At 37.8% G+C, this 72,089-nt stretch overlaps 1 pseudogene; it reads right to left on the reverse strand.

Annotated features, from left to right (window-relative positions):
* Positions 1–32,818: 32,818 nt before the first annotated feature.
* On the reverse strand, positions 32,819–35,463 carry LOC110543122 (sodium/potassium-transporting ATPase subunit beta-3-like; annotated as a pseudogene).
* Between the last annotated feature and the right edge of the window lie 36,626 nt (positions 35,464–72,089).

A 72,089-nucleotide genomic window follows, 5' to 3' on the forward strand; every position in this document is an offset into this window, starting at 1 on the left:
TCTGCAGATCAGACCGGTGCTGTCTCTCTCTGGTATCTGGAGAGTTCTTCAGGAAGCTGAGCACTCTCAGCATGTGCTGAGGACTAGCTGTACCTGTGGGAGGAAAGTACTCAGGGGCAAACGGGGCAAATGCAAGTGTGTGTGCGCGTGTGTGTGTGTGTCTGTGTGTGTAAGTGTGTGTGGACGTGTTTCTCGAGGGAAAGAGTGATGTCTAATGTTGAACCCTTGAGTGTGTGGGAGGGGCTCTGCACTGTATATGTCTCAGGCGCTAATGAAGATCGCAGCGCAATTTCTAGCATTAACTGCCTTAACTCCTCAATCAGGCCCACAGGGCAGGCACTTCAATGTCCCTAGTGCCCCTCTCTTTCCCAAAGTGGGTATGTGGGTGGGAGGGAGGTTCAATGCCTGGCTTCTGATTTAGAAGGACCCAGGATCTGGGGGACTGCAGATTCTCAAGGATGCACTCACTTACAGGCAGGTCTCTTGGCCGAGATCGGGGTATCCGGGGCTCTCTGCCCTCTGGTTTGGCCCTGCTTCTTTGATGTGCTCTGCCAGTTCTGTGCTGTTGTCACTGCCAGGTTCTGAGGTCTTGCTGCAGCTGGAGATTTCAGGGTGGTCACTTCAGCAGGGATGAGGTAACCAGGCTCTCTGTTCTCTGGTTCCGCCAGTTCAGTGCTGCTCCGCCACTATGTCCCACTGTAACTGGAGACTGGGTCGCTAGTCCCAATGCTATCTGGGAAGTCCTGGGGTCTCTTCGTTGTGCTCTCCAAGCTTGGGAGGCCCAGCGCCTGGTGTGTCCAGGTTGGATGACGTTTCTGCCTGGTTTTGGTGAGTATATAGCGTATTCTCTGTCACTGTGGGATTGGGCGGGCCGTACAGTCAGTGATGGCGATCCTGCGGAGCTAGTATGGTGTCTAGCAGATTCGCGCCCTGGGAGGATGGTGCAGCCGCTGCACGAATCTGGGACTCCGGGACACATACTGCTGGCTTTTGTCTGCCACTAAAGTGCTTGGGGCTCTGTCTCAGTGGCTGTATACCCCAGGCAGTTAGGTCTGCGCTGAGAAAGATGAGTCCGCTGTGCAGCTGTGCCAAGGAGGAAGGAGGTCTGGGGGAAGGAAGTGCCTCAAGAACAAAGGATTGTTTCTCTCCTTCCCCAAACGAGTCCCCGGGTGACCGGAGACCAAAGTTTTCACCTCCTGTGATGTTCCCTGTTGTTCAGAAAGCCTCACCGTGGTTTTCCTGGGTTAGGGGTCCTTCCATTCACCAACTCAGAAGTTCAGGTATCCCACCGCTCAGAAACTGTGTGTGCTAGTCACCATCTTGGCTCCGCCCCCGAGAATTTTTCTTTCAAGGTCTGTAAAGAATTGTGTTGGTATTTTGATGGGAATTGCATTAAATCTGTAGATTGCTTTTGATCCTACTGATCCATGAGGACAGGAGATCTTTCCATATTCTGATGTCTTTTTTAATTTCTTTCTTCAGAGATTTGAAGTTTTTTTGTTTTTCAAACAGGTCTTTCACCTACTTGTTTAGAGTCACCCCAAGGTACTTTATGTTATTAGTGGCTATTGTGAAGGGTGTTCTTTCCCTGATATCTTTCTCAGTCCCCTTGTCTTGAGTATACAGAAGGGCTTCTGATTTTTTTTTTTGAGTTAATTTTGTATACAGCCACTTTGCTGAAGGTGTTTATCAGCTGAGGGACTTCTCTGGTTGAGTTTTTGGGGTCACTCAGGTATACTATCATATCATCTGTGAATAGTGAAACTTTGACTTCTTCCTTTCCACTTTGTATCCCCTTGATCTCCTTCAACTGTCTTATTGCTCTACCAAGAACTTCCAGAACTATGTTGAAGAGATATGGAGAGAGTGGGCAGCCTTGTCTTGTCCCTATATTTAGTTGGATTTGCTTCAAATTTCTCTCCATTTAGTTTGATGTTGGCTATATGCTTGCTGTATATTGCCTTTACTATATTAAGGTATGTTCCTTCTATCCCTGATCTCTCCAAGACGTTAAATATGAATGGGTATTTGATTTTGTCAAATGCTTTTTCAGCATCTAAGGAGATGACCATGTGGTTTTTCTCCTTTAGTTTCTTTGTATGCTGGATTACATTGATGGATTGCCATATATTGTACCACCCTTGCATGCCTGGGATGTAGCCTACTTGGTCATGGTGGATGATATCTTTTATGTGTTCTTGGATTTGGTTTGCAAGGATTTTATCTAGTATCTTTGCATCAATGTTCATAATATAGATAGGTCTGAAGTTCTCTTTCTTTGTTGGAAGTTTGTGTGATTTAGTTTTTGAGGTGACTGTGGCTTCATAGAATGAGTTTGGTAATGTTCCTTCTGTTTATATTTTGTGGAATAATTTGGAGAGAATTGGAGTTAGCACTTTGAATATCTGGTAGAATTCTGCACTGAAACCATCTGGCCTGGGCTTTTTTTTGGAAGTGAGGCTGTTGATGGCTGCTTCAATTTCCTTGGGGGATATAGGGCTGTTCAATCTCACCTGGTCTTGACTTAATTTTGGTAGATGGAATCTATCAAGAAAATTGTCCATTTCTTTTAGATTTTCAAACTTTGTGGCCTATAACCTTTTGTAGTAAGACCTAACAATTGTTTGGATTTCCTCATTGTCTGTAGTTATGTCCCCCTTTTCATTTCTGATTTGGATAGTTTCTCTCTGCCTTTTAGTTAGTTTGGCTAAGGGTTTGTCTATCTTGTTAATTTTCTCAAAGAATCAGCTCTTGGTTTCATTGATTCTTTGAACGTTTTATTTGTTTCTAATTGGTTGATTTCAGCCCTGAGTTTGATTATTTCCAGCCGTCTGCTCCTCTTGGGTGTTTCTGCTTCTTTTTTTTAACCCCCTAGGGCTTTCAGTTGTGCCATTAAGTTGTTTATATGAGATATTACAAATTTTTTCTTAAAGGCACTTTGTGCTATGATTTTTCCTTTAAATGCTGCTTTCATTGGGTCCCATAAATTTGGGTATGTTGTGCCTTCATTTCCATTGAATTCTAGGAAGACTTTAATTTCTTTCTTTATTTCTTCCTTAACCAAGCTGTCATTGAGTAGTAAGTTGTTAAGTTTCCATGTGCATGTAGGCTTTTTGCTATTTCCATTGTTGTTGAGGTCCAGCTTTAGTCCATGGTGGTCAGATAGTTTACAAGGGATTATTTCAATCTTCTTGTATCTGTTGAGACTTGCTTGTGACCAGCTATATGGTCTATTTTGGAGAATATTCCATGAGGTACTGAAAAGAATGCATACTCTTTTGAGTTTGGGTAAAAAGTCCTGTAGACATCTATTAGTTCCATTTGAATTAGAACATTTGTAAGTGCCTTTATTTCCCTGTTTGGCTTCTGTCCAGATGATCTGTCCCTTGGTGATAGTGGGGTGTTGAAGTCTTCCACTATTAAGGTGCTGGGGTCAATGTGTGATTTAAGCTTTAATAATGTTTCATTTATGAATGCATGTGGTCCTATATTTGGGGCATAGATGTTCAAAATTGTGATGTCTTCTTGGTGGATTTTTCCCTTGATGAGAATGTAGTGCCTCTTTATGTCTTTTTTGATTAGTTTTCGTTGAAAATCTATCTTATTAGACATTAGGATAGCCACTCCTGCTTTTTTGGGGATCCATTTGCTTGAAAAGTAGTTTTCCAGCCTTTTACTCTGATGCAGTGTTTATCTTTGTTGCATAGGTATGTTTCTTGGATGCATCAGAATATTGGATCCTGTTTCTGCACCCATACTGTTAATCTGTGTCTTTTTTGGGGGGGGAGAGTTGAGTCCATTGATGTTGATAGATAATAATGACCATTGAATGTTATTTCCTATTTTTGTGGAGTTGGGGGTGTTACTGTGATACATTGCTTGTTTTCTTTTGATATTTTTGGGGATATTATGTACAACCTATATTTTCTTGGGTTTAGTATTCTCATTGGACTGGAATTTTCCTTCTAGTATCTTTGTAGGGCTGGTTTGCTGTTCAAATATTGCTTAAATTTTGTTTTGTCATGGAATATTTTGTTTTCTCCATCTATGTTGATTGAAAGCTTTGCTGGTTATAATAGTCTAGGTTGGCATCTGTTGTCCCTTCGGGCCTGCATGCTATCTCTCCAGGCCCTTCTGGCTTTCATAGTTTCTGATGAGAAGTCTGGTGTGATTCTGATAGGTCTACGTTTATATGTTACTTGGCCTTTTTCCCTTGCTGCTTTTAGTATCTTTTCTTTGTTCTGTAGATTAAGTGTTTTGAATATGATGTGGCATGAGGAGTTTCTTTTCTGGTGTAGTCTATTTGGTGTTCTGTAGGCCTCTTGTATGTTTGTGGACATCTCTTTTTTTAGGTTGAGAACATTTTCTTCTATGATTTTCTTGAAAATATTTTTTGGACCTTGGAACCTGGAATCTTCTTCTTCATCACCTCCTATTATTCTTAGATTTTTGCCTTTTCATGGCGCCCTTGATTTCTTGGATGTTTCGTGTTTGGGATTTTTCTCATTTTACTTTTTCTTTGAGAGTAGTATCAATTTCTGCGAGTGTATCTTCAGCACCTGAGATTCTCTCTTCCATCTGTTGTATTCTATTAGTGATGCTTACCTTTGTGGTTCCTTCTCTTCTCTCTAAGTTCTCCAGTTCCAGGGTTTTCTCAGTTTGTGTTTTCTGTATTGATTCTAATTCTGTTTTCATGTCTTGCAACATTTCCTTCATCTGTTTGAATGTGGATTCCTGTTTCTCCAAGATGGTCTCTATTTTTTTGTTTCCTCTCTTAATGCCACTCTTTTTTTTTGTTTCCTCTCTTAATTCCTCTCTTTCTGCCTCCATTTGTTTAGCTATATTTGCCTGTGTTTCTTTAAGAGCTTCGTTTACTTCATTTTGTTTTGTTTCCATTTGGGAAGCCAAATCTTTGAGAGATTTATTTGTTTCCTCTTTAACTGTTTGTATCTGTATGGCTATTTCTCTGAGAGATTTGTTGGTTTCCTCTTTATGTACCTCAAATAACTGGATAATCAGAGCTTTAAAATCATTTTCTTGTGTTTCTGATGAGTTGGAGTATCCATTAATTTTGGGGGTTGCTGGTGAAGCCATGATATCTTGATTTGCATTGGTTGTGTTCTTTCGCCGACCTCTGGCCATTTGGTTATCTGTCCTGTTCACTGTTTGTTCCTGATTTCTGCAGATCGGACTGGTCTTTCTCTGGTGTCTGGAGAATTCTTCAGGAAAATGAGGGAGGTCCACCGGTTTCAGTGTGTGTGTTGGTGATTCAGTTATACCTGTAGGAGGAAATTTCGCAGGCACAGAAGGGCAAATGCAGGGAGCAGGCTATTTAACCTGAGCTTGTAGGTGTGTCCTAAGGGACAGGGTTTTGAAGAATGAAGAGGCCTTCAGTGTGTGAGAGGGGTGCCTTGCAGGCACTGAAGGTGTTGCAGGCACTTAAGGGATCGCAAGCACTGTTGAAGATTGCGGAAGCGTATCGTTTTTGCAGGTCTGTTAGGCTTTGGTGGTTATTCAGCTGGTTTTCTGCCACTGAGGGGTTGGATGGCCCATACAATTACTGACTGAGCAGCCCAGTGTAGTCAGTGCTGCCACTTGCAGACTTGGGATCTGGGAAGGATTGTACTGTGTGTGGATCTGAGTCTCTGTGGCTGGCACTCTTTGGGCGTGCTCTCTGGTGGGGTGGGTTTTCCAGAGGTGTGTGCAGTCCTCCTGTTTGGCGGGGTTTCCGGAGGTGTGCGCGATACTGCGGGGCAGGATTTCCAGTGGTGAGTGTGCAGGGGGGTGGGTGGATTTCTGGAGCTGTATGTGCTCCTCTGGCGAGGCGGGTTTGGGGAGGTCTGTGTGTGGTGGGGATTTCTGGAGGGATGTGATCTCTGCTTTGCTTCTTATGGGAGGATCGCGTCTCATGGGGTGGGGGGGTGGGAGGGGACGCTAAGAGGGTCTGGAGCTCGGCAAGAGGGCCCTAGGTGGGACCCGGGTTATGGGCTCCTCAGAGGGGTGGTGTTCAGCGGGGCGTTACAACTGTCAGCTGCTCTAAGGTGCCTGGAGCATTATCTCTGCTGTCTTATCCCTAGGCTGTGAGCTTTGCTCTCAGCTACCTGGTGCTGTGTGCAGGTTTCCCTTCACGGGAGGCCCAGACAAAGAAATCGCCCCACTTAGTTCCCAGAGAAGTCCACGCCCGACCTAAATGTCCAAGCAATTCACGTTTCTGTGGTGTCCCCTCTCCTTTAGAAACCCCCACAGTCCAAATTCTAGTTTTGATTGTCTCTCCACTCACCAATTTCGGAGATTCATGTCCTCTGCCTCTTCAAAAAGGTGCACTCTATTCGCTGCCATCTTGGAACCCCCCAAGTAATTTTCAAACTATAGCTTCCTTCAGAAAATGATGTAATTGTTTCTTTTTCATGAAAATGTACTGTAGTTTCATATTTTATTTCTTTAAATGCAGAGAGGAGAGACTCCCTGCAAAGTCATCCATTCCGGTTTCCTATTATTTCAATTAGAAATGCAAAATTCTCTCCGTCTAAAAACGAAGTAAAATGATTGTTAGGGTTTAGTTGTGTTAATTGTCCTACAGGTGTGTTACAGTTTAACAGCAGGGGAAACTGACAATTTTAAAGAAACTACTATTATTGCAATTTTTCTATATCTGTATTTATTTCAAATTAAAAGTTTAAATTTAAGTAAGTAGGAATTTGAAAGGCACCAATCATTTTTTACCCAAACTGCAACATTTCACCTCTGATGTTCAAGCTTACAGATGATAAAATGCTTCAGTGAAGAATATTTCAGACATGTTTTCTTGCCTGATAAGTTCATGTCCACCTTCACAATCACACTCTACCACTGCTAAGATGATGTGTCAGCTTTCAATATTTGGGGAGACTCTTGTAGAGCAATAAAAATAAAACTCATTTAGGTAAATCACTCAGAGCAGTTACTGCTTTATATTCCTTTAAAGGTGTGCACTCAAAAGCTTCAAACTAAGTTTGTGTGTAATTGATTTATCAATAACCAGGGAAGCTTTGGCTAGGAGAAAACAATGCACCATCACTTCATGATTCTTTCTACAGTCTTAGAACTAGCGGCTGCTTAAAATAAAACTTTGAGATTATATACCAGGAATGAAATGTATTTGAATAGACATTTTCTCATTTCAATAAATTATTACAGTTTTCTATATTCAGTACTCTTTCACTACATATTTATGTTGACCCAAATCTTTCAAATTCTGAATAATCTAATTGAGACAGATTATAACCTTAACCAATTTCATTTGTTCCACAAAACTTACAATAATTCTGTACACACAATTTTTCAATTACACTGTTTGTACTTGACAAAATTGTAAATCCCTACAAAAGAATGAGTGTTTGCTTTAAAATGATGTTATACATTTCTCAGTGTCAAATAGGTCGGCTTCAAACTCCAACATTTGGCAACTTTTCAGTGCAACTATGCTTATAGTTTCTATTCCAGATAAGTTGGTTTGGTTATGATTCATTGTACTTACAAATCTGAAATTTTCTCAAGTTTTCCCAGTGACCTCAGTCATCTGATTAATTCTATAAAATGTGGTTGGCTTTTAGTTTATTGGTGCTTTTCTGTTTTAAGATGAATGACTTCCAAATCAGAAACTGGTACTACTCTAACTTGTACTGATATTTTTCTCCTCTTTATTTTGTGTTATTATTTCATTCTGGTTAGCCATATTAATTATAATTGTAGCTGAGGTCAACGTTTGTTTAGTTTTACATACTACTTTATTCCTAAGACCCAGAACAGAGTCTGGTACATATTAAGCCTTCAACAATTCCTTTAAATTTATATGAGTGAATAAGATGAAATTCAGTACATACTTACTACCATGAATACAAATTTAAGGGCTGTGTCTCCTTATATTCATTTTGTAGTCAACATGAAAAAATAAAAGTGGTTGTTGCTAATGAACTTGAATGAATATGAACACAAGTAGTGATTATGTGCAAGTAAATTAAGGATCTAAGAGTCCATATACATATTAAATAATGAAATACAGAAATCCTTCAAAAGTCAGACATCAATAATAAAAAGGCAACAAGAACATACCCAAATATCACATAATTTTACACATAATTCTTATATCAAAGAAGTCATCACAAAAACAGAACTTTTAGTCTTATGGAATTCACTAAACACAGTACTTCAAGGGAAATATATTACACTAGCAAAGAAAGATCTAAATATTGGTAATTTACAGTTTTATTATAAGAGGCTAAGTAAACAACAACCATGTTTTACACTAGAAAAGAAAGATAAATATTAGTAATCTAATGTTCTATTATAAGTAGTGAAGTAAACAGAAACCTAAGCTTTGCTCTCACAAAAGAAAAGTAATGTTCAAAATTAAAGGAAAAATTTAAAAATATAAAACAAAGTTTCATACATTTATCGAATATACACTTAGCATATCCATCCATTTCTCCCAACCCCAACTCTTCCTAGCACCTCTGACCATGTCTGCCTCAAAACTTCATGTCCCTTTTAAAACATTGTTATAAATAATTCTGAGGGTCCAATTAGTCCAGACTACATTAGCATAGGTGTGTGGCCATATACACAAAAGTATTCACAATCATTTATTTTCTTTTACAATCATTTCTAAAAAAATAACATCAGAGTTAAAATGTATACATTCACTTATGTGGTTAACATTTTCTCAATGCCAAATCCATATAAAGATGCAGCAATAAAAAGGAAATATAGACCAATACTTCTCATAAACATAGATGTAAATTTCTCAACACAAAATTTTATTGCTTAACTGAACCCTATGACATAGAAAAATGATATATGGTGAGAGATTAGGACTTTTTATTATAGGTATCCTAAACTGATAATGCATGAAAATATCAGTTTATATAACCTGCAAACCAATATTTAAAGGAAATTGCAGTATCGGTATTCAGTTGTCATACAAACATACTTTATCAGAATTGAAGAGACATATAGGCATAAGCATAGAGCAGCTCTATCTATAATCACCAAGATGTGGAGTAGCCAATGTCTTTCAAAGGAAGCTAGATAAAAGGTACTATGCCAGTGACTGCCGCTGCTCCCTATACTAGGGAACCCACATGGAGACTGAGCTGCCCATGGGCTTCATCTGAGCAGAGGGTCTATGTCCTCTCCATGCATGGTCCTTGTTTGATTCATCAGTCTCTGTAGACTCCCCTGGGCCCAGATTTGTTGGCTCTGTTGGTCTCCTTATGGGGTGCCTGTCCCATCCAAGTCTTTCTATCTCCTCATTCTTCATAAGATTCTCTGCACCCTGGGGTTGGCTTACTAGGACACAGAGAAAGAGGTTCCATACAGTCTGGATGACACCTGATAGGCTAGTATCAGATAGTAAGGGAGGAAGACCTCCTATTTCAGTGGACTAGGGGAGGGGCATAGGAAGGAAGAAAGAGGGAGGGTGATCCCAGGAGGAGATGAGGGAGGAGGCTACAATTGGGATACAAAGTGAATAAATTATAATTATTATTAATAATAATTAAACTTAAAAAAAGAAAAACTGTACTATATTCTTGAAATTTAATATCACTTAGAAAAAAGAGATATCAAACCACAAAAAGGTATGTATCAAAGTCGGTTTTATGTTGGTAATTTAAAGAAGCTCTCTGGAAATGTAGCATGTTATATGATTTTTTTTAATTTTAATTTTTATGTTAATTACTGTTTATTCACTTTGTATCCTAGCTGTAGCCCCTTCCCTCATCCCCACCAATTCCATCCTCTCTCCCTCATCTCCTCCCATGCACCTCTCCAAGTCCACTGTTAAGGGGGAGGTCCTCCTCCCCTTCCCTCTGACCCTATCAGTTCTCATCAGGAATGGCTGCCTTGTCTTCCTCTGTGGCCTGATAAGGCTGCTTCTCCCTCAGGGGAAGGTGATCAAAGAGCTAGCCATTCAGTTCATGTCAGAGACAGTCCCTGTTCCCTTTCTAAGGAATCCACTTGGATACTGTGCCGCCATGGACTACTTCTATGCAGGGTTCTAGGCTAAACCCATGCGTGGTTCTTGGTTAGAGTATCAATCTCAGAAAATACTCCTGGGACCAGTTTACTTGGTTCTGTTGCTCTCATTGTGGAGCTCCTGTCTCCTCCAGGTCTTTCAGTCTCCCCCTTCTTTCATAAGATTCCCTGCCCAAAGTTTGGCTATGAGCCTCAGCATCTACTTTGATACATTGCTGGGTAGAGTCTTTCAGAGGCCCACTGTGGTGGGCTCCTGTCCTGTTTCTTGTTTTCTCCTACTTCCAATGCCCATCCCATTTGTCTTTCTAAGTGAGGATTGATCATCTTACCCCGGGTCCTCTTTCTTGTTTACTTCTTTAGGTGTATAGATTTTAGTATGTTTATCCTATATTATATATCTAATATCCACTTATCAATGGTATGATATTCTGTAGTGGGGAAAATTACAGGATGACTTTTAATGTATCAAAGTTAGGAAAGGCCAAAGCTCAAGAAAAATCTTCTAGAAGAAAACTAGATTCCTTAGTTCATGGAAACTGTAGAATAATAAGTAAATGTTTCAAGGTGCTGTGTTAATGACAATTTGTTATACAGTGGTAGATTGTTAAGATAGAAATGAAAAAGACAACTACCATTGAGGGAAAAAATAACAGTAGAAGGACAGAAGAGTAACATGACCTGCCTTATGTTTAGGGTCATTTTGGTTGCTTTGTTGAGAATTCTGTAAAAGCATAGAGACAATCAGAATGCTGTTGCAATAATTCACTTGAGAAATGTCATTGTTCTGGGTCAAAGTGGTGGCTATGAAGTTAGTGAAAAGATGTCATACTTTATATTTATTTTGAGGGCAAAGCAAAAACATTTCTTAATTGAATAAAACTGAAGTATGAGAGATAGGGAACAGTTAAAGTTCATGCCAAATATTTTATAATGAATAAATCCAATGTAATTGACATTTAATGAGATGGACAATCAGGTAAAGCCTGAGTGATAGTTGTCTCATCCTAACCCCTCTCATTTTCCTCTTATGAGTTGCGACCTACTTTCTAAGAGATTTAAAACTAAAAGCACCTTAAGCAAAATAATCAGAGTGATAAAATGAGTAATTTATGGCAGTTTTGGGAAATTTTCTACACACCTGAAATTTTTCTAAGTATTTTATGTATCTTATTCAATTCTTATAACAATATTATGCATCAAACTATTACTCTTTTTTTTTTCAATGCAGTTTATTCAGGAACCTTGAACTTCCATTGACAGCCAAGTTGAGCGATTTGCCATAGGGTATTAATTTGCTCCTGCACGAGGTCAATCCTCTGATTGAGCACCATCAAGCCTCCTTTTAGTTGAGCATTAATTTCTTTTTGTACATCTAAGGCATGAGCTACATTGGCTAAAAGATTATTCGGGGTCTGAGCAGTCTGCACAGTATGACTCATGGCTAATGCCGCGGTGGTAGCTCCAACAGCCGCCAATGAGATGGCAGTAACAATGGCGGCTGTAATTCCAAGATCCCTTTTCTGTCTGAAGAGAATCATAGTATGAGGGGCGTCATCGGGCACAGGCACCCAGCGAGGCATGCAAGTAACCAGGGCATACATAAATTTACTAGCATTCCAGCATTGGGCAAAAAAGCAAGTATCATTACCACAATTACTTGGCTCTATCTGGCTAATAATGAATAAAAATGGGAGATATAAACAAACAGGTGTGGGCTTATAGGAAATATTATGGGAAGCCTTATCCCCCTCGTTGGAACATCCTGCATCAGTTCTAGAACTAGCAGTGGTGGTGTCCGAGGTCTGAGTAGGTTCAGGAGACCATTGCCTCCAGGGGCGTGCTCCATGTAAATTGACTAACTCCATGTTTTCCTCCACTTTTGAAAGTCATTTATGGTTCTTTGCTGAAGGTGTTTATCAGCTGTAGGAGTTCGCTGGTAGAGTTTTTGGGGTCACTCACGTATACTATCATATGATCTGCAAATAGTGATAATTTGACTTCTTCCTTTCCAATTTGTATCCCCTTGATCTCCTTCAACTGTCTTATTGCTCTAGCAAGGACTTCCAGAACTATGTTGAAGAGATATGAAGAGAGTGGGCAGCCTTGTCTTGTACCTGATTTCAGTGGGATTGCGTTAAGTTTCTCTCAGTTCAGTTTGATGTTGGTTATAGGTTTGCTGTATATTGCCTTTACTATGTATAGATATGTGCCTTGTATCCCTGATCTCTCCAATACTTTAAACATGAACGGATGTTGGATTTTGTCAAATGCTTTTTCAGCATCTAGGGAGATTATCATGTGTTTTTTTTCTTTCAGTTTGTTAATATGGTGGATCACATTGATGGATTTCCGTATATTGAACCACCCCTGCATACCTGGGATGAAGCCTACTTGGTCATGGTGGATGATATCTTTGATGTGTTCTTATATACGGTTTGCGAGTATTTTGTTGAGTGTTTTTGCATCAATGTTCATAAGGGAGACTGGCCTGAAGTTCTCTTTTTTGGTTGGGTCTTTGTGAGGTTTAGGTATCAAGGTGACTGTGGCTTCATAGAATGAGTTTGGTTATGTTGCTTCTGTTTCGATTTTGTGGAATAGTTTGAAGAGAAATGGAGTTAGCTCTTTTTTGAATGTCTGGTAGAATTCTGCGCTGAAACCATCAGGTCCTGGGCTGTTTTTGGATGGGAGACTTTCAATGACTGCTTCTATTTTCTTGGGGGATATAGGACTATTTAATTGATTTACCTGGTCCTGATTTAGCTTTGGTAAGTGGAATCGATCAAGAAAATTGTCCATTTCATTTAAATTTTCAAATTTTGTTCTGTATGGACTTTTGAATTAACTCCTAATAATTGCTTGGATTTCCTCAGTGTCTGTAGTTATGTCCCCCTTTTCATTTCTGATTTTGTTGATTTGAATGGTGTCTCACTGCCTTTTAGTTAGCTTGGCTAAGGGTTTGTCTATCTTGTTGATTTTCTCAAAGAACCAGCTCTTGGTTTCATTGATTCTTTGAATTGTTTTATTTGTTTCTAATTGATTGATTTCAGCCCTGAGTTTGATTATTTCCAGCCGTCTGCTCCTTCTTGGTGTGTCTGCTTCTTCTTTTTCTAGGGTTTTTAAGTGAGCCATTAAGTTGCTTGAATGTACTGTCTCAAATTTCTTCTTGAAGGCACTTAGTGATATGAACTTTCCTTTTAGCACTGCTTTCATTGTGTCCCACAAGTTTGGGTATGTTGTGTCTTCATTTTCATTGAGTTCTAGGAAGATTTTAATTTCTTTCTTTATTTCTTCTCTGACCCAGCTGTCTTTTAGTAGCAAGTTGTTCAGTTTCCATGTATGTGTAGGCTTTTTGCTATTTCTGTTGTTACTGAGGTCCAGCTTTATTCCATGGTGATCAGACAGGATACAAGGTATTATTTCAATCTTCTTGTATTTGTTGAGGCTTGCTTTGTGACCAACTATGTGGTCTATTTTGGAGAAGGTTCCATGAGGTGCTGAGAAGAAGGTAAATTCTTTTTTGTTTGGATGTAACGTTCTGTAAATATCTGTTAGGTCCATTTGATTCATGACCTCGGTTAGAGATATTGTTTCTTTGTTTAATTTCTGTTTAGTATACCTGTCTTTTGTTGAGAGTGGGGTGTTGAAGTCTCCCACTATTAGTGTGTGGGGATCTATATGTGGTTTAAGTTTTATCAATGTTTCTTTCACAAATGTGGGTGCCCTTGTATTTGGGGCATAGATGTTCAGGATTGTGATGTCTTCTTGGTGGAATTTTCCCTTGATGAGTATGAAGTGTCCTTCCCCATCTTTTTAAATTAATTTTGTTTTATAGTCTATTTTATCAGATATTAGAAAGTCTACTCCTGCTTGCTTCTTGCATACATTTGCTTGGAAAGCCGTCTTCCATCGCTTTACCCTCAGGTAATGTCTATCTTTGTGACTTAGGTGTGTTTCAGATTGCTGGGTTTTGTTTACGCATCCATTCTGTTAGTCTGTGTCTTTTTATTGGAGAATTAAGTCCATTGATTTTGAGAGAGAGTAATGACCAGTGGCTGTTAGATCCTTTCAATTTGATGTTGGCTGTGGTCATATGGTTGTGTGCTTGGTTGCTTTTAGTTTTACTGTAGTGGGGTTATTCATTTCCTATGTTTTCTTGAATGTAGCTACCTTTCTTGGGTTGTATTTTCCCTTCCAGTGTCTTCTGTAATGCTGGATTTGTTTGTAGGTTTTGTTGAAATTTGTTTTTGTCATTGAATATCTTCTTTTCTCTGTTTATGAAGACTGAGAGTTTTGCAGGTTATAGTAGCCTGGGCTGACATCTGTGTTCTCTTAGGGTCTGCATGATATCTGTCCAGGCCCTTCTGGCTTTCATAGTCTCTGTTGAAAAGTCAGGTGTGATTCTAATGGGTTTGCCATTATATGTTACTTGGCCTTTTTCTCTTGCAGCTTTTAGTATTTTTTCTTTGTTCTGTATACTTACGGTTTTGATTATTATCTGGCAGGAGGATTTTCTTTTCTGGTCTAATTTATTGCGTGTTCTATAGGCCTCTTGTATTCTTATTGGCCTCTCCTTTAAGTTGGGGAAATTTTCTTCAATGATTTTGTTGAAAATATTTTCTGGGCCTTGGTGCAGGGAATCTTCTTTTTCCTCTATTCCTATTATTCTTAGGTTTTGTCTTTTTATGTTGTCTTGAATTTCTTGGATAGTCTGTGTCAGGAATTTTTTAGATTTATCATTTTCTTTGACAGATACATCTATTTCTTCCATTGTATCTTCCACACCTGAGATTCTTTCTTCCATTTCTTGTAGCCTATTGGTTATGCTAACCTCTGTAGTTCCTGCTTTCTTCCCTAAGTTCTTTCTCTCCACAATTTCTTCCATTTGTGTTTTTTTTTTAATTTTTCCAATTCTATTTTCAGATCTTGAGCTATTTTGTTGGTTTCCTTCCCCTGTCTGACTGTATTTTCATGTTTTTCCGTCAATTCCTTCAGCTGTTTGTTTGAACAATCCACTGTTTCTTTTATTTCATTTAGTGATTTAAACATTTCCTCTCTAAGGGCCACATACTTTTTGGCTGCAGCTTCTTCTATTTCTTTTCGTATTTTATTTGTTTCCTCTGTTATCATCTTCTGGAGCATAGATGTTAAGTCGTCTCCTTGAATTTTATTTATGCTGGGGTGTCTAGGGCTATTTGCCCCTGGATAACTGGGTTCTGGAGATGCCATAATGCTCTGGCTTTTGTTGCTTGAACTTTTATGCTGTCCTCTACCCATTGGGCTATCTTAGTTGTTTGAATTTAGTTTCTGGTTGTTCCTGGACTCTTGTAGTGGAGAGAATCCCTTTGGCAGGAAGATGGTTCTTACTCAAGGAAGCCTTCCCAGCTTTTTGGGTATAGTCCCTGGATGTCTGGTGTTTTTCAGGAGTTGCTACAGCTCACCTCAGGCATAGAGACCTGGGTGGTAACTGTGGTCCTGATTAGTCAAGAGGGCTCTCCTCTCACCGGGTGAAGTCCTGGGGGCAGCTGCCCTCCTTCTGGGTTTCTTGCTGTAAATTTAGTGATCAGCTGCGGTAATCTGTGTGTCCCGTGGTTTGGTCAGTTTTGTTAGGGATAACTGGTTGCCCCTTGGAGCAGTATCTGGGGGTTGATCTCAGGGTTCCCAGTCTTTTGTAGGTCTGAGTTTGGGGCTCTGTGCTCCAGAACCCAAGAGATAATCTGTGGTGGGTGAGTACTGCTCTGGTGTCTTGGGGCACTCAGTTCTTTCTGTAAGGAGTAGTTGGTACCAAGCAGGCCTCTGGGCTGGCGGAGCGTGCGCCCACCTGCTGGTCTGTGGGAGCTCAGTTTCCAATCACTCTGTGCTCCCTGTTTGGGCCCAGATCTGTGATGGCTGGCTGTACTCACCTGTTTGCGATCTGCAGTCTGCTAGACTTTCCTTAGGTGACCCCAGCAGCACGGTTTCTTCCTTCTCTGTGGGTTCCTCTCTGGACAGGGGTTCCCAGTCCCTGTTGTACTGGGGCGCGCAGCTTGTCTGTACTGCTGAGCTCAACCTATTACTCTTATATTTCAAAAGTGAAGATAATAAGGAAGAGAGAAGTTACACTTACCTAAATATTTGCAGCAGATAAATTGTAAAGCACAATATTTATAGATAATCTCTAGAATATGCTCAACATTTTGCAACTCATTTCTACTGCAAACTTAGTACAACCATTTACCATCTGTGAGCTTCAGTTTCCTTGTAATAGTTAACACATTTGGTGCTTGGTATGTGTTGGTTCATGTTACCCTCAAAATGATCCAGTAGAGCAGATTCTATCCCCAAATGAAGATATGGATGATAAGATCACAAAGCATCCTGTCAAACAGTCACCCATCCCTCGGTATTTATTTGTTCTATAGCTCCCAGAGATAACATAATACTGGGTGGTGCTAATTCCCTTTCCATAATCTGCTAATGATTAGAAACTTGCATTTCCACAAAAAAATTCAAGCTCTTTAACAGCAAATAGTGTAGACATCTTCCTGAGGTATGTAAAATAAGTTGCCGATTAAGATTCTGAAATAACAATAAGATATACCAACTGTAAATGATTTCTGTATGCAAAGCACCCTGATAGCATTTTATTGTATATGCATTAAGAAATACAATCTTCCCAGCATGCTTTGATAAATGCTAACAGTGTCCTATTTTATATATGATGACGCTAATGCATGTAATATTGCATAGATCATTAAATAAATGAAGAATACATAATTAGTCTGATCTCAGAGCAACTATAATGGAGATGGGGCAACTCCTACTATGTACATAGCAGTATGGAAAATAACTTCCTGTCATATAAATAAATATGATATATCCTGAGTATTTGCCCCATCCCCCCAAAATCCCATTTTCCTCTCACACAACCAATATAGTTCAAATAATTATTTAACCACTTGGATCCTATATATTTTACATATCCTGTGAAACCACACCATTCTCTTACCACACTTAAGACAAACCCTGCAGCTATAAGAGATATCAGACAAGTACTCTCCCTTATAGCTTCCTGAATTACAATTTTATGTGTTGCTGAGCAACACAACCATAAAAGGCCATGGTACTAAAAGAATAGGGATCTCTTACAGGGGAAGACAAACAGGAGAGTTTGGCTTATATGTTCAAGTGTATCCATTCACTCACTTGAGCTAATTATATTGTAAAGGTGTCAGAATTTTGTACTGTGGTGACAATCACATGGGCCCTACAGTCTTACACAGTTTAGTTTTAAGTTCAGTGGGAACAGTAACGGCCATTTTATCTCCAATATTTAGTAAAGTGTCTAGCACATAGTAGATCTCAGTAAATGTTAAGAAGCAAAAGGAAATAAAAATGAAGTGGGGAAAGCCAAATTTACCAGCAAGTTTAAATATAAAATTGGGAAGGTTACTTCAACACATGGGGCCTCAGTTCCATTATCTAAAAAAATGCTGACAATAGCTGCTCCCTAGAGATGGCAGGTACTTCTGAGATGAACTATGATAAGTACCAGAAACACAAGAATGGTTAAAATCAGAAGGATTTGGAAAGGTGTTCCAACATTACAGTTTACATTAATGTTGGGGTGGGAGTGTTCAAACTCAGGCCTGCCTGCCTATGAAAGTGGTTAAACAGCCTTCCTCACAGAATGCTTCCACAGCTTCAATTAACACAGATATTTGTGATCATGTCCCTTATTATCAGAGATACAGTGAAGGTACAATTAAAAACACATAAAATGTCATTTTTTTTTCCCTAAGCAATGGTGGTAGAAAAGTCCCTTAGTGCAATCCTATGACATTACAGAGAACACTCTTTATAGAAAATGTCTTCCCTAGTCTATTACTTATCTACAACCCATAAATGGTGTTTGATCACTTTTAATCCTCTTCTCTGCTTGGCTTTGATTGCAAAAAGTGGTCAGGTTAATTGGAACAATTAAGGTGTTCTGGGGGATAATTACCCCTTTTACTTTCTGTGTGTGAAGAAAATGGGATCCCTGTGGCACACTGGAAAGGAAAATTAAAAACACTGTGAGATGGAGCCCAGAATGCACTTCCCCCATGTACTTAATATAATTACTCAATAAAAGTATATGCATTCTCTTGTAGCCCACCATCAAACACACACACACACACACACACACACACACACACACACATCTTGGAATGTGCAGAAAGAACTGATTCCCTACATGCAACAAGGGAATACTTTGTTTAAGCTAAGAAAGTTAGGGTTGGAGAGGCTTCTGTACTTCTCAATTAACATTGCCTTCCTTTCCTGACTGACCCATATCACCTCATGATTACAATCTGTTTTTTCCATTGACTTTTAAAAAACAAGAGTCACTGATGAGCTCCTTGTTCTTTTTTTAACTATAGCCTGATAATAAAGAAATCTGCTTTTAAGATACTGCCCAACTATAAAGCTCCCCAGTCCTCTAAAATCAGCCCTTATCCCTTAAAAGTGCTACCCTGCCTAAATCCCCACAACTAGAAAATTAAAGTGAGATCTCCTTGGAGATTTCAAATCCATTAAAAATAAAAGAATAAGAGGAAGTGACATTGTACTTTTAATCTCATCCTTAATTGTTCTATCCCACACACTATATTAGGGGTCTGAAAGTAAAAAAAAAAAAAAAAAAAAAAAAAAAAAAAAAAAAAACATACCCTCCGACTTGTATACCTTATCTGTGCTTAAGTTGAATGATTTGAGCATAATGTGATTTAGACAACCCAGTCTCCATGTGGGTTCCCTAGTAAGAAGAGAAGATACAGTTTCTGACATGAACATGGTTGCCTGCTCCTTGATCACTTCTCCCTGGTGGGGAGACTAGCCAGCTCACAGAGGAAGAGTATCCAGGAAGTCCTGATGGGACCTGATAGGCTAGGGTCAGACAGTAGGGGAGAAGGACTTTCCCTATCAGTGAACTAGGAAAATGGGATAGGGGAGGAAGAGAGAGGGTGGCACATGGAGATGAGGAAAGGGGCTACAACTGGGATACAATATGAATAATTGTAAATAATAATTAATAATAATAATAATTAAAGTATAATAGTGAATGGAGTAATTTACACAACAGATACATTTCTCATAGCCACTCTATAATTAATGGTTCAAAAACCATGGTGGGATTAGTATCCTCTACAATGACATCCTACTGGGTTATCAAGAGGGAGAGAAACAGAAAACTTCACCAACAGAATCATAAATACATGGTTTACTGGCTCCTGCTGTGATAAGCTACAATTGCCTGCCCACTGACTTCTCTAATTATTATAAAATACTTGAATGTGGACTGCCAAATCATAAGAGGGTTTTTGAAATAATTTCATCTTGAAGAGTGCTTAAGTATATAATTTAGGAAATAAGAAATGAAGAAGGTGTCTATGTAGAAGTGGTTTTGGAAGTACAATAAACATCACCACTAATATCTGACCTTCAGAAGGCTAATTCATTTTGTGAAGTTCAATTATCTCCTCTACGAGTGCAAGTGATACATATCCCTTTGCAGGGCTATTGTGAAAACTAAATAAAACCATTCACATAAAGTGCCTAGTATAAGATCTATCTATGCTACTTTTCATGCCTTTCTCTGTAATACAAGTCATTGAAATGAGTTAAAATGTTTACATTTGTGAACAAAACATATATTACTTCCATCTAATACTCAAATCTCCAAAGGTTTACAAATCACACTAGGCTCGAACTCTTAAAACTAGAAAAGCCTCTTGTTGATTTAAGTATACATGGCACTACATTATATTCTGCTGCAAGTCAAATATCTCTTCCAGAAAAGGACATGCCAATTCATGCATTGCAGAACAACCTGTTGATTTGTTTACTAATGAGAATTGATTCTACATCTACCATGAGTCCATTTCTGTACTGAATATAAATTATAGCAACAACATCAATAATAATGATGGATGCAACTAACCTTCACTGAACTCTAGTAAGCACCAAGCATGGAGTAAAAACGATTATATTCATTGATTCATTAGTTACAAAGCAATCCTTTGAGATACCTATTGATAAAATTACTCTTGATTTTAAATATGAGTACTTAGAGAAAAGAGCAGCATATGTACTGCAAGATTCATACCTAATAGAAAAGATAACATATTCCCACATGAAACTGTATATAAAAATATTCATAATTTTATAATAGCTAAATGGTAAGAACTGCATCAATATTTATATAAGGCATAGTATTCAGTCATTAAAAAGAAGAAGTTGGTGATAAACTTTACAGCATGGAAATGTGTTGGAAACATTATGCCATATGAAAACTGACAAGACCTACAGCCAAACGTTAGGCTAAGAGAGAGCCCAAACTGGAGATTTCTACTGGGTCCCTCCCTTTGGAGCTCTGGGTACCCCAAGGAAGATGGAGAGGAAGAATTGTACGAGCCAGAAAGGTTGAGGACACCTGGAGAGCTCCGCCAAACAATATCAACTAAGTAAGGTTCGTAGGGGTTCACAGAATGAAGCAGCAATCAAGGAGCTTGCATGCGTCTGTGATAGGTCCTCTGCATATCTGTTATGGTTGTTAGTTTGGTGTTTTGTGATACTACTAACAGTGGGAGTGGTGGTGTCTCTTCTGGGATCCTTTTTCTCCTGTTGGGTTGCTTCACCCAGCCCTGATATGAGGGTTTGTGCTTAATTTTATTGTATCTTTCTTACGCCATGTTTGGCTGATAGCCCTGGGAGGCCTGCTTTTTTCTGAAGAGAAACAGAAGAAGCAGATTTGGGAGAGGGGGGAGGTGGGAGAGAGAGCTGAGAGAAGTGGGAGAAGGGGAGGCTGCAGTGGGGATATATCATGAGAGAAGAATATTTTTAAAAGGTAATTAAAAAAAGAAAACTGGGGAAAATATACACAAATGCTGTGATTCCATCTATATTAAACCATAGATAATATAAAGTAAGAAAAGGTGTATTACTTTTTTGTTGGGATAGAGCAATGATTTGGAATGATAAAGAGAAAATTACACAATGATACCCATAAATATTAAATTTCATCCAGTTCTAGCCAATATAGTACTTCATGCCTGAATAAAATCTTAAAATTTTAAAAGACAAGTCAGTGGAAACATTGGTGCACCATACTCAGATTACACCAAAGGCCCCTTCTTGCATATTTTTAAAGGTGAATCTCACTTGTAAATCATATAAATTTTCTATGACCTGTTTATTTCCTTACCCTGCTATTTCTTATCTGTAGAAAGCTCATTGTACTGTACCATTTTGATTCCTTACTTACATACATATTATTATGTCATGCATTCTTTCACAGTATTTCCTATATCTTGAATATACAACATCTAAATCCTATTCTTTCTGTGCAATTGAGCTAGCTAGGTTCTTTCTAGTGGGTTATTCCTGTCTGTGCAACTTCCATACATTGAGTATCTCTCTTAACCTGAATTCCAAAAATGCCCTCGACATACAACTGACCAACATGCTATAAGTTTCTAGTCATCACCAAATATTCTCTCTACTTCATAAAGAGGATAAAAGCAGGTGACCTGACTTTTTCTGCCATACAATATTCTAGATCACCCTACTACTAGTTATCATTAGACATTTAGAGATAAAACATTTCCTTCCTTCCTTCCTTCCTTCCTTCCTTCCTTCCTTCCTTCTTCTCTTGTTTTTTTTTTCTTTCATTCTCAAATAATATAAGTGTTATTTACAATGGATATTTTCTTGATATGTTGGCTTATACATAAGTGGAGCTAATACATTTGTCACTTAGTAGGTTTATTAGTAATGCCTGAATAGATTTGCCTTGGTTTTTGGGGTCTGGGCAAGGCAAACTTTATTCTTCTTTATACATTTTTTTCACAATTTATTCATTATATATCCTGATTGAAGCCCTCTTCCTCAACTCCTCCCAGTCCCACCGTCCCTCCCTCCTCCCTCCTATCCCTTTCCCCTAGTCTACTGAAAGTGGAAGTTCTCCACCATTGCCATCTGCCCATAGCTTGTTAAGTCTCAGCAGGTCTGCCTGGATCCTCTTCCTCCATGGCCTGACCATGACTGGACCGCAACACCAGGGGCAGCTGATCAAAGCATGCAACCGAGTAGCACCTGTTCCCCTTACTCAGGAACCCACATGGAGACTGAGCTGCCAAAGGCTATATCTGAGCAGGGGGTCTAGGTTCTCTCTGTGCATGGTCTTTGGTTGATGCATCAGTCTCTAAAGGACCCCCTGGGGTCAGATATTTTTTAGCTTTGTGAGTCTCTTTGTGGGGCTCCTGTCTACTCCATGTCCTTCTATCTGCCCCCTTCTTCTTCCGTAAGATGCCGTGCACTCTGCCCAAACTTGGCTGTAAGTCGCAGCATCAGCTTCAATCTCCTATTGGATAGAGCCTTATAGAGGACCCTCTGTATTAGGCTCCCATCCTGTTTTCTCTCTTCCATCGCATCTGGTATCTATCCTCTTGGCCATTCTGAATGAGATTTAAGCAGCTCTCTAGGGTCCTCCTTAGTGTTTAGCTTCTTTAGGTATGTAGATTTTAGTATGGCTATCCTATACTATAGGGCTGATATCCGCTTATAAGTGAATGTATACCATGCCTGTCTTCCTGTTTCTGGGTTACCTTACTCAGAATGATCTTTTCTAGTTCCATCCATTTGCCTAAAATTTTCATGATTTCCTTGTTTTTAATAACTGAATAGTATTCCATTGTGTAAGTGACACAATTTCTGCATCCATTCCTCCACTGAAGGACATCTAGGTTACTTCCAGATTCTGGCTTCTGACACATATTGCTTTTCTCAGTGTTTGTCTGTAAGGATAATGGCAATGGATACTTTATTAGCTTGAGTTAGTAACTGCTTCACAGGACATTGATGAAAATGCTAAGTTTTATACTGCTAATAAGTGTAAAAATATTCAATTATAATACAACATAGGTGGAAGAAAAACAAAGCTTTATTTTTAATGTTCCTTCACATTAATATATTTATTAATTAGCAGTACAAAAGGTGCTCACACAGTCTGTTTTCTGAATTACAAACTTTTCTCTCCTTGATTGTCTCAGGCAATCCTAAATAAAATGTTTAATATGACCAGGTTCTGTAAGAAGAATTGGCTCAGTGTGAGGCATATCTAGTTTTGTAATCCTTTTTGGAAACCTGACAAAGGATAGGCTGTTCTCTTGGAATCAGGTCACAATTCTGAATGGAAATACATTGGATATAGATGACCAAATTCTTGCTTTCTTTTTTTTTTCCCCAGGCCAATCCTTTTTGTTTATTGTTGAACAAGCAGCAGCTCAGGTTCTGGGCCACTGGACTCCTCCTCGCTCACCAGCTCCTCTTACTTCTGGCTGAGCTCCTCTGCATCCCAGAGAGGTGTCCTCCTCACTGGAGGTCCAGGTCCTTACTGGTAAGTCCAACCTGCCCCCAGCCACAGCCTTCACTTGACTTATTTTTTTTTTCTTCTCAATGCAGTTTATTCAGGAACCTTGAACAATCTTCTGACCCTGGGGAAAGCCAGCCCATAGCTTAAATAGCCTCTGGGTAGCCAACCCCAGCGTGCCTTGTGGGCTATGCAGATAGGTCCACATACACAGAAGCAAGCCAGATCCTTGACCTTAATGAAATATGGAGTTGTTTGTGACAGAGAGCACTCACCATCGGGAAAGTGGAAGTTAGAAACCAGCTCCATCTTTAAGGCACGGCATTCCGCAGCTCTCTACAGTTCCCCCTTTTTGTTTTAGACACATCAGGCAAGAGTAGAGGTCTGATCTCTGATATTAGAAATAAATTGGGACTTTGTACCAATGTTCATTTAGGTGTCATCCACCCAAAGAGCATCAGACCAGTCCGATACCTTTTTCTTAGAGGCGGGACCTGGGGCATCAACCCGCATGCAATCAGACTTGCTCTTCTCTGGGTCGAAAGCGGCTGACCCTGAGTGCAGTGCTTAGCCTCGCATCCTGAGCGTAACATTTTAGCTTTTTATGGTAGCCAACCATGCTTGGGGAGACTGTCCTGCTTCAATGGCTGTAAGGCCTGAATGGTCATGGCTGCATTACGCTGTTGTGAGACTCTAATCTAGCACATATACCACAGGCAAACCAAGGAGACCAACACCAGAAGGCCTGCTAACTCTATGCCCGCCCATTCCTTCAGATGATTCATGGCTGCAGCAATCCATGATGATAATCCTGTGGCTAGTCCTGCATCCACTCTGGTAGAATTTGCCATAACAATGGCCACTCTCAGTTGCTCCATTGTAGTATCGATTCTTCAGTCCAACTAGACAATTGTTTAGACAGATTTGCAGCACGGGAAAGATTCTCATATTGTATGCTAGTGACACAAAGTCCAGCATACTTTCATTGACAGCCAAGTTGAGCGATTTACCATAGGGTATCAATTTGCTCCTGCAAGAGGTCAATCCTCTGATTGAACACCATCAAGCCTCCTTTTAGTTGAGTATTAATTCCTTTTTGTACATCTAGAGCATGAGCTACATTGGCTAAAAGATTATTTAGGGTCTGAGCAGTCTGCATAGTATGACTCATGGCTAATGCCGCGGTGGTAGCTCCAACAGCCATCCCACAATGAGATGGCAGTAACAATGGCGGCTGTAATTCCAAGATCCCTTTTCTGTCTGAAGAGAGTCATAGCATGAGGGGCATCAACGGGCACAGGCACCCAGCGAGGCATGCGAGTAACCAGGGCATACCTAAATTCGCTAGCATTCCGGCATTGGGCAAGAAAGCAAGTATCATTACCACAATTACTTGGCTCTATCTGGCTATCAATGAATAAAAATGGGGGTTATAAACAAACAGGTGTGGACTTATAGGAAATATTATGAGAAGCCTTAACCCCTTCGTTGGAACATCCTGCATCAGTTCTAGAACTAGCAGTGGTGGTGTCCGAGGTCTGAGTAGGTTCAGGAGACCATTGCCCCCAGGGATGAGACGTAAAGCCTTCTCAGGAAACCACAGTGATGTCTACTCCATGCCACAAGTCCACCCATATTGGAAACACCCTTATACCCATAATAAAATCCCCTTTATTAGTCACTCTGCAGTTCAAATCTCTGATGTTGATCAGATAGAGCCAAGGATAATGCTGTTTCTAGTCTTTGGCAGGAAACTTCTGATTTGTCTTTTAGTTGTTGAAAACATTCAGCACAGCAAATAATTTTCACCATAAGGGCTCTTTATTGGGCAACTCATTGACACTGGGGATAAGATTTATAATCACATACAAATGAAATAAACATTGGGATACTACATTTCGACTTCAAATGTAGGCGTTGAAACAGTGAGTTTGAAACAATGAAAGCAGAAGGCTAGTCTCCATTTAAGGGTAGGAATCTGTACAGAGATCCATTATGGGCTATTGCAACAGCTTGTACAGTGTCATGTATGCCATGATAGAAGTAGGATCTCAGAGAAAAATGCATGTTTGTAATGTGGTAGCTGATTTTAAAGTATTAATGTAAGCACATGTGTATCAAATATTTACATGGTCTTATTTCTCCCTATCTATCTCTATGTTGACTTAATAAAATCAGGAACAAAAAATTGAAAAAATAAACTAAAAAATAGGTCAGGAAGATTGCAAGTTTGAGGCCAGCCTGGGTCAAACAGTAAAACCTTGTCTCAAACTCACCACCCATAAGAAGAGCATCTTTATTTAATTATAGACCTAAAATGTTACAGTTGTTTCCTTTTCTTAAGGATTTTACAATTATTTCATTGATTTATTCACTTATTTTTATAGTTTTTAATTAGCATAAAATAATTTATTATCATATATATATTTTTATGCTATTTTCACAACTGATTCCCTTAATATATATATATATTTTTATCAAATCAAATACAACAATATTCATGAAAAAATAATTAATGAAAAGAGAAGTCATAAATTTGAAAGTATGTGGATAGTATATGGAAGGTTTTGCAGGGAGTAAAAAAAAGGTTGAAATGTAATCTTATTATGATCTAAAACTAACAAACTAAATAAAATAAAGGCAGAATTAAGCACAAAAACTGAAACCAAATCATATAATCAATAATACATCAATGACATAAACGGAAAAGACAAAAGATGGATGGCTTATAAATGTTTGAAAATTGTTCAAATTTTCAGCCAGTGGAGAAATGCAAACTAAAACTATTTTGAAATTTCAATTCATTTCACTCAGAAGGACTAAGAATAAGACAACAAATATCAAACTTTGGTTAGGTATGAAGGAATACAGATGCTTTCTGATGCAATGGAAATAAGTATGGAAGTTTCTCAAAACAATAATAAACTAAAAGTGGAGCTATAATGTGACCCAGGTCTACCACTCACTTTTGGTATATACTCAAAAGATCCTAACCTGGAAAATAGAGATACTTACAAATCCATGTTCATTATAGTATTGTTCACCATAGCTAAGAAATGGAAGTAACATTGATGAATATCAGTAAATAAACAATAATAAAAATGTGGTGGTGGTCATCATCTGGGTCCCCTAACAGTGGGAATAGAGGCACCTGGGCTGCTTTATCTGACCTCAGTGGAAGAGGATGCTCTTAATCATGAGGCAACTTGATGTGCTGCAGTGGGTTGCTCTGTTCTGTTGCAAGAGAATTTGCAAATGCTTTTAAAGATAGAATGAGATAAGCAAACAGTATTCCATTGGTTGTTTCTCAAAAACAGTGACTGGAGATAAATAGCACCTTAGCACTATATAACAAGCTTATTCCATATCATTTCTGTAAGAAAGAATTTAGTTTATATAATTCCCAGAATACTCCTTCTTGGTGATACCTGTCATTTGGCATTACATTAGGTTCATAGAACAGCACAATATTGGTCACCAACTTGAGTCATAAATGATAACTTTCTGTCACAGTATATTAAATGATTTTGTTCATTTATTAATGGGTGTGTTCATTTATTTTAATTGTACTTTAATCAATGAATATGCAAAAATTTAACTTGCAAAATTTCCACTTGAATTTAGCCCTATAACAAGATGTAATAAGCCTAAGACATAGATGATATACTCCATACTTTATTATTTATTTATTTCCTTATATGTGTATATGTGTGATCTTCAATGACTTTACGTGCACTATTTATGTGCAGGTGCCTGCAGAAGCCAGAAGATGGTGTCAGATACCCTACAATTAGAGTAACAGAGGGTTGTAAGCCACCTGATAGGAGTGCTGGAAATAGATCTCCAGGCCTCTCCAAGAGCAGTAAAAACTCTTAACCACTAAGCTGTGTCTTCAGTTTCCGCATTTAAAAAGAAATTAGACAAAGATAACCTATGTTTAGAAGTCGACACCTTAATGTGATTTATAAACATAATTTTATTGAGAAATAAGAAACATAAAACAAACTATAAAGGTTCACCTTCCCCCCTTGTTTTTCTTTGTAGTTTTATGATCCCCACACCTCAGTACTTATATGCCTATGTCTATGATCATTAAAACTGGCATCTGAATATGAGAGAAAATACAAAGTATTTTTCTTTCTGCATCTGGTTTAGTTTACTTAATATTCTTTCCAGTTCATTCTATTTTCCTGAAAATGTCATAATTTCATTATGAATGTGACCCACAAGCAGGCAATAGAGTCCATGTTAGAAGCAGCCACCATTCGACTTGCTAGCTGACCCACATGAAGACCAAATGGTCCAGCAGCTATGTAAGTGCAGGCACTAAAATTTAATCTATTTAATCCTGAGCAGGGAATGTTAACAATGGTACCTTAATAAATCTCTAAATACATTAGGAAACATTACTTATAACTACGATAGCACTGGCTGAGGTTTTCATAGCATTTGTTGAAGTCATGATAGACACAAAGAATCTTTGGGAAATATGAAAAAAAGAATGGAACAGGTGATAATTTTCAACAGTGATTAATAATGTTATGATAATTTTGGAGTCTTGGATGCTAATGCTTGTATTTTGAAGACCACAGAGACTAAAGCTAGATTCTCAAACCTACCCGTTTCTAGCTTACTAGGTATCATGAGCCACGTGCTTAGACTTTCTGGGCTTCATTTTTCTATACTATAAAATGTTGCTAATGACAATTTCCACCTTGCTTGGTGTGTTAAATGTATGTAACTAACTAGGAATGGTGTGCAGTATATTAAATGCATGAAACAAATAGGGGCTGTTACCAAATTATAGCTTATACCTCAGAATTTGAATCTTTTTGAATTCTTTTTCAGGCCCAGACAGTGGTGATAGCTCACAGCAGTTAAATCAGTTATAGGTATAAATAATAACCTATGGCAGAAACCTGGAACTGGGTTCTCTCCAATATCCTCAGTTCTCCTTACTAGGGTATTAGTTGCATGTGCTGTTAAAGAGACATCACCTTGACATATAAAACACAGGGTGACTTTAATCTGAAACATTGATCAGAAACCTGCTTTATAATAACAATAAATACTTTTAGCTTTTTAATAATGTCTGGTGTCCCCTGTTTTGCATAAAGCACTACGCATGCCTCAGAAATTATGGGAAAGGCACTATAATGATCCCTGTGTTACACATGGGAATAAGGCTGCCTTGTCTGAAAGGAAAAAGTTGTTTGATATGTCTAACACCACCTCTATCCTTAAGGTTCTCAAGCAAGCAAGGACCTTACAACTCTCTCTCTCTCTCTCTCTCTCTCTCTCTCTCTCTCTCTCTCTCTTTGTATGTGTGTGTGTGTGTGTGTGTGAGTGTGTAGGAGGTGTCTACATATGTGCAGACGTATGTGTTTGCATTCAAGGGCATTATGTATGGATTGTAAATCAATTAATTTTTCTATGAGATCTTTCTGTGATTGTGCCCTTGTCTACTTTGTAAATATTGGTTTTTGCATATGAAGAGTTTGTTACAGCTAGCAAACCAGAAATGTATTTCATCTAACATTCATAACAACAGCTTTTCCTTTTGAACAAAAATAAGTTTGATATGAATTCTCAAACTAGAATTTTGACAAGTAGGTAAGAAAAGATGAGTAAGCACAATTAAATTCACTATGCTGCAAAACAGACATTTTAAAAATATTGCCTTTGATACTAACATGCCAACAAAGTAACTGTTAGGGTGTTATTGGTCCTCTTGCCCTAAAGGACAAACATATCATGTTGACAATGAGTGGTTTCTTCCATAAAGTAATGATCAGTGGCCTTCTTTTTCTTTCACAGAAAGTTTTTAAACTTTGACTGGGAGTGTCAGACCATTTCTAATTCTCTAGAGAACTGTCTATTCATTCTAGAAGGTGTTTCCATATCATCCCCACTTGAACTCTGTTTTGTGAAATTGCATGCTGTATTATTAGTTTCTATTGAGAAGGAAATGTAGAAGCCCAACAGCTTGAGAGGCGAAAATAGAATAAAGCACAGGCACTAGAAAGCAAATTTGGACAATACATAACAAAATAGATTTCATAAAATGTCTGAACAGAATAAATTTTATAAACACACTCTAATGCAAGGATTCAATCACTCATCTCATCACTCAAAATATGTACAAGGATATATTGAAGTCTAAGATGATACAAAAGAAGATGGGATGAGCACAATTGGGTATAGAAGTGAAGATGTTAAAAGTTGGGTGCACATAAATACATCAGTGCAGATAGTTACCATAGAAGTAATTTAAAAATGGCTATCTCCAACAGCCGCCAATGAGATGGCAGTAACAATGGCGGCTGTAATTCCAAGATCCCTTTTCTGTCTGAAGAGAGTCATAGCGTGAGGGGCATCAACGGGCACAGGCACCCAGCGAGGCATGCAAGTAACCAGGGCATACCTAAATTTACTAGCATTCCAGCATTGGGCAAAAAAGCAAGTATATTTACCACAATTACTTGGCTCTATCTGGCTAATAATGAATAAAAATGGGGGATATAAACAAACAGGTGTGGGCTTATAGGAAATATTATGGGAAGCCTTAACCCCCTCTTTGGAACTTCCTGCATCAGTTCTAGAACTAGCAGTGGTGGTGTCCGAGGTCTGAGTAGGTCTGAGCGGCTGTTGGAGCTACCACCGCGGCATTAGCCATGAGTCATACTGTGCAGACTGCTCAGACCCCGAATAATCTTTTAGCCAATGTAGCTCATGCCTTAGATGTACAAAAAGAAATTAATGCTCAACTAAAAGGAGGCTTGATGGTGTTCAATCAGAGGATTGACCTCGTGCAGGAGCAAATTGATACCCTATGGCAAATCGCTCAACTTGGCTGTCAATGAAAGTATGCTGGACTTTGAGTCACTAGCATACAACATGAGAATTTTCCCTATGCTGCAAATCTGTCTAAACAATTGTCTAGCTATATTTTAGGTAATTGGACTGGAGAATTCGATACTACGATGGAGCAGCTGAGAGTGGCCATTGTCACAGTAAATTCTACCAGAGTGGACGCAGGACTAGCCACAGGATTATCATCATGGATTGCTGCAGCCATGAATCATCTGAAGAAATGGGTGGGCATGGGAGCGTTAGAAGGCCTTCTGGTGTTGTCTCCTTGGTTTCCTGTGGTATATGTGCTAGATTAGAGTCTCACAACAGCGTAATGCAGCCATGACCATTCAGGCCTTTACAGCCATTGAAGCAGGACAGTCTCCCCAAGCATGGTTGGCTACCATAAAAAGCTAAAATGTTACGCTCAGGATGCGAGGCTAAGCACTGCACTCAGGGTCAGCTGCTTTCGACCCAGAGAAGAGCAAGTCTGATTGCATGTGGGTTGATGCCCCAGGTCCCGCCTCTGAGAAAAAGGTATCGGACGGGTCTGATGCTCTTTGGGTGCATGACACCTAAATGAACATTGGTACAAAGTCCCAATTTATTTCTAATATCAGAGATCAGACCTCTACTCTTGCCTGATGTGTCTAAAACAAAAAGGGGGAACTGCAGAGAGCTGCGTAATGCCGCGCCTTAAAGATGGAGCTGGTTTCCGCCTTCCACCTTCCCGATGGTGAGTGCTCTCTGTCACGAACAACTCCACATTTGGCTAAGGTCGAGGATCTGGCTTGCTTCCATGTATATGGACCTATCTGCATTGCCCACATGGCACGCTGGGGTTGGCTACCCAGAGGCTATTTAAGCTGTGGGCTGGCTTTCCCCAGGGTCAGATGATTGTTCAAGGTTCCTGAATAAACTGCATTGAAAAAAAAAAAAAGTGGCTATCATTAGGGAGAGAGAAGGATGCCATACCAGCACAAACAGAGAAACAAAACAGGAATGACAAAATGTTATAAAGGAAATGTCAACTATGTATTTCTAAAAAAAAGATGATATATCCATGGAATAATATATTATAGAATTTTTCTTTTTTTTCTTTTCTTTCTTTCTGTCTGTCTGTCTGTCTTTCTTTCTTTCTTTCCTTCTTCTTTTTTATTTGGTGTTTTTGCCTTAGGATTAGCAATAAAATATCAAAGTGCAGCTCCAGCAGTATTGGTATACAATACACCCTGTCAACTCATAGCAAATCTGAGACATAAGACATGAGTAAAAAAATTAAATCTTTTTTGTTATAGGTTCACTAAAGTTTGTCACTTCTTTGTTACCAGAGCATAGAGTGAATAATACAACATTTATTAAGTGATCTATGAAAATCTCAGTTAAAAGCAAAGGTTTTCACAAAGAACCAAGGACAGATAATAATTGAGCATGTAATTAATCACAACTTGTGACCAAAACAAGACAAGCAATTTTTGCTCTGAGCCCAAGGATGCTTACTATCTTATGCATTTTATATTTTGTTAAAAACAAGGAAACTATAACTATGTCAGTTGCCTTTATTTGGTTATTAGTGTCAAATGAAAACTACAACTAAAGAAGGATTTATGTTTGGTATGAAAGAGATACTAAATTCAGACAGAAGCTAAGTTCCCACTTGAACTTCATCAGTGACTTCTTCTTCCCTCCTCTCTTAATAACTTAATAACTTGAGATAGTAGGTTTACCATACTGGAGAGGTATAAAGAAAGGATAGGACTTTTCAGATGTAAAAGAAATTGATAATATAAACCGAGGCAGATATTTAAGGAGAAGCATTGTAATGTTCATTCAATAGTGCTATTTCAAGGTACTGTTTTTTTTTTTCAGATTCTCAAAATTGTTTATCTCTATTTCTTTCTTGCCTTTTCGTTCTTTATTTCTTCCTAGAGTTTTGCTGTAACTGAAATCTACAATAGAATCAATTCATTGAGAAACCATTGAAATCCTTTACTGTGGTGGACACTTTAGAGGGTAACTAGGTGACTAAAATTTAACCCAATTTAGAGTAATCCCTGCTCTACTAAAAGGGATGACCTGAATTTGATGCTTGCATCCCACAGTGGGAGAATTGAACCAATTCCCAAACACTGTCCTCTGTTTCCTCCATATGAAGGCCATTACATGAACACACACACACACAAACACACACACACACTAGCAATAATAATGAATTTAAATAAAAATAAATGCCCATTGCGCATTGAGTCCTGTTATTTGTACTGATTTATTTTTCTAGCCACATATTAAATTTAGTAGGGATCAGTTAAACTGGCAACAGTTTAAGGGATATGTAAGGCTGGTTAAAGAAAGCAATCCGGGCCTCTTCTGAACTCTAGAGGCTGCAGTCCTAGTAACATTATTACTCTAACATTAGGAGTCCAAGAGAAATAAACTTATGTATACAGATAGGTTGTTGTTATGGCCCTCAACATTTCTTTTCATTTTACTTTCACAGTTTAGAGGAGATTATTTATCTCCAAACTAAAGTGACTCATTTGAAATCAAAGTGGTGTATGCAATTAATTAATTATCACTAGAAAGTTCTTTATTAATCTCCAGAATCAGCAGGACTCCAAGGGAATGCTTCTTAAGCACAGAATAAAATGGACTCCCTGACTTCAGAGCCGCTGGGATCACTTTAGAATTTAGTCCAGCTAAAGTGAGACATCCTAATCATTATAGCTTTAAACAATGCTGTTTTTTAAGGATTCCCACTCTAATCCTGTGAAAAGAGCTAAATAAATCACCAAGTGAACTATACTCAGCCTTTTTCCTCCCCCACACTCACTCTCATGTCATCCCCAGATCAAAGGATCAAAGTGAACTGCAAGTATAACTAGTATTTGCTTCAGTAAAAAAATTAGTTGTCAAAAAAATTTCATTGAAAGGCCTAGATAGTTCACTAGAAATTAGGAGAAATCCCCTCCCTCGAGAAAAAGGCTGTTTTGACAGAATTCAAAAGAATATGTAACTGTTGGGTGTTTTGCAGCTTTGCAACCCAATGTATCTAATATAATGTATCCTTAATCAGCATAAAAGGTTATTTAAATATTAGAAATTTGAGTGTGTCAGTGCTGAATTACTAATTTTTAACTGAATTAATAATTTTTTGTGTATAAAAATATAATCAGAAACTGACTTTGCAAGAAAGGACAAATATCAAAATGAATTGAGAGTAGAGTCTCTACATTCTTGACTTTTTTAGTTGTTGTTTTTTAACCCAGTGGTGCTGCAATTAGCAAATGCTTAGAGAACAGAGCTCCTTTATGACATGCTCAGCTGTGGGAAAGGAACCAACAAAACACCACTTCTGAGAAAAGGGAAGCAAGGTCAGGGAGTGTCATCTGCTGACATTTTTTCCCACTCTCCTTCTCCTCCCATTCACTGAACTAGGCACTAACCTTTGAACTCTGAAAGTATGACAAGGGCTGGTAGGGCAATGGCTGCTGAGCAGTGCCTATAGAACATATGTGACAGTTCTGGTGTCGAGGCTTTGGATTCATCTTCCCTTAACAGAGGCACTTATGGATAAGAGACTCCTTTAAATCCATGAAGGGTGTCAGAGGATTGGAAGACTCAGACTAACAGACAGGCAATAGTGACATAAGCTGAGAAAGTATTGCTGACAGGGGAGATGAAGTAGTGCCTGCAAAATAAAATTCTTCAGATATGGATAGGGATACTATGTGGAAATGATAATTTATCACAAGAATACCACTAGAACTCAACAACAACAAAACACTATATCACATGTTTTCAAGTAGCAGCTAGCAGGTGGGGAAAGCAAAGGACTTCGTAGGCAAGCAAAGGACTCAGATTCACAGCATTTCTCTACTTTTCAGAATCTCCTCATACCTTATTTTTTTTAATTTTATTTATTTTTTTATTTGTTACAATTTGTTCACTTTTTCCATTATTTTTTATTTTTGATTATACTTTATTTACTTTGTATCCCTCCTCTAGTTTTCTTTCTCCTCCCCTCCCAATCTCTTCCTTCCTCTCCCTTCTCCACACACTCCCCTCCCCAAGTCCACTGGTAGGGGAAGGTTATTTTTTCTTCCTTCTGATCCTAGTCTGTTAGGTCTCATCAGGAGTGGCTGCATTGTCTTCTTCTGTGGCCTGGAAAGGCTGCTCCCCCTTCAGGGGAAGGTGATCAAAGAGCCATCCACTGAGTTCATGTCAGAGACACCTCCTGTTCCTCTTACTAGGGAACCCACTTAAACATTGAGCTGCCATGGGCTACATCTGTGCAGGGGTTCTAAGTTATCTCCATGCATGGTCCTTGGTTGGAGTATCAGTCTCAGAAAAGACTTTTGGGCCCAGATTTTTTGGTTCTGTTGCTCTCCTTGTGAAGCTCTTGACCCCTCTAGGTCTTTCATCTTCCCCTTCTTTCATAAAATTCCCTTCACTCTGACTAAAGTTTGGCTATGTGTCTCAGCATTGGCTTTAATACCATGCTGGTATTTCTTGGTAGCACTAGAATCAAAGATGACCTGGATGATAACCAGAGGCTGTTGATATCCAACGTGCCCATAATACAGAAAATACTTTAAGTCTGTATGTCCAAGATCAGGATAATTTGATATCTTTACTATGTTTGTCACACATGCTATTTGTGGAGCTCCTTCTGGTAACTCGATTATTCTGTAAATTTTCATAAGAACACGGTTGTCCTTTGGAATAGCAAAAATCAGCATCGTCCACACCACTACATTCTTGAAGCAAGGAAACTGGGAACTGACATGGATTATAATCTGTACCCTTCTGCTCAAAAAGTGCTCCATCAGGACAGTTCGTGAAATTCTTCTGATTATCTACAGAATGTGGCTTTAGAAACTGTTTCAGGTCTTCAATGAACTTTTCATAAGTACTTGGCTCAGACATACTCTATGTATATTCCAAGGCAGCCGATGTCTTTGGAAAAACCATTAGTCCTGGACTACGAATCTAGTCTCTGTATTTCAGAACCTCATCGTTCAGAGTCTGGAGTATGACCCATATTGTGAATGAGAAGAGTGCAGTCAAGAACCTATAAAAAATTAGGTAAAGAGCAAGATCAGACCCCAGCTCTTAGAGGTCTGCCACAGAAATTCTCTGCTGGTAGGATTGTAAATGAATAGCTTCCACTCTACCAGGATCTAGTGGAAGGACTTCTCCGTCTTCATCATGGTGGGCATATGGAAGGTGAGGTTAATGAAGGCTGTGTGGGACTGGAGGTGACCAGGGACTCGGTGGCATATCCTGGCAACCACAGCAATGCAGTCCAGCGATGGTGATGGAGGATGGCAGGACCGTGGACAACTCTCTGTTATACCACTAGAGGCAACTGCCAGAACTAATTCTTAGAAGCCTAAATGCTTGACTATATACACTCTATAAATAATAATCAATTACTTCATTTAGTATATATGTGTGCATGTATATGTAGTCACATATGTGTATGGATATATGGAGTTGCATGTGTGTGCACTGAGACATCTTCCCAAACCCTCTATTACTTCTAATATAGTAAAAGAATTACATATTTCATTTCCAGTAATCCTGAAGAAAATATTAAAATGCTATCTCAGTTTTATAGACAAGGAAACAAAGACTCAAAAAAGTTAACCTAACCTGTCTAGTAACACAGGTAATAAAGTATAAAAGTAATTCTAAAACCAGATCTCCCTTCATTACACTGCACTCCCCAAACACTATCTACCATACAAGATTGATTATAGTAGAATTTCAACATAACTCTTAGTAGATATTCAGTAAAAGAGCACAATGCCAATACATTAAAAAAAAACTGATTTAAGGAAAGTTAAACAAGTCTATTTTTTACAGCTATTCTGTATTGTATCATAATGGTTATTGAAGAACATCTCTAAATATAAAAAAAAACAGGATACACATTCTGGTTAACAACAACTAAAAAATAAAATAAAATCTCCCTGGACAAGCCCTTCTACAAGCAGGAATCTCAAAGGTATTGTGCCTTTACATCTTAGCTCCACTCCAGCAGAAATGCAGGCTGCCTTCATCTTTTTCCTAGGCAAGGGGAAGAAACTTTACATCCATGAGATTTTCCTAAGATGAAAGCTGTGCTGCCTCTGGGACAATCCATGACCTCCTACCCAGAAGGGCAGCTGAGCATGATGAGGAAGGTCTCTGTCTCTCTGATTCCCAGGGCCTGTCATTTCCCCGGAGCTGGTTAGGTCTTGGGATTGGAGGAAAAGAAGCCCAGTCTAGTCTAAAGAATTGATACTGAATGGGCTCTGTTGTTCTAGCAGGGAGGAGGGGTAACACTGTTCCTTGGCTACATGCCAGTCCTGAAGTAAGTACTGTATATGGTGAATCATTGTCAGCATCAGAGTTGCCAGATGCTGGTAAAAACATTGATTTCTCAACAACTCTTTGGTCTCTCATCTCAGCTCCCGCCTCTGCCTTGCTGTTCTTAACCACTTTCTATGTAGATACTTAACCAATCTTCCTGAAGTAGATTTAAAACTCAATCGTTCCTCTGCGTAAAATCCTTCAGCAATTCCAGAAATGGATGCTCTGAGAGGTTAATTAACTTGCTTTGGGGCTCATGGTTCTTATTTCCTAGAATAGAGCCTTGACACAGTTCAGGCTTATGCAAGGGCTGGTATCTTTAAACTGGCTGCTTTGATGTATGATTAGTAATCTAGATCTTACCCAAGTGCTTATTTAACCCTTGTCTGAGTACTATAAATTAACACTGCAGTTAAAATTAATCTATCTCATACAACTCCAAGATTGCTCCTTCATATGACCCCTTCCATTTGCATTATATATTTTTTCACACAGTATATATTTCTTTTTTATTCTTTTTTAATTTTTTTGATTAATTACAACTTATTGAACTTTGTATCCCAGCTGTTGTCTCCTCCTTCATCCCCCCCCCAATCTCACCCTGCCTCCCTCTTCTCGCATACTCCTCCCCCAGTCCACTGATAGGGGAGTTCTCCTTCCCCTTCCATCTAACCCTAACCTATCAGGTCTCATCAGGACTTGCTGCATTGTCTTCCTCTGTGGCCTGGCAAAGCTGCTCCCCCCTCAGGGGAAGGTGATCAAAGAGCCAGCCACTGAGTTCATGTCAGAGACACCTCCTGTTCCCTTTTCTAGGGAACCCACTTGGAGACTGAGCTGCCATGGGCACATCTATGCAGGGGTTCTAGGTTATCTCCATGCATGGTCCTTGGTTGGAGTATCAGTCTCAGAAAAGACTCCTGGGTCCAGATTTTTTTTTCTATTGCTCTCCTTGTGGAGCTCCTGTCCTCTTCAGGTCTTTCTAACTCCCCCTTTTTTCATAAGATTCCCTTTACTCTACCTAAAGTTTGACTATGAGTCTCAGCATCTGCTTTAATACTCTTCTCGGTAGAGTCTTTCAGAGGCCCTCTGTGGTAGACTCATGAGATACAGATTACTGTGCTTTGTTAATAACACACAGCATAGGGCCTAACCTATAATAAATGTATGCTGAGTTCTTAGACATTGGAAAATTGTAGATTAAAACTACTTTAACATTCCCAGGATGCCCACAAACATCATCCATTCTATTTGTTCCCCCAGACTCAATCCTCAGGGTTATCCCTAGTGCTGCAATACAGCAACAGCTGCAGCCTCCCCTACCTCATGAGCCTCAGGACACACTTCCTTAAATACTGCAGTCCACTCCTTTCCCTTCCCCCTCTTGTCACTGTGTCCCAGTTCTTAATTTGAACAGACACACCCTGCTAGAAGACCAGGCAGGCTGTCAAAGAACCTTCTCTACTCTTTCTGTTCCTCCAGCCCCAGTTCTCAGGGTCACTCCTAGCACTGCAACAAACCACTCCCAACCTAACCCCTTGCCTGAGTATTAATATTTTCAGATGATATGCTAGTATACATAAGTGGTCCTAGAAATAATACCAGGGACAGCTGGTTAACATTTTCAACAAAGTAGATAGATACAAGATCAAATAAGCAAACAAACAAAAAAATCAATAGCCGTGACATCCACAAATGACAAAGAGAAAGATAAAGAAATCAGAGAAATAACACTCTTCACAATAACCTTTTATAATATACAATATCTTTGAATAACTCTAAGCAAGTTAAAGACATATATGATAAAACCTTCAATGCCTTTGAAGAAAGAAATTGAGCAAGATATCACAAGTTGGAAAGTTCTCCCATGATCATGGATCAGTACGATTAACAATCTAAAGGGTCATCCTACCAAAAGCAATCTACATATTCAATGCAATACCCATCAAAATTCAACACAATCCTTTACAGACTTGTAATGAGCAATCCTCAACTTCATATGGAAAAAAAAATCAGGATAGCTAAAACAGTCCTGAAAAATAAAAGAACTGCTGGAGGTATCACCATCCCTGATTTCAAGTTGTACTATGAGCAATAGTAATAAAGACTGCATGATATGGGCATTAAAACAGACACATTGATCAATGTAATTGAATCAAAGACCCACATACTAATCAACACACATATGGACACCTGATTTTTATAAAGAAATCAGAAATGCACAATGGTCAAATTGGATGTTTGCATGTTGAAGAATGCAAATACATGCATACTTATCACCCTACACAAAACTTAAGTCCAAATGGATCAAAGACCCCAACATAAAACCAGATACACTGAACCTAGCAGAAGAGTAAATGGGGAACAACCTTGAACACATTGGCACAATTATTAAATGGGACCTCATGAAACTTAAAAGCTTCTATAAAGCAAAAGACACTATCAATTGTAGAAAGTAGCAGCCCACAGAATGCAAAAAAAGTTTTTTACCAACTCCACATCTATAGAAGACTAATATTCAAAATATATGAACAACTCAAAAAACCAGATACCAAAAAAATCCAATTAAAAATGGTGTAAGGACTAAACAGAGAATTCTAATTAAAGGAATCTCAAATGGCTAAGAAACTCTTAAGGAAATGTTCAGCATCATCAGCTTTCAGGGAAATGCAAATCAAAATGATTGTGAGATTTCTTCTTATACCTGTCAGAATGTATAATATAAAAAACACAAGTTACAGCTTATGCTGGAAAGGTTATGGATCTGTACCAGGTCTGTTTTGGGGGGAAGCCTAACAATGGGAACAGTGTGTCTCTGACTCTTTTTCCTGTTCTCAGTACTCTTTATTTCCTATTGGGATGCTTTCAAATGAGGGTTTCACCTTGTCTTATTATATTGGTCATGATTGATTGTTCTCTCTTGGAGGACTACTCCTTTCTTAAGGGAAACACAAGGGGAATTATATTGGGGAAAGGAGAGTTGAAGGAGAGCTGGTGAGTGTGGAAGTAGTTGTCATTGGGATGTATTGTGGAAGAATCTATTCTCAATTTAAAAAATAATTAAATAAAAGACCTTGAATTAAAAAAAAAAGATGATCCATTATAAATGTTCAACGAAACATACAGATATTGGTTGATGAATAAATAATTTGTAATGTTTGTTATTGGGGTCAGTTGTGGTCTTTTTATTAAGTTGGTTAATTCAGTAGAAAACTTTGTTTAAATATTTCTGTAAAGTATTGTTCATTACTTCCAATGTATTACAGTCTATGTTTTACAAAGAAGAAAATAAAGATCTTTGTTGTTGACGCAAAGGCAGGAACAGATTCTCAAGACAATATTCAGACAGGCACAGATTCAGATTCAAACAGGTCGAAGACAACAGAAGACACAGTGAAAGTTAAATACAGAATGCAAATCTGTACTCAGTTTTTGTCATATAATAAAATCATAAAGAAATGAAAAAATAAACCAGTAAAAAGGATTCCACCTCACCCCAGTCATCACGCTCATCATCAAGAATACATGTGACCCTGCACAAAACTAAAGTCCAAGTGGATCAAAGACCTCAACATAAAACCAAACACTCTAAATTGGTTAGAAGAAAAAGTGGAGAAGAGCCTAGAACTCATTGACACATGAGACAACTTCCTGAAGAGAACACCAAGAGCACCGGCTCTAAGAGCAACAATCAATAAATGGGACTTCATGAAACTAAAGAGATTCTGTAAAGCAAAAGACACTGTCCTCAGAACAAGACAACAGCCTAGAGATTGGGAAAGGGTCTTCACCAACACTATATTTGACAGAGGGCTAATATCTAGAATACATAAAGAACTCAAGAAGTTAAAAAGCATCAAATCAAGTAATCCAATTTAAAAAAAAAGGGGGGGGGGTTACAGAGCTAGACAGAGAATTCTCAAAAGAGGAATGTAGAATGGCAGATAAACACTTAAAGTGTTTATGCTCAATGTCCTTAGGCATCAGGGAAATGCAAATCAATGACCCTGAGATTTCACCTTACACCCATCAGAATGGCTAAGATCAAAAACCCAAGTGTTAACACATGCTGGAGAGGATGTGGAGAAAGGGGAACCCTCCTCTATTGCTGGTGGGAACTTAAACTTGTACAATTATTTTGGAAATCAATCTGTCACTTTATCAGACAATTAGGAATAGCACTCCCTCAAGATCCAGCTATACAAATCCTAGGCATATATCCAAAATATGCTCAAGTACACAACAAGGACATTTGTTCAACCATGTTTATGTCATCTTTATTTGTAATAGCTAGAACCCAGAAATAACCCCGATGTCCCTCAACAAAGGAATGGATACAGAAATTGTGGAACATTTACACAATGCAATACTATTCAGCAATTAAAAACAAGGAAATCATGAAATTTTCAAGCAAATGGTTGGATCTAGAAAAGATCATCCTGAGTAAGGTATCCCAGAAGCAGAAAGACACACATGGTATACACTCACTTATACATGGATATTATACATATAATATAGGATAAACATACTAAAATCTGTATACCTAAAGAAGCAAAGCAAGAAGAACGACCATGGGAAAGATGATCAATCCATGCTCAGAAAGACAAACAGGATGGACATTGGAGAAGGAGAAAACAGGAAACAGGACAGGAGCCTCCCACAAAAGGCCTCTGAAAGACTCTACCCAGCTGTGTATCAAAGCAGATGCTGAGACTCATAACCAAACTTTGGGCAGAGTGCAGGTAATCTTAGTAAAGAAGGGGGAGATAGTAAGACCTGGAGAGGACAGGAGTTCCACTAGGAGAGCAACAGAACCAAAAAATATGGTCACAGGGGTCTTTTCTGAGACTGATGCTCCACCCATGGACCATTCATGGATATAATCTAGATAACCTTGAACCCCTGCTCATATATAGCCCATGTTAGCTCAGTATCCAATTTGGTACCCTAGTAAGGGGAACGGGGACTGTCTGTGACAAGAACACAGTGCCTGGCTCTTTGATCACCTCACCCTGAGGGAGGAGCAGCCTTGCCAGGATGCAGAGGAAGACAATGCAGCAAGTCCTTATGAGACCTGATAAGCTAGGGTCAGATATACGGGGAGGAGGACCTGCCTATCAGTGGACTTGGAGAAGTGCATGGGAGGAGACGAGGAAGGAACAGTGGGTTTGGGAGGTAATGAGGTAGGAGCCTACAGCTGGGATACAAAATGAATAAACTCTAATTAATATAAAAATTAAAATTTAATTAAAAACACAAGTTACAACAAATGATGAATTGTATGTACAGAATAGGTACGAAAATACTGTTAGTTGGAGTACAAACAAGTACCATTACCACCATGTTGGAAATCAACCTTGGAGTTTCTCAAAAAAGAAACAGAGTATAAAGAGATCTACCATATGATCTAGCTATACTACGCCTAGGCATATACTTAAGAACTCTGTTTCCTATTACAGAGATACTTGTCCAACTATGTTCATTACTTTTCTAATCACAAAAGCTAGGAACTAAAAGTAGCCTAGATGTTGATGAGCTGATGAATGGATAATGACAATGTGGTGCATGTACACTATGAAATTTTATTCAGATCTAAAGAAAATTAAAATTATTAAACTTGCAAGTTAATGAATAAATCTGGAAAAAAAGAAACTGTATTTATCTAGTCTCAGAAGGAAACACCATCTCACTAAGCCTTAGGGAACATTGTGGAAGATGGAAAAAAGAAGCATGTTAAGGGTGGGAAAACTGCATAAAGGGCTATAAAGGCCATCATCTAGACTCTATAAAATCATTACAATAATGAATTCACCACTTACTTGCAAAGCACCATATAAAACCAATTCTGTCAGCCGTCAAGAAGAGTGATTCACAGGGCCTTATACCTTATTGCTCTATTGAAAGATTCTGAGAGAGGAGAAACAATTGTCTTCAATTGTATACCTACTGCTGAACTCACCAGCCTCCAGTGGATATCTCAAAATTCATGATCACACAGACAGTTCCATAGTGAAATTTTTGGTTTCTTTAAAAACTCATATATGTTATGTAAATATGTTTTTGTTTTAATCTCAAATGTGAGATATAGGACTGCCTTAGTGTATTCAGGGCTAATAACATCCTCGGGAGTTTCAGAGAAGGGTGTGGACTTGGTGGAATTCTGCGGACTCTGGGAGAGTATAAATACCAGAGCCTTGCGAGAGGAAGGAGCTTCCAGGAGACAGACCAAGGAGGAAAAAGGCTGTTTGTCCATACTGCTATGTTTGACATTTGCAGTTGCTAGTCTGCTTGATATCCTGATGACTAAGATTGATATTTTTCCAAAGAATCTGATGACCCTAACCAGCCGGAAGTCAGTCTAAATAGGTCTGAGTCCCCTTACCCTTTCAACCTTCTTTCTCTCCCACCTAAGAATTTTTAAAAAGAGCAGGCCAGTCAGTTCATGGGAGCACCCTTACCAGGACACAGAAGAAGACAATGCAGCCACTCCTGATGAGACCTGATAGACTAGGATCAGAAGGAAGGGAAGGAAAACCTCCCCCATCAGTAGACAGGGGGAGGGCCATGTGTGAAAAAGGGGGAGGAGGATAGGATTGGGAGGTGAGGAGAGAGGGGGCTACAGGGGGATACAAAGTGAATAAATTGTAATTAATAAAAAAAATTAAAAAAGATTTTTCAAAAGAAAATATACTATGTAATTGGGTTATTGCTTACAGTTTCAGAGGGGTTAGTCTATCCTTATCATGACAGGGAGTGTAATGACTGGCATGCAGGCAGGCATAGCTCTGGAGAAGTAGCAAATTGTTATATATACTGATCCACAGGAAGAGAGATAGTGACATAGAATTTTGAAACCTCAAAGCCCACACCAATGACACACTTTCTCCAACAAGGCCATTCTTTCTAATCTTTTTACACTTTTTCAAATAGTTCACCAACTGTGGATTAATCATGGAAATATATGCACCTATAGGGACTATTCCCATTCAAACCACCACAAAAATTAAATAATATTGATTGAGACCAAGAAAGAAAAAGAAGCAGTGTGAGGATTTAAAAGATTCAAAATGCGTTTGCACTACCCTGATATCAAGGTATGAGTTATTTAGTAGATAACACTTTAGATTCATATGATTGACATGAAATCTTTTTTCAGAAACGCTTTATGAACTCCCTGTTTTTATCCTTAAAGATTGAACTTGAATTAAAGTTAAATACAAGGACTTTTTAGACATATATTGACTTTATTATTATTATAACTTTTTAATCAGCTCCCCTTTAACTAATAAAACTACACAATAACAGAAGTTGTTTACCATACTAATGAAACAAATAATAATGAAAGCCAGACATGCTTTTTATTTTTAAAGTCATCTTTCAAAAATCTTTGTTGATTACTGCCGAATTGCCTTAAACATCTGTGAGCTTGATGCTCATTGGTTTGCCTGAGAAATGTCATTCTTTACTAAGCTGAAAACCATGCATGATTTTAGAAATAGATGAAGGACATAGTAATGATTATATAGGATACAGGTAAGATGTCACGGTTTTATCTAAATTTGTGGATCAGTTAATAGTCCTTGTTTTATATTCTTTACTACTACCTGGCTAGCATGCAAAAATGGAGTTGGATAAATAGTAAATTCTCAATAACTGTGATGAATGAATAAATGACACTGTATAAAAGGGAACCTAGAGAATATGTAACACTTAGGGACTTGGTGAATGCAGGAGTGCAGAATTCAGACACTATAGCCATGTTGTCTACTTTCCAGTTCCAATCCGCATCTTAAATAGTTCCTGAAGAAGTTCTCTAGCTTTTCTCTGACATCCTTCCTTCACCTGCAATATGATGATTATGATACCCCATTGCAAAATCACTGTGATGGTTGAGTTTAAGGCACAGAAACAACTAAAAATACCTGCCACATAATAAGTACACAATAAGAACGTTTTCTACAACATAATGAAAAAAAAATAGCCTATTCAACAAATGGTGTTGGTCTAACTGGATGGCAACATGTAGAAAAAAGCAAAAGGATCCATATTTATCACAGTGCACAAAGCTAAAGTCCAAGTGGATGAAAGACCTCAACAAAGAACCAGACACACTGAATCTGTTGGAAGAAAATGTGGGGAAGAGCCTTTAACTCATTGGCACAGTAGACAAATTCCAGAACAGAACACCAAGAGCATAGTCTCTAAGATCAACAATCAATAAATGGGAACTTCATGAAACTGAATAGCTTCTGTAAAGCAAAGGACACTGTCATCAGAACAAAACATCAGCCTATAGATTGGGAAAGGATCTTCAACAACCCTATATCTCATTGAGGGCTAATATACAGAATATATAAAGAAGTCAAGAAGTTAAAAACCAACAAACCAAGTAATACAATTAATAAATAGGGTACAGAGCTAAATAGAGAATTCTCAATAGAGGAACATGGAATGGCAGGGAAACACTTAAAGAAATGCTCAATATCCTTAGTCATCAAGAAAATGCAAATCAAAAAACTGTGAGATTTCACCTTACACCCATCAGAATCACTAAGATTAAAAACTCAAATGACAACATATACTGGAGAGGATGAGGAGAAAGATGAACTTTCCTCCATTGCTGGTAGGAACATAAACTTATACAAATACTTTGGAAAACAATATGGCACTTTCTCAGAAAATTAGGAATAATGCTTCCTCAAGATCCAGCTATATCACTCCTAGGCATATACCCAAACGATGCCCCACCATTCTATAAGAGCATTTGCTCGACTGTGTTCATAGCAGCTTTATTGTAATAGCTAGACTCTGGAAACAACCCAAATGTCCCTCAACAGAGGAGAGGATACAGAAAGTGTGGTACATTTACAGAATGGAATACTACTCAGCAATTAAAAACAAGGAAACCATGAAATTTTCAGGCAAATGGTGGGAACTAGGAAAGATTGTCTTGAGTGAGGTATCCCAGAAGCAGAAAGACACACAGGGTATGTACTCACTTATAAGTGGATATTAGCCATATAATTTAGGTTAAACATTCTAAAATCTATACTACTAAAGAAGCTAACAACAATGAAGACCCTAGGGAAGATGTTCCATTCTCATTCAGAAGGATAAACACTATAGACATTGGAAGCAGGAGAACTTGAAAGGGAACAGGACAGGAGCCTATCACAGAGTGCCTCTGAAAGACTCAACTGATGGCAGTACGGAAGCAGAGGCTAAGACTCATAGTCAAACTTCGTGCAGAGTGCAGGGAATCTTTTTTTTTTTTTTTACTTTATTGTATTTTATTAGTTACAGTTTATTCACTTTGTGTCCCAGCTGTAGCCCTCTCCCCCAATGCCTCCCAATACCATCCTCCCTCTCTATTCTTCTTTTATGCCCCTCCTCCAGTCCAATGATAGGGGAGGTGTTCTTCATCTTCCATATGACCATAGTTTATCAGGTTTCATAAAGACTGGCTTCTTTGTCTTCCTTTGTGGCCTGGCAAGGCTGCTTCCACCTCAGGTGGAGGTGATCCAAAGCCAGCCCATGAGTTCATGTCAGAGATAGTCCCTGGTCCTATTATTGGGGAACCCTCTTGGATACTGAGGTACCTTGGGCTACTTCTGTGCAGGGGTTCTAAGTTATCTCCATGCATGGTCCTTGTGAATGCAGGGAATCTTATGACAGAAGGGGGAGATAGAAAAACTTGGAAAGGACAGGAGCTCCAAAAGGAGACTAACAGAAACTTAAAAACTGAGCCTTGGGAGCCCTGAAGAGAATGATACCCCAAGGAAAGACAATGCATGGAGAGGACGTAAAACCCCAGCTCAGATGTAGTCCATATATTCAGTCTCCAAGTGACTTCCCTAATAAGGGGAGCAGGGGCTTTCGCTGGCATGAACTCAGTAGCAGGCTCTCTGTTCACAGCCCTTGGGATGGGTGGTGGTGGTACAGCCTTGACAGGCCACAGAGGAAAACAATGTAACCAGTCCTGATGAGACCTGATAGACTAGGGTCAAATAGAAGGGTAGGAGGACCTCCTCTATCAGTAGACTAGGAGATGGGCATAGAGGGAGAAGAGAGAAGGAGGGTTGTATTGGGAGGAGATGAGGAAGGAGGGGGCCACAGCCAGGAAACAAATTGAAAAACTTGTAATACATGATAAAAATTTAAAAAAAAAAAGAAATTAAAAAAGAAAGTTTTCTATTAGCAATAATTACTGGTACCTTTCCAAAATTCAAAGTAATGAGAACTTACTATTCACCCTTATATATGCATGTGTATAGAATCTTCTCTGTTGTTCCAGTGCTTTGGCATGTCTGTTAGTGACCATGAAAAAAATTTTTAAAAATCACTTTTATAGCCTGATCCCAGCCCTTTCCCTCCTCTCCTCCTAGTCCCACCCTCCCATCCCTCTCCCAAATCCCCCTATCTTTCTTCACAGGGAATGGGAGGCCCCCAACTGGAATGAACCTACCCTAACATTTCAAGTCATAGCAGGACTAAGTGTATTCTTATGCTTGTTGGGTTTGTCAATTTGACACAGACCTAGAAATAGCTTAGGGAGAATCCTACTTGAGAAAATGCTTCCATAAACCAGTGTGTAGGCAAGTCTATCGGGTATTGTCTTGATTAACGATTGATCTGGCAGGTCCCAGATCATTATGAGCAGTACCGTGAGAAAGTGGTTCTGAGAGGCATAAGACAGCAGGCTGAGCAAACTATGAGAAACAGGCCAGTAAGCAGTATTCCTTGATGGCCTCTACATCAACTAATGCCTCCAGGTTCCTGCCCTTCTTAAATTCCTGCCTTGATTTTCCCCTTCCTCTCCAAGTTGCTTTTGGTCACAACATCTTTCCCAGAAATAAAAAGCAGTTTCCAAGCAATGAAGATTGTCTGGATGGATGGATGGATGGATGGATGGATGGATGGATGGATGGATGGATGGATGGTTGGATAGATAGATATAAGGATGGACAGATGCTTACTCAATGATCTGAGCTGATTTGGAACTCTTGTAAGTAAACACTTTGTTAACAACTACTCCTTCTAATACAACAGTCTTTCAAGACTCTGGATTCAATCTTCTGCTTAGAATTTCATTGATTTTTGGCAGTTCCCTTGGCATGATCTTTCACTCAAAGTCTGTCTGCCTTACCGCTTCAATTTAACAGTTCAAGTCATTACAAAGGACTTTCTGCCAATCTCTATAATTTTTCTCAAGAAAATACTTTACAGTACCTTTATGAATTCACAGACAATAGATTGAGGACAAATTATATCCCATTCAAGATCCCTATGGTACCAGTTTTTAGGTCTCTGTTTACATTAAAAGAGACAACTGAGTTAGCATATGTATTAAGCAAAACAGTAAAGGGCAAAGACTTTGAGTCATATCGTAGATAATATCCATATTCAGCTATCTACTTGCCCTATGATCTTAGGCATTTTAACTCTACTTCTGTTTCCTGGTTGGTAAAGTGAGAAGAATTATAGTAATTGAGGTTTTTTTTTTCATTTTATTTTATTTACTTTTTAAATTTTTGTTAATTACAGTTTATTCACTTTGTATCTCCGCTGTACCTCCCTCCTTTCTCCCCTTCCAATCTCACCATCCCTTTTTCCCAACTATGTCCCTCTCTCAGGCCACTGAAAAAGGAGGTCCTCCTCCCCTTCCCTCTGATCATAGTCTATCAGGTCTCATCAGGAGTGGCTGCATTGTCTTCTTCAGTGTCCTGGTAAGGCTGCTCCCCCCTTGGGGGGAGGTGATCAAAGAGCAGGCCAATCAGTTCATGTCAGAGACAGTCCCTGTCCCCATTACTATGGAGGCCACTTGGATACTGAACTGTCATAGGCTACCTCTGTGCAGGGTTCCAGGCCATCTCCATGAGTGGTCCTTGGCTGGAGTATCAGTTTCAGAAAAGACCCCTGTCCTAGACTTTTAAGATCTGTAAATGTCCTTGTGGAGCTCCTGTCCTCTCCAGGTCTTACTATCACCCACTTCTTTTATAAGATTCCGTGTAGATGCCCTTCAGTTGAGTAATGGATACCGAAATTGTGGTACGTCTACACAAGGGAATATTACTCAGCAATTAAAAAACAAGGAAATCATGAAATTTGCAGGTAAATGGTGGGAACTGGAAAAGATCACCCTGAGTGAAGTATCCCAGAAGCAGAAAGACACACAGGGTATATACTCACTCATAAGTGTATACTAGACATATAATATAGGATAAACATACTAAAATATGTATACCTAAGGAAGCTAACCAGGAAGGAGGGCTCTGGCTAAGATGCTCAATCCCCATTCAAAAAGGCAAAGAGGATGGACATCAGAGGAGGGAGAAAACAGGGAACAAGACAGGAGCCTACCACAGAGGTGCTCTGAAAGGCTCTACCCTGCAGGGTATTCAGGCAGATGTTGAGACTCATAGTAATTGAGTTTTAAGTATATAAGATAGTTTCTAATATGTTTCCTCATAAAAAGTACCCAGTAAATGATCACTGTTGTATATTCAACCTGCTTGTTTCACTGAACTACTAAATACATTAGGTGTTTACTGATTCAGTTATGAATAAGACACTTTTACTGCCCTCAAAAAGTTTACTACCAGGTATGCATAAAAACAAGCCAACACAGTAATTTGTGACTATATGAAACACAATAAAGTGAAATTCATGTGAAAAGTAAAACTGAATTATACCATCAGATAAATAGATACCCAAGAGTTTAAGTAAGTTAGTCTACTATGGTACACAAAGACGGAAGTGAGTACAAGATTCACTGTTAATATAAACAAACACATTTTTCACTTACAGAAACCAAAACAAAAGTATATAAAAATAGGTTTATATTTTGACATCTTTTATTAACCTTCATACGATGTAACTAGTGAAATACTGTGGAACTGAGAGAGACAAAGTGTACTATACTAGCATCTTGTAATTTAAAATTGACATATCTAGATGTCAGGGAATTTAGACATTGAGATACTATCTGAGAACAAATCTGTTACAGATTGTGAATGAGGTATACCTAGAAGTGTTACCAAAACTTGGCTTTGGACTCCACAGCAAGTAAGGAAGAACAGAAAAGTACCCCACAAGGTTGAATGCACGGAAGTGACCTGATGAAAAGTAGCCAGAAGTATGGCCCAGTCAGAGAATATTCTGGTACTGTTAGTTTAAGTGTATGCATTCTATGATTGAGGTACATGGGTAAATCTTATAGCCTTCTTGATGTACAATCCTTTATAACTAAAAACAATAAGACTATTTTTTTTTTGCCTGTAACTTAACTTTTACTGATATGGATAGGATTCAACACAAAATTAAATCATCGTGTAGTGAATTAGACACATATGGTTTATACTAAACAAGCACTCTGTTATGAACAAATTTAACTTATTCAAAAACTATATATGCTTAATTGACCTAATTTTACCTCTCACATTCACCCTCTCTGTGCAGCATGACTGCTGCATTGACCTTTATTCTGTGAATCATGGTGCCCCAGAGAGTCGTATTGTCAGTGGGATAAAACAAAAGAATAATCATCAGACATAGGAATAAGTACACACAGCAATTATCATCATTACATTTGGATGAGATTTTAGTTTTTCATTGTCTTCTTTTTTTTAGTCAGGTAATTAATATTAATCCCTTTTAAATTTTCATACTGGTTGATAGTAAAACAACCAAGTATGTAATTACTAATGGATTTTCAGTTTCATATACAGCTAGTTTACACTTAAGATTGATTTGGTGTCACAAAAACAAAAGAATGAAAAACTCAGAAAAAAATAGTTATTGCTTTAAGAGAAAAAGATGTGAATATTAGTTGTAGTTACAGTTAATTTCCTTTAATATTTATTCAGCCAATTTTACCTCATTCTCACTTTTGTACACAGGTAACTGCATGTATACCCATTAGAAATATACAACAGTACATTTATTACTTACTGTAGCTGACTGAGTCACATTCTTCAGCCACTGGGACTAACTAACCTTTTGTTTTTAAGAAAAAGTAAGTAAATATTGAACTGCTGTGCTGGTGTGTATGAGAATAATCTCCATAAGCTCATATTTTATCCTTTATTTTTGAGACTATATTGTAATTTCAGCATTGCTTCCTTTTCTTTTCTCTCTCTAAACCCTACCAAATAACCCAGCTCACTCTTGTTCATATTCATGGTCTCTTTTTATAATAATTGTTATTGCATGCAAACATGTGTGTGTGTGTGTGTGTGTGAGAGAGAGAGAGAGAGAGAGAGAGAGAGAGAGAGAGAGAGAGTGTGTGTGTGTGTGTGTGTGTGTGTGTGTGTGTTATAGTACATAGGTTTTTAGGTCTGACCGCTTGGTCATGGAACAAAATTCACAACTGATTGCGGTGTTCTTCTTCCCTGGAAAAGATCGTTTCTCTCACTGCCAGGTTTTCTTAATTGCCTACAGTTTTTGTATAGGGACAACACCAATGGATATGCAAAAGTGGAGGCAGAATAGCCCACAGGGCTCATATAATTGAATATTTGGTCCACAGTTGGTGGAACTATTTGAGAAGGATTAAGAGGTGGGGCCTTGTTGGAGGAGTGTCACTGAGGGTATGTGCTTTGAGTTTTAAAATTTTCAAGCAAGAAAGAAGATGGGTAAGATGATCAATCCTCACTCTGAAAGACAACCTGTATGAACATTGGAAGAAGGAGAAAATAGGAAACAGGACAGGAGCCTACCACAGAGGGCCTCTGAAAAACTCTACCCAGCTGTGTATCAAAGCAGATGCTGAGACTCATAACCAAACTTTGGGCAGAGTGCAGGGAATCTTAGGAAAGAAGGGGGATATAGTAAGACCTGGAGAGGACAGGAGCTCCACAAGGAGAGCAATAGAACCGAAAATTTGGGCACAAGGGTCTTTTCTGAGACTGATACCCCAACCAAGGACCATTCATGGATATAAGCTAGGTATTGTAGAACTCCAGATCAGATGAAGCCCATGTCAGCTCAGTATCCAAGTAGGTTCCCTAATAAGGACAAGGTTTGTCTCTGACATGAACTCAGTAGCTGGCTCTTTGATCACCTTCCCCTGACGAGGGAGCAGCCTTGCCAGGCTGTAGAAGAGGACAATGCAGCCAGTCCTGATGAGACCTGATAAGCTGGGTAGGGTCAGATGGAAGGGAGAACCTCACCTAGCAGAGGATTTGGAGAGGGGCATGGGAGGAGATGAGAGAGTGAGGGTGGGATTGAGAGGAAATAAAAGAGGGGGCTACATCTGGGACACAAAATGAGTAAAATGTAATTAATATAAAAATAAGAATTTAATTAAAAAAATTCATACCACCCAGTTAGCTCTTTTGGCCTTGTGCCTCTCTGCCTCTTGCTAATGGATTATATGTAAGCTCACAGCTCATGAGCCAGCCCATGGTAATAGTTGCTTGCCTGTTACCATACTCTGCACCATGATGTTTATGGACTCTAACCTTCCAGAACTGTGAAAATGAAGCCTGGATTGTATTAAAGACCCTAGCATGTTGGAGGTGCCAGAGCCATGGGATGTATGCCAGGAAGAGCTGCGTAGAGGAAATGGAACTAGATCAAGAGAAAGAAATGTGTTGCAATCAGCTAACCTGGAGTGGTGGAGCTCTTTGACACCATATATAAAATTACAGGTTTTGGAGTTTGCCTTTTTAGGTTTTGGTCTTGCTTTGGTCCAATATTTCCTCACTATGTTGTCCTCTTTCATCCTGTCTAGAATGGTGATATATATTGTGTGCCATTGTAAATTACAAGTATGCAATTTGGTTTTTTTTATTATTATTTTTTATTTTTTTTATCAGTTACATTGTATTAACTCTGTATCCCAGCCGTGTCCCGATCCCTCATTCCCTCCCAGTCCCTCCCTCCCTCCCTCATCTCCACCATGCCCCTTTCCAAGTCCACTGATAGGGGGGACCTCCTCCCCATTCATCTGATCCTGTTTTATCAGGTATCTTCAGGACTGGCTGCAAAGCCCTCCTCTGTGGCCTAACAGGACTGCTCCTCCCTTCGGGGGTGGGGAGACCAAAGAGCCAGTCATTGAGTTCCTGTTAGAAATAGTCCTTGTTCCCCTCACTTTGGGAAACCAATTGGTTACTGAGCTACCACAGGCTACATCTGAGTGGAGGTTCTAGGTTATATCCATACATGGTCCTTGGTTGAATGTCAGTCTCAGAAAAGACCCTGTGCCCAGATATATTTGGTCCTTGTGGAGCTCCTATCCTTTCCCCATCAGACTAACTCCCCTTCTTTCTTATGATTCCCTGTACTCTGCCAAAGGTTTGGTCATGCATCTTTGCTTTGAAAACACTGCTAGTTAGAGTCTTTCAGATGCGCTCAGTAGACTCCTGTCATATGTTCAATGCACATCCCATTTGTCCTTCTAAACGAGGATTGATCATCTTACCCCATGTCCACTCAATTGATTATCTTTTTTAGGTGTATAGATTTCATTATGTTTATCATATCTTATAGGTCTATATAAGTGAGTATATCCCATGTTTGTCTTTCTCCTTCTGGGATATTTCACTCAGAATGATCTTTTCTAGATCCCACCATTTGCCTGCAAATTTCATGGTTTCCTCCTTTTTGATTGCTGAGTAGTATTCCATTGAACCCATGTGCACAACTTGCTTGGAAGGTTAACTGTGTAATACCTATACAATATTAATCCAACAAAAATTCTGGCATACATGGTATAGATGATCCTCACCCCTTAGTGAGGAGTTACTGGTAAAAGATAGCTGATGGATGTTCTGGTGAGTTTTTTTGCCAACACAAAGTGGAGTTATCTGGGAAGAAGAACCTCTTTTGAGAAAATGACTATCAAATTGCCTACAAGAAAATCTGTAAAGACTTTTTTTTCCTTTTTAAATTTATTTTTACTTATTTATTGTTTTTATTTTTATTTATTTATATCGATATTTATATATTTAAAATTTTTATTTATTTTTTATTTTATTTTATTTCACATCCCAATGGTGCCCCCTCCCTCTCTTCTCCCTGCCTTGCTCTTCACCTCTTGCCCCTTCTCCCTTCTTCTCTACCTTTCCCCTCAGAAAAGGAGAACTCCCCTTCCCCAGAATCAACCTTCTCCAGCACAACAATTCACATCAGGACATAACATATCTTCATCCTCTGAGGCCAGGCAAAGCAGCCTTGCTAGAGAGAAGTTATCTAAAAGCAGGTAATAGAGTCCATGTTAGGAACAGGTCCCCCTCTATTTGTCAGGTAACCCTTTTGAAGGCCAAACAGCCACTGTCTCCCTGTGTGCAGGAGCTTAGGTCCAGATCATGTCTGTTCCTTAGTTGATGTCTCAGTCTCTGAAAACCTCCATGGGATTGGGTTAGTTATCTATGTTGGTGGTCTTGTGAGTTTCCTGTCCCCTTCATGTCCTTCCATCTTCCTCTAATACTTCCACAGAGCACTGGGTGTTCTGCCCTATGTTTGGCTACAAGTCCCAGCATCTGTAACAATCTGCAGCTGACTGGAGTCTCATAGACTACAGTCAAGTTAGGCTCCTGTCAGCAAGCAGAGCAGAATATCAGATTTATTAGTGTCAAGGGCTAGCTCTCAACCATAGAGGTGGGTCTCAGGTCGGACAATTATTGGTTGGACTTTCCCTCAATCATTGTTCTCTCTTTATCCCTACACTTCTTATAGGCAGGGTAATTTTTGGATCACAGCTTTTGTTGGTGGGTTGTTGTTCCCCTCCTTCGACTAGTCCTACCTGGCTAGGAAATGGCCAATCAGTCTTCATGTCCCCCATTAGGAATCTCAGGTAGAATCACATCCACGAGCCTACCCTGTTACAGGAAACCTAGATGTCACTCAACCAAAGATTGGATACAAGGGAAGGGTTCGGATGGGGGCGGGCATGATTGAGAAGGCTAGAAACAAGAAAGTAAACTGAAGGGGCACATGTCTTTGTCAAGGTAGATGCCTGCCATGGAGAATTTTCTTGAACACATGATTGATATGGAAGGACCCAGCAGTGGGAGATACCACCCTGGACAGCTGAGAAAGCAAGTCAAATAATCAATAGGGAAAAAGCCAGTAAAAAGCATTTCTCCATGAACTGTGCTTCAGTTCTTGCCTCCAGATTCCTCCAATGAATCCCCTGCATAATGAACTATAAATATTAAATTTAAATAAACCAGTTTCTCCCGGAGTTAGTTTGATCATGGTGCTTTATCACAGCAATAAAAACTAATTAAATGAAAAAACTAATTAAGGGGTATTTTTTGTTTGTTTGTTTTTTTGTCATTTGTTTCTGAAAACGTGGCCACTTGTAGAATTCCCATGGTATGGGTCTAATGGATGGCCCTGCATTCTTTTCCATGAAGACAGCATTAATTGGGCTTAGTTGGTTGTTTTTGGATTTTGGGGGGTTGCTTTTTTGGGAGGAATACATGAGGTTAGGAAGAGGATAAAACTGAGGATGTTATGAGAGAAGTTAGAGGGGAAAGATGAGGATATATCACTCTTTGCAAGTATGAATTCTCAAAATAAAGTAAATTTATAAAAATGAAAGTTAAAAGAAGGTATACATCTAGAAAGAAAGGAACATGCAATTTAAAAATATGGTAGTACTAATAATCAAATAAATAAAACTAATAATCAAATACAGTAACATTGTACGATACAACCTTCATACAGAGAATCAACAATATTTTCAAACAGTATCAATGCAGTATTAAAATAAATATAGAAAATAATTCTATTTGCAATCACTGTTCTATGTTTACAAAGCTGGAATAATAAATATTGTAAGGTGTTCATATGGCTTTAAATCTTACACAGATTAAGTGCATTCCCAATCAAAATGCCATTGACAGTCTTCAAGATAAATAGAAAAATTATAAAGTGCAAAAAAATTTTTAAATAAATAGTTAAATATGAAATCAAATCTGAAAACCTATGCAAGAAAATATATTAGAAATACTACTTGATCTGAATTTGAGGAAAACTTTTTATATAAAATCTCAAAAGCACAAATAAAAATAGTTAATGTAGATAGATGAGAGTGCAGAAAAGAAAATATCTTCAATATTTGACAATCAACAAAATGAGATGACAAATATAGAATGGTAGAAAATATTTTTAATTTCTACATTTGACATGGGGTTAGTATCTAAAATACATAAAATACTCAAGCAACTCAACAACAAAGCAAATAACCATTTAAAACATAGGGAAATCATTAATTTAAAACTATCCAATAAGGATTCATAGAAAATAAAACTATAATGAGGTTACTTTTTCACTAGCAATCAGTGTTGTAGATGATGAAAAAAGAGAATACTTATACATTGTAAGTGAGAATATTAATTAGCATAGTCATTATAGAAAACCTACATCTTAGTGACAGCTGAAAGAATTATCTGGGGTATTCTTTCCATGAATGAGTAAAGAAAATAAATATTTACACGCTGCATTTATCATAAAAAAGTGAAAGTGCATCACTCAGCAAAATGATGAATTCAGAGGGCATTACTCTAATTGAAATAAGCCAGGAAACATAAGATAAAATATTGCATATTTTCATTCATATGTGTAGTTTAAAGCAATTTATTTCATGGAATCAAAGAGTAGAATAGTAGTTAACAGGAAATGGGGTTGAAAGGAATGGTAAAATAGAGGCTGGAGAGATGGCTCAGAGGTTAAGAGCACTGTCTGCTCTTCTAGATGTCCTGAGTTCAATTCCCAGCAACCATTTATAATGAGATCTGGTACCTTCTTTCTGATGTTCAGGTGTACATGCAGGCAGAACAGTGCATACATAATAAAATAAATAAATCTTTAAAAAAATAAAGGAATGGTAAAATACTGGTCAAATTGTTAATGTCATCTAGAAAAGTTAATTACATAACATAACAGAAGGTAACTATTGTTAATAATATATTACATTCTTGAATAAATATAAAAATTGGTAAAATAATAAGTGTAAATTAAGTTTAATAATGTTTGAGGAGAAATGTATGTTCAATGATTTGATTAAAACAGTCTCTCTGTATATCCCTAAATACTAATATAACATTTTATACAAGTATGTAAAATTACAATTTATCAATAAAATTTATCAGTACATAATAAAACAAAATAGTGCATTGTTCAACCCCATGAAAAAAAGCATAATTTAGTAGGTAATTTTAGTAAAAAAGACAAGGTCTACAAAAATGATAACAAAAAAAATTAAAAAAGCAACACTGAATCAACACAGTGACTCATAGCCGGGATTCCTGATTTTAATTCTCATCTACAGAATGACTGTGGGTAGTGGAAGTTTGATATTTTCTAATAGTCTGACTTGGTGTGGAATGATCCAGTCAATTTAAAGGGAGCTTAGTGTGTTAGAATGCTTTTATGTTGTAATTATAGGTTATTTTGAAAGTTGAGTCTTTGTAGAAGCCAAAAATTAAGAATTAGAGAAAACAAGGGTTCAAATCAATAAGAGAAAGGAAAATAAACAATAGCACAGCCAGTAACACCAAATTGTGCTTTTCTCATTTTCTTTATGATACCTGACTAAAGTGTTGATACAATCAACAGTATATGGCTTAAATAGACAACAAATGGGAAAGACTTCTTGCTCTATCAGAGTAAGGCAGAAGAAACTTTTTTTTAACTTTTATTAATTACGCTTTATTCACTGTGTATCCCCCCATAAACCCCACTCTCCTCCCCTCTTAATCCCACCTTCCCTCCCCCTTCTTCATGCATGCCCCTCCCCAAGTCCACTGATAGGGGAGGTCCTCCTCTCCTTCCTTCTGATCCTAGTCTATCAGATCTCATCAGGAGTGACTGCATTGTCATCTTCTGTGGCCTAGGAAACTTTAATCTTTAACCTTTAGTAAACTATAACATTAAACACATTGATTATGAACATTCAAACTAATTTGGGTTTGCTTCTAATTTGGCTATTTTATTTTGCATACTCAATTAGAATTTTTATATCAAGCATAAATACTGATGCTTTTTACAATAATATGTTTCTTGATCTGCTCTCTGTGTATATGCATGTTGGAATGTAGCTATTAAAGCAGTTAAATTTGAAAATATTCATGATTGAAAAAAGTAATTAATCCACAGCTTACTTCTGTGCCTGACTATGGAAGTGAATACTAAGAATGCTAGCCAGTAAAAGTGGTAAAATCATAGTACTATTCACAGATATTGTCTTCAAAACTCAACAAAGGTAGTTCAAATAAATGATTGACTTTTTGCAGTATTTTAAAGTATAAAAACAGTGAGACAGAAAGCATACAATAATGAAAAAATATGGGCTCTGTGTTATTTATACGTTTCATTGAAATTTGGCTCTGCCGCTTAGTAACTAGAAAAACAAATTATATGACAAATTATAAAGACAAATTATATTATATCTTTTACCTCAGATTTTCACATGGAAAATAGAGACCACAAGTACAACTATCTAGTAAAGTTCAAGCTTATGTATAATGTATAGTAACATGCTCAATAAAGTATATTTTATACCATGTCATTGTTGCTTATTTTTGAGGGCTAAATCTTAAGTATCTATTGCAAGTCTTGAAGAAATATTCACTTTTTGTCTTTTTCTAACAATTCTGAACTTTTATTCCTAACATGGTTTGCAAGGCTAGGTATCTTCATAAGTTCAAAAATAAATTTAAAAGTGTGATATAGGAAAGTGGTAATCCTATGTCCACTGTACCTGTCTAAATAGTTCTGAATTGTGCTTGGTTTACCTAGTCCTCCAATACGCTATAGCATTCAACTTCCTGCTTGATGTCTTGTTTCTACATAACCTCATACTCAAACCATCCTATTTTTTATATTTCATTTTTATAAGCCTTTCTTCTTTTTATAAAACTATTTCAAAATTTGGCAACACAACGTGCCAATTGATATTCTGATGATTTTTATACAAGATATTACAAAATAAACACCCTTCATTACTGATGTTATTTTCAAAAATTCTGAAAGAGAAAATTGGGTTATAAAAAGATTTAGATGAACATATAGATTTGTTCATAATGAATAAAACAGGTGGGCCACTTATTACACGTTATTGTCAAGAAATACATGTTAGAAATACTACTTGATCTGAATTTGAGGAAAACTTTTTATATAAAATCTCAAAAGCACAAATAAAAATAGTTAATGTAGATAGATGAGAGTGCAGAAAAGAAAATATCTTCAATATTTGGAGAGATTGCATGGGGGTTAAGAGCATTCATTTATAGTTCTTCATAGGAACAAGGTTTTATTCTTAGCATCTACATAGTGGCTCACAACAATCTGTAATTCTAGTTCTAGAGTAACTGTTGCCTACTTCCGGTCTCTGTGAGCACAAGGCATGCATGTGTTGTACAGATATACATGTGGGCAAAGCACCCATACAGACAATTTCTATCAAAGAAATGTGACTAATAAACTTGTGTTGGTTATATTCCTTTACACTCAAAAATTCTTTATATTATTAGTAAATATTTGTCTTTTCATCTTAACTGCCTTAGTAAAAGTCACACCAGTATCTTTCTGTTTTTGTTCTTAGATTTAATTTTAAATTCTTAGCGTATGATTAGAAGGCAACTATATCAGTTTTGATTGTTATTGGCTTTGCTTTTGTTTAGGCAAAATTATCCACACATTTAAAAATTGTTATCTCTCACCACTGAGTGGGAGGCAATATTGTATTTAACTAAGATTATTCACTGAGGGTAGATGATTTAGAGCTTCACCCTGTCTCCTGTACATCCCTTGCCTGATTCCTATATGTGGATACAAATTGATTAGCTAGTTATTGTTCCAGTCACCATGCTCTTTTTCCATCCAAAACTCTATCCTTCTAGAACCATAAACAAAAATAAACTCTGTTATTGTTGTTGTTGTTGCTTTGGGTCATTATATTTTATCACAACAACAAAAATGTAACTAACTCACAAATTGGTACTGAGAGTGTGGTTGTTGCTATGATGAACATGACCATGATTTGGGCTTTTTTCTGTCTGTCCTGTCTGTCTGTCTGTCTGTTTGTAGGAATGTGAAAGTCTTTGGAACTATGGACCAGAAAAGTGGTTGAATGCTATAAGCAGATATTAATGGGAGCCTAGAAGCTAATAGTGCTCAAAGTAAAGCATACAGTAGAACTTTCAAAAGGGAACAATGACTTTATTAACTGGCATAGAGGCCATTCCTGTGATACTTGGGCAAATAATTTAGTTGCATTCTTTCCATGTACTGAGAACTTGCCTGTGAGGCTGAAATAAAAACTAATGGAACATTTCTTTGGTTGAAGAAATGTCAAGATAGAATAAAGCCGAGTCTGTGATATGATTATTTCTGATAAATATTATGCATATTATAGGGATCTAAAATTTAAAAAAACAATTAGGAAAACATTTAAATGTACTGTTTGCATATATATATATATATATATATATATATATATATATATATATATATATGAGAGAGAGAGAGAGAGACACTAGGAAGCTTAATCTTGTAACCAAGTCATGCACTGAAAAGATGGCTGCAATTGTTATGGATATGGGCTGCAATTGTTATGGAGATGAATGCCATTAAAGAAAAGCCTTTGGCTCTGCAATGGAAAGATAGATGTGCTATTTCTGGGCAAGACTCCACTCAGCTAAAGCTGGAATTTTTAAAAGAAAAGAGCCTATGGGGTTTCTTTTCCCTAAAAGTAACTACAAAAAAAGTTGCTACTGATATGGTCCAAGAAGTTAAGGGTGCATCTCAGCCTAGCAGCTAAACTTGACAGTGTCATCTACATGATGTTATCTTTGACAGTATGACACATATGCAAGACTGGGGCAATTTTAGTTTCTTCTGCCTTGCTTTATGGAAAGCTAAGGCCAGGTAGTGCATGGTAGGGTCAAAATTCAGGAAGGATGATTTGAAAAACCATTATGTGAAGCTTTGAAGGTGAAGCCTGGTTTGTGATAGAGATCTCAATATGTTGCAGATACCAGAGCAATGAGATGTTTGTCAAAGAAAGTTGTATACAGGAAGAAGAACCAAGCCAAGAGAATGATGTATGTTACAGGCAGCAAAGCTGGAGGGAAAGAGTGATCTAAGCCCTGTGACATGGAACTATATCATTTTGTGTTTATCCTTCTAGTTTTCAGTTGTACTTTGATCCAGTATTTTTTCACTATCATCACATTCTTCCCTTTTGAACTGCTTATGTATATTCTCTGCTATAAGCTAGAGTCAGATGGAAGGGAAGGAGGACCTCCCCTATCAATACACTTGGAGAGGGGCATGGGAGGAGATGAGGGAGGGAGAGTGGGATTGGGAGGGAATGAAGGAGGGGGCTACAGCTGGAATACAAAGTGAATAAATTGTAATTAACATAAAAAATAAAAAGTATATAAAAAAGAAAAAAAACAGATAGATAGATAGATAGATAGATAGACAGACAGACAGACAGACAGACAGACAGACAGACAGATAGAGAGATAGATAGATAGATAGATTGCAAATCATCAAGGAGACGTTGGATTTTGAAAAGTGTTGAGACTTTAAAAAACCATGCAGGCTTCTGAAGTAGAACTTTAATATATTCTGCATCATGAAATGGTAGTGAGCACATAGTAACTATGAGACTGAATATGATGTCCTGCATGGGCTCATACATTTGAACAATTGTTCCACAGTAGTATTGTTTGGGGAGGTTATGTAATCTTTAGAATGTGGAACTTGCTGGAGGAAGTATGTAAGTGAGGGTGGACTTTAAGGTTTTATAACCTCCCTCCAGATGATCTTTTCTAGTTCCATATATTTATGTGCAAATTTCATGATTTACTTATTTTTTGTTGCTAAGTAGTATTCCATTGTGTAAATGTACTACAATTTCTGTATCCATTCCTCAGTTGAGGGACATCTGGGTTGTTTCCAGATTCTAGCTGTTGCGAATAAAGCTGCTACAAACATGGTTGAGAAAATGTCCATGTTGTGTACTTGAGCATATTTCAGATATATACCTAGGAGTGGTATAGTTGGATCTTGACATAGCACTATTTCTAATATTCTGATATACCTCCAGAATAATTTCCAAAGTGGTTGTACTAGTTTACATTTGAAATCTCAGGGTTGTTTTGATTTGCAATTCCCTGAAGACTAAGAATGTTGAGAATTTCTTTAAGTGTTTCTGCCATTTGATATTTCTCTGTTTAACTCATTTTAATTGTGTTGCTTTGTTTGTTGGTGTTTAACTTCTTGAGTTCTTTATATATTCTGGATATTAGCCCTCTGTCAGATATAGCGTTGGTGAAAATATCATCCTGAGTGAGGTAAGCCAGAAGCAGAAAGACAAACATGATATATATTCACTTATAAGTGGAGATTAGCCATATAATATAAGGTAAACATACTAAAATCCATAGTCCTTAAGAAGCTAAACAACAAAGAGGACCCTAGGGAAAATGCTTAATCCTCTTTCAGAAGGGAAAACAGGATAGACATTGGAAGTGGGAGAAGATGGAGAACAGGACAGGAGCTTACCACAGGGACCACTGAAAGACTACCCAGCAGAGTATAGAAGCAGATGCTGAGACTCATAGCTTTGGGCAGAATACAGGGAATCTTAGGGAAGAAGGAGAAATAGAAAGACCTGGAGACCAACAGAGCCAAAAAATCCAGGTCTAGGGAGCCTGAAGATACTGATGTTCCAACCAAGGGCCATGTATGAAGAGGACCTAGACTGCCTGTTCAGATGTATCCCATAGGAAGCTCAGTCTTGAAGTGGGTTCCTTAGTAAGGGAAACAGGGGCTGTCTATGAGATGGACTCAGTGGCTGGCTCTTTGATCACCTACCCCTGAGGTATGTAGCCTTGCCAGGCTACAGAGGAAGACAATACAGCCAGTCCTGATGAGACCAGGTAGGCTAGGGTCAGATAGGAGGAGAAGAAGACCTTCTCTATCAGTGGATGAGGGGATGGGCATAGGGGGAGAAGAGGGAGGAAGGGTGGAACTTTGAAGAGACAAGAGAAGGGGCTACATCCAGGACACAAAGCCAATAAATTGTAATAATAAATCAATTTTTTTCCCTTTTATTTTTAAATTTTTCATCAATTACACTTTATTCATTCTGCATCCCCCCCATAAGCCCCTCCCTCATCCCCTCCCAATTCCACCCTCCCTCCTCCCTCTGCTTGCATGCCACCCCCCAAGTCCACTAATAGGGGAGGTTCTCCTCTCCTTTCTGATCTTAGTCTGTCAGTTCACATCAAAAGTGGCTGCATTGTCCTCTACTATGGCCTGGTAAGGCTGCTCCCCCACAGAGGGATGTGATCAAAGAGCAGGCCAATCAGTTTATGTCAGAGGCAGTCCCTCTTCACATTACTATGTAACCCAATTGGACTCTGAACTGCCCTGGGCTACATCTGTGCAGGGGTTCTGGGTTATCTCCGTGAATAGTCCTTGGTTGGAGTATGAGTCTCTGGGAAGTTCCCTGTGTTCAAATTTTCTTGTTCTGTTGCTCTCCTTGTGGATACCCTGTCCTCTCCAGCAATTTTTATTTTTTTAAGAAAAGATAAAAAGGGTTTATAGCCTTACTCTGCTTCCTGAACTCTCACTCTTTGTTACCATTGTGTGGCTATAATGTAAACGGCCTGCTTCCTTCAATTGTTCCCATATTATGGATTCTTTGCCGTGTGGAATATATCCTTCTGAAAATATAATCTAAAACTCCCTCTTTTCAAGTTGTTTTTTGTCATTATTCTATCACAGCAATGTAAAAGTAACCAATAAAGAATTCTTTCCAAATGCACATTTTTTTAGTTATGTCAATATACCTTCATATAATTTCTCTTTCTCAATGTTCTGCTCACTACATGTCCTTTTATTTAAAATTTAAAAAAAATACTTCAAAAGCAAGTATTATTGCCTTTTCAGGGGGACGAATAGTATAAAAAATATCAGTGACATTATTATACTTAGTAAAAAATAGTCTGTATAGAGTCAGAGAATGATAACTAAATAATTGCAGTAGCAAAAAGTGACTTATCAGCACACTTGCAAAATCATTAAATTCACCTTCCAAAAGTGTCTTTGGATCTATTGTTTCCTATATATCTTTTATAAGATAGCAGATGTTAACTGCATGGAACATCAAGCATTAAACTGTAAATTATTAAATGTAATTAAGTGTCCTCTAAATTAACATAGTCTACCCTTTCCCAAATTCATCCTCCTCCAACTCTATTGGTTTTCTTGTCCTATCAAGCAGGCAATATTTCTACCAAAGAAGAATACACACAGAGCTTAAATAAGTCCTTTTGGGGGGATGTTTAGTGAATGTATTCTCTTGGTGAATCAAAACTATTAAAGCCTGTTATAACCTTCAAGCAGGAGAGGATGGTAATAAAAGTCAAGCAATTTTTAGTGTCACAAAAAACATATTATCTCCATGAACTTTATAAATCATTAGGGATGATTTCAAGTATTATGACTCTCTGTTTTAGGTATATTGTATATATACATATATATATATACATACATACATATATATATATATAATGATATATGTCATATTATTGCCTGTTCTTAAAGGAATTGAGATGAGATTTACTTTGGTCAATGAAATGAATTGTTTGTGAAAATGAGATGTAGTAAAATTAATGTGCACACATGTTAGTTTCAGGAAGGAACTCTGAAAGCCAGTATGTAATTCTTTGTTCTTTCCCACTTTTGCAACAGTGAACTCGGAAATACAGGTTTAGATGAAGGCCAAATCACCCTAGGACCTTGAATGACTTCAACTAGCAAAGACCCTCCAACATAATATCTTTAATGTAGCATAGTAAACTGACAAACTTTTAATATGTTAGGGAACTGTTATTTTGTTTTGTTTTTATCAGAAAATGGTTTTGCTCATCTTGATAAAATAATTTATTCATCCATCAATACATTTAAACACTTTGTGAGAAAGATCACCTTGGAAAATACAAGTTTTGTACATTATTATTCTAGACGAAAAGAAGATAAATGAGATGAGGACCTGAATGGGTTTGGAAGTAAAAAGAGCATAATAGTTGAGAGAAACTTTATCTAGTTCTCACGATTTTCTTAACATTTTTTCTTATCCTGTGGACAGAAGTTCCAAACTATTACCTGATTTTTAGATTTTTAATGAAGGCAAAATGTGTGTGTGTGTGTGTGTGTTAATAAAGAGGTAAATTTTATATGAGTATGGATCTAACCTTCAAGTAGATAATATACTAAAATATTGTGATACTGTGAAGCTGAATATAAGTCATAGAATGTTTATCTTCATGGCATGAAGATAGATCATGAGTAAGGAGAGCTCAGAATGCTGCACATGACATTGTACTGAATATATACAAAAGTATTTGAAGAAATATAGAATAATGCTTTAATACCCAGAAAGATAAAAACTGAAATCATAGATTTAAAAATATTTGACATACATAAAGTGGACATTTATTATGGCAGGGTATAGGTAAATGTTTCATTCTTTCTTCAGTGCTGACCTATGAAAAGCAGCTGAAAAGGGAGTTCTTTGATCAAAACTGTGAGTTCAACATTGCACATAACATCTTTTCCAATATAAAATGTTTCAGAAGTTTACACTACAATACTAGGTTTAAGACCAGGATTAGCTGTATTATGATTAAAAAAAACTCAGTATTAAATACAATATCCCTATAAGACACAAGTATTAAAATGAGTATTTCCTAAACTTTCCTAGCCAAAGAGTTACCTAATGAACTATTTTTGTTTGTTTGTTTTCTTTTCTTTTTTTAATTTTTATTTTTTTCTTATTAGTTACATTTTATAAACTCTGTATCCCAGCTGTATCTCGCTCCCTCATTCCCTCCCAATCCCACCCTCCCTCCCTCATCTCCACCCTGTCCCTTTCCAAGTCCACTGATGGGGGGGCCACCTCCTCCCCATCCATTTGACCCTGTTTTATCAGGTATCTTCAGGACTGGCTGCAAAGTTTTTTTTTTTTTCTTAAAGAAAAAAATAAATTTCTGGACAGCCCCAGGCCTACATGATAACCTATATTTAAAGCACTCTTTCTGGTTTATTGTTATGATCAGGAAAGTTGAAGAAATAATGGTCTAAATTTAGGACTGGTTGGATAAGAATACAAAATTTGACATCTATGTATTTATTATTTTATTTAAAAAATAAAATAGTAATGGGATGTCTCATTGGTCTGGCCTCAGGTTAGGAAATGGGGATTCAAGAGTGAAGCAGAACAAAAGCCCTGCTCTCCCAAATCTTACTTCTTAAGGGAAAGTGAAATAAAGAATTATACACTTAATTCTTTGCAATTATGTGGAATGCTATAAAGTATTTTAGTGTGCTGTGAAACTGCATAATGGTGAGAGTTGATTTCTTTAGAATTTCCTGAAGGATGCATAAAGAAGTAAAACTTAAACTAGTATTTGAATTATAAATAGGTATCAGTAAGATTGGGAAAAGGGAGTGAAGGTAATTCTAGGCAAAGGGGCAATCTTAACGTCTTTTTAGAAGGATTAAGAGCAAAAAAAAAAACCTTTAAGAATCCCATTGAAACTTGTCTACAGAAAAGGAGTTAAACAGACAACATGAGCTATAGCCCACACTGGTGACACACTGATATATGCCAAATCTAAGACAATATGTGCCAACAAGACAGGACTCAAAGCTTGGCAGAAGTCCCAGATTAGACTTCCGAGCTCTCCCAGCTTGGTGACCTTTCCCATGAAACTGATATGCCTCAATACCAAGAGAACAATATTCTATTTTCTTGCCCACATTTCTCACTGGGGCACTTTGAAGCAGCATGGTATAGTGGGTTTATAACAGGCAGTTTAAAGACAAAAGAGAAATTAAATCCAGTTCTATTATTCATAAAATATATGGTTACAGGTAAATCATTTAATTTTTTTGAGCTTTAGTTTCTCTAACTGTGCAATGAAAAATAGTATGTACATAATAGAATGCCTTGAGTAGTCACTGAAATGATGCATGTATATTTTTATAGACAAGAGCTTAAATTTACATAAAACTGTATTTTAATCCTGTTTCTAGCACTTACCTCATGTAATATTGTGGGAGGTTCAATTTCCCCATCTTCAAAATAATAACACATATATTATAGAGGTATTATGAGCAATCTCATTCACTGTCTGATATACAAGCAATATTTTATGCAGAGTAGCTATAAATAGCAGTATTTAGTATTAATATGGCATTCTGTCTTTCATGAATTCAGAGAAAAAAAATTAATACATTAGGTAGAATGTTTGAGACAAGAATAAGGAGTCTTGAGAAAATCACTTCCCACTCAAAGATTTTCTTTCATGAGTCATCACACTGCTCAAGCTCTCTATGCTGAAATAATTTGACCCCAGCATACCATAAACTAATACTTTTCAAAGCAAAGAATTATGTTCTTGAGTACATTAGAGTGATTTTTTTAAATCCATAAATACTTAGACCTAGCACATTGTGGACAGTTAACAGTTAGAACCAAGTCTCACTCCATGAAACATGAGCTGCTTTACCCTACATGAACTCAGAAGATGCATAAAACTTAGACACATTGAGGCTAAATGGAACAAATATGTCACAGGAATAGTCTTGTCTACAACAAATAATTAGAATGTGAACAAAAAAGAGGTCTAAAAGTGTCTCACCATCAATGGTTAAAAAAAATGGTAACATCAGAGTGGAAATAACTGTGTTCACTTTTAAATATTCATAAGGTGATGGGCTCTGTGAAGAGCAAGTATTTGATTACATTCACCTGTGTAGCTACATATTCCATAAAAAATGAATAGATAATATATCAGTTAAAAAGTTCCCAAATGTTATAAAATCCAGAATATTTTTCTCTTACATAATGCCTACAGATTTGGACTATTTTTAGTGAGACTATTTTCCTTGAGATGCAAAGGAAAATAGGAACTGAGAGAGGAATGAGTAGTGGTTATGTGTATGAAGTGCACTTGCTTAACCACTTCTAAGTATGTGTTATTGGGAAGACACTCAAATGTTTATAAAGACATAAGTAGGACTGTTTGAAGCCAATGATTATGGAGTGTATATAAAACAAGTAGTTAGAACTGGGGCTTGGGTGATAGCTCAGTAGGACTGTATGTGCGTGTGTGTGTGTGTGTGTGTGTGTGTGTGTGTGTGTGTGTGTGTGTATGTGTGTGATAGCACGTGCTCGAGTGTGCAAGATGAGGAAATAAGTGAATCACTACCACCTAGCTATAATGCCTGGTATGGTTGCACATGCCCATAAGCACCGTACAGTTGGCAGACTCTGGCAAATCCTACAACCTCATTGACAAGCTAACCTAGCCAAGATGGTAAGCTTCAAGTTCAATAAAATACTCTCTATTGCTGTACTATAGTAGAAAACAATAGAAGAAGACATCTGATGTCCTCCCCTGGCCTTTGCATCTGTGAAAAGGTGTGGTCCTCCCTGTAAACCATGTACATACACCAGCATGCACATCCCAATAAAATTCAATAATAGTAATAGTTTTTAAAGCAGCCAGAACAATATCACAGAATATATTTTTGTATGTATATATTTATTTGTTCTAGCTAAGAGTTCAAGTTAAAAATTTTGCCACTTTGCCTATTCATTGACAGGTTGTTTCTTGACATTAGGCTTTAAGCTTTATGGAATCAGATGCCTACTGTATTCCCGCTTCCTACAACAAAATCTCACATCTACTGACACATTAATGAATATTTCTTGAAAGAAGAAATCCATGGAAAGCAGTTAACATAAACATTTAATGAATATTAAAAAATTGCCATTATTTTGTTTATCATGATGTCTTGCATATAATAAAAGTGGAATGAATGTTATTCTACTCTGGAATTTAAAACTTGCAGTTAACTATGTAGACAATTTTTAGTTTTTCTCTAATTATGACACCTCTTCTGTAATTGCTATTTTTCAAGAAACTTTATTGATGTATAATTTACATAAATTTCATTTTGTTAACTCAAGTGACAACACATGCTGGAGAGGTTGTGGAGAAAGAGGAACCCTCTTCCATTGCTGGTGGGAATGCAAACTTGTACAACGACTTTGGAAATCAATCTGGCACTTTCTCAGACAATTAGGAATAGTGCTACCTCAAGATCCACCTATCCCACTCCTAGGCATATATCCAAAAGATGCTCAAGTACACAACAAGGACATTTGCTCAACCATAATTGCAGCAGCTTTATTCATAATAGCCAGAACCTGGAAACAACCAAGATGTCCCTCAACAGAGGAATGGATACAGAAATTGTGGTACTTTTACACAATGGAACACTACTCAGCAATTAAAAATGAGGAAATCATTAAATTTGCAGGCAAATGGTGGGACCTAGAAACGATCATCCTGAGTGAGATATCCCAAAAGCAGAAAGACACACATGGTATATACTCACTTATATAGACCTATAAGATAGGATAAATATACTGAAATTTGTACACTTAAAGAATTTAAATAAGAAAGAAGACCCTGGGTAAGATGATCAGTCCTCACTTAGAAAGACAAATGGGATGGACATTGGATGTAGGAGAAAACAAGTAATAGGACAGGAGCCTACCACAGAGGGCCTCTGAAAGAATCTACATAGCAGTGTATCAAAGCAGATGCTGCGACTCATAACCAAACCTTGGGCAGAATGCAGGGAATCATATGAAAGAAGGAGGAGTTAGTAAGACCTGCAGATAACAGGAGCTCCACAAGAACCAAATATATCTGGGCACAGGGGTCTTCTCTGAGACTGATTCTCCATCCAAGGACTGTGCATGGATATAACATGAACCCCTGCTCAGAAGTAGCCCATGGTAGCTCAGTATCCAAGTGCGTTAGCTAGTAAGGGGAACAGGGACTATTTCTGACATGAACTCAATGGCTAGCTCTTTGACTTCTCCCTCTTGAGGGAGGAGCAGCCTTGCTAGGCCACAGAGGAGGACATTGCAGTCAGTCCTAAGGAGACCTGATAAACTAGGGCCAGCTGGAAGAGGAGGAGGTCCTCCCATATCAGTGGACTTGGAAAGAGGCAGAGGGGAGATGAGGAAGGGAGGGTGGGATTGGGAGGGAATGAAGGAGGGGGTATGGCTGGGATACAGAGTAAATAACCTGTGATTAATATAAAAAGTAAAAATTATTATAGAAAAGAGCAGAAAAAATTTTCACTTTGTTTTGGATGAGCAATTCAGTGTTCTTGCCACACAATATCTAATCGCCATTAAATTTCCATAATCCGTAAAAGTTCCTTTGTACTCCAATAGATTATTGACATGCTTTCTATAACAACTAGTTTTTATTATTGTCCTATTTCTTGTATACTCTTTTTGTGTCTAGATTTTTCACCCAGTAAAATATTTCAAATATTCTTTGTTAAATGTGACTATTCTTCATTCCTTTCTGCTCCACTGTATTGATATACCACAATTTCCATTTTTCCTTCCAACCTCCCCAAAACTGCTGAAAAGAATCTCTTCCATAAGCCTTGATCAACTAGCACAGATAGTAAAAATCAAATAAGAAGTTATGCTCAGAAAACATGGAGGATAAAGTTCCTGCCCAGAGCTTAGATTTCCTAAACAGTGTCTTAGTGTAATCCTGTGTACTGTACCTGCCCTACAAAGACAGACAACATCTTGATCTTATTTAGACTAGAGTTGAATAACAATAACTGCTTTCTCATTTTCCTGTATCACAATTTTTTACTTGGTACTCATCCAGATATTAGACCTCAAGCAGCACTAAATTGAGTGTTTTGAAAAAAAATATACCAATTTTGCCATATGACCTCTCTATCATGTGATATATAGGATAAATATTTCTAGAATAGTATACATATATGTTGTGTGTGTGTGATACATGCGTATAGTGAGATATAGATATATAGTGAGGAATATATATATACAGTATGCATATATGTGCATACACACACATATATCACTATAAGCCGCATAAGTCCTTGCACATAGTGAGCATTCAAAAGTGAGGCCTGAGTGAAATACAATTAATCAGTTTCCCGTGTAGAATTATTTATTCTATTATTTAGTAACGTTTAAAAATTTGCATTTTGAGAAAAGTCAAATCTACACAAAAGTGATATTTTTCAAACAAGTCCTATATACCCTTTTCCCAGAGGTCTCCTTCAAGATTCACCAGTTTTCTCAATAATGTCTAGAAGTATAAGTATCCAGACCAGAAGAAAGATCACAGTATTGTGATATGTTATTTCAAATTCAAACTAGTTTTAGGTCTTTCTCTGATATTTTTCTACTTTATTTTTTAAACAAGTACTTTTGTAGAAGATATTTTCTACAATGCCCTTCATTATGAGTTTTCTATAGTTTCCTGATGATTATACTTATTATTCATTTTTGATTGAACTATCATAGAAATAAAGAGGTGCATAATGTTGATTCATCAGCATGAGATGTTGTTAAATTTAGTCACTTGATTAAGATGTTATCTTCTCAGATATTTTTTACTGTGTAGTAACTATTTCCTACTTCCTGAGTAATAAAATTTGAGAAGAGATATTAAGGGACTATATAAAATATCAAACTTTGTTTTTTTTTTTTTACCCACTAGTTTTGTAATCTGTTGATGTTTATATACTGAAATAATTGTGTCTATCAAGGTTGTGCAATAATTGTTTTCTAATTTAATCATTCCTTTTACATGTGCTAGTTGACTGACACTCAACTGTAAGGAAGAGCTTATTGTTTTAATCCATTAATTTTTTTATATCTGAAAGTGTTCATGGATTATAATGTTTGATGGATTATAATCTATCATTACTATTAGATAGATAGATAGAGAGATTCTCGTATTATCCTGGATTTAAACGGTATAATTAATTCTCATTATGTTGGTCTTTGTTTAGTCAGAATTGTCCAAAGCTACAGAACCCATACAAGTAATATACATAGAAATAGAGAGGGGGAGGGTAAGAAAGCAAGAGATGATGGGAGAAGAAGAGAGGAAAGAAGGATGAAGGGGCAGAAGAGAGGAAAAGAGAGGAGGCCTGGTGTTTGAGTAAGAATGGCTGCCATAGGCTCATACATTTGGATGCTTCATCACCAGGCAATGGAATGACTGGACAAAGATTAGGAGGTGTGGCCTTGTTAGAAGAAGTTTGTCATGAGGGGTGGGCTTTGAAATTTCAAATGCTCCAGCCAGACCCAGTGTCTCTCTCTTCCTGCTGGCTGCCTATCTGGATGTAGAACTCTTAGCTACCTCTCCAATACCATGTCTTCCTGCATGCCACTATGGTTCCTTATATGATGATAATAGACTAACCCTTTGAAATTGTAAGCAAGCCCCAATTAAACACTTCCCTTTATAAAAGTTGCTGTGGTGATGGTGTCTCTTCACATCAATAGAAAACTTGCTGCTCTTCCAAAGATCCTGAGTTCAATTCCCAGTAACCAGGTGATGGCTTATAAACATCTATA

The sequence above is a fragment of the Meriones unguiculatus genome, chromosome X (assembly GCF_030254825.1).
Source record: "Meriones unguiculatus strain TT.TT164.6M chromosome X, Bangor_MerUng_6.1, whole genome shotgun sequence".
NCBI lineage: Eukaryota > Metazoa > Chordata > Mammalia > Rodentia > Muridae > Meriones > Meriones unguiculatus.